The sequence below is a fragment of the Bactrocera oleae genome, chromosome 2 (genome assembly GCF_042242935.1).
Source record: "Bactrocera oleae isolate idBacOlea1 chromosome 2, idBacOlea1, whole genome shotgun sequence".
Classification (NCBI taxonomy): Eukaryota; Metazoa; Arthropoda; class Insecta; order Diptera; family Tephritidae; genus Bactrocera; species Bactrocera oleae.
The window spans coordinates 73,454,610-73,526,698 of record NC_091536.1 but is presented as its reverse complement, the minus strand read 5'-3'; the positions used below and the strand labels follow the sequence as shown (position 1 = coordinate 73,526,698).

The window sequence follows — 72,089 nt, the reverse complement described above, 5'->3', positions numbered from 1 at the left end:
TGAGCCAATTTTAGTATCGCCGAAGATAAGTTGTACAAACTTTTATGTCGTCAATAAAAAACGACGAAATTTTGACAAGGTAATTAAGTCTGTGGCAAAATTTGCACCATCACTTCCTGACAGACTAGCACATGTCTTACTACTTACTTACCAATAACAAAGCGCTAGTCGAATTTATAACTGTTTGAGGTCGTAAAGAAGCATACATGCACCAATGCATATTTATAATCTGCACTAGGTTAGGGCAATAAATGCCATCGTAATGAGTTGGTGGGGCAGGAACGCAAGTAAAGTGGCTGAAACTCACACAAGCGCGCACCACCTACAAATAGCAAGCGCTAACTGTTTTGGCAACAGATAACACGCTGGCGGTTTATGTGTTAATTAAAAATGCCACTTACACGCGCGCGCATACACACACAAGCAGGTGCGCAGGCGGGCAAGTGCAAAGTGAAACAACACGGAAAGCTTGTAAGCCAAGTGGGAAGCATGCGCGCATATGTCATACAACATGTTGTTGTCGAAGCACATACACTTAACTGCAACTACTATTTCATATGCGGCATAAAATAACCGTTATGCGTGCATAAAAGGCAGATGCTTGCATAATAGTTGACTGTCCAGCTGTTTTTATGACATTCATAAATTAATTTACACAATTTGTTTGCGTTAATCTTTCAGCAAAATGTAAACGACTCACGCGGCGCATACACACCTATACACTCGCATACATAAAGACAAATTTATGCACATTTATAGCTGAGACTACTTATGGTACAGTCACTTTAGCAGATAAAGACATTTAAGTGAATGTGTCAACAAACAGTTGAATTTATCTCCACCGGCCAGTTTATTGAGCGCTGTCATCATCATCATTACCAGCAGCACCTCCACGACGTTATGCATGAGCATCCGAATTTTGAGACACACACATCGACACTCATATAAAGGCAACTTATGGTACAAAGTGTTATAATATTCCCATAAATTCCTTTGTACGTGTATTCAACTCAAGCAAACCACGAAAATTCTTGCACACCAGCGAGCGCAATTGATGGGATTCAAAGGTAAACTCATGGCAGCTCGCTATATAGAAGAGATAGTTGAACTAATAAAAGACTTTATTTTAGTGGTAATGTGCTCCGATTTTCATTTTCAAGTCCACAGTTATATACCTTACTCCAATTATGGAGAGCTATTGTCAATGAAAGCTAGATGATTTAAAATTTAAGCTTTTGTACATAGATAGATAAATTTCATTAGAATCCAAAGGTCAAAATCAGATTTAAAAGTTTTCATTTCGAAACTATAGTTGTAAATTTTAATCTGTGGTTTTGAATTTAAACATATTGGTTAACCGAAACGTTAGTTGCCTCAAGGAAGAGCCATAACTAAGCAAACCTCTTTTACTTCAGGGAAGATTTAGTAACTATTAAAGCCGCAACACTTCTTCTTGACTGGGTGATCACAAAAAAATAACCACAACAACAACTAAAACGTCATTTTGTATCATCATCAAGCACAGCGACGGACGACCTTTAAAGGTGCGCCAACCGACTGACAGCGCGTGATCGTGCCGCTTATCGTCGCATCTCAATCACAATCGCCTGCCGCCTGTGAATAATTGCGTAGGTGTTGTAATTTTTCGCTTCGCATGGCATTTTTATGACTATTTTCGGTCGGCTGTCAGTCGCAGCAGACGGCAGCTTCTGGTAGCTTTCTACTAGCTGCTAGCTAAATGTTTGTATGCGTGTGTTCGCTTTTGAATGTACTGACAGCTTCCAAATTCTGCAGACTGCAGTTATCGCTTACGCAACCGCTGCAGCAGCATGCTTTCATTGTTTCATGCGCCGGTGGTGGCCTAAGAATTTTTTGGTGGTGCCGCTTATCGCACAACCATAAATTTTGATGTTGATTGCGTGTGACACTTTGCTGCAATATTCTATCAATCTTTATTACCGTTGACTTATTGTTGTATTTTTTTTTTTTTTTGTTTCTTTTACTGTTTTGTATTTTGAGATGAATATTCAGTTGATTGGTGTAAGGGGTATTTATAGATTCTAATATGTACCCATGTATAGGTTACTTATTACCTTAAGCCTGTTCATATGAATTATTATATCACACTCCAATATTTGGCAAATCAATGACAACGCCCCAGAAGATGAAAAAAAAAATAATTTATGAGTGTTTAAAAAGAATTAATGGATGTTACTCAAAACTCGTGTTCGGTGGTATCTAAACCATACATTATAAGTGCTTCTATTCTTGATCTGACCAAAAAATTCAGGCTCCACATCGAATTTTTTTTTCAACACGCTCAGGTCGATTGATATCGTTATAATTCGAAATTTGACAATATTTGATGATGAGGCTATTAGAGCATTCGTTAAAAAGACTCTGCACAAGTTTTGGCGACGCGAAATATTGCCTTAGATGAAGTGTTGAGATTAATGGATGGAATAAAAATTTGTTCAAGACATATCATTCGAAGCTCTAAATCTGATTATAATTATTGGGCTATTAAACGCAGGCAATTGACCTCTCTCTATACACTGCGTTTCTTGCAAAAATAAAGAACGGCTGATAAACTTTTTTTTTCTTTATAGACCTATTTTCGTCAGCTTGACGGATTGAGCTGTCATCGATCAGGTTCTGTTATGAAAGTTTAAGACAAGGCTTTACTAACACTTATTCTTATATCTCTAAAACTTTATTAAAAAGACAATCGGAAAAATTAAATAAATACCTCTAAAACCTGCTCTGTGTAATACAAATTTTATATATGCCAAAATATATACCTTTTGAGTCAGCTAGTAGCAGACTTTCATTTACATATAAGATCACATTCAATAAAAGAAATTTCATTTTTAAATTCGACATAGTATTATAATATATATATTCGGTCCAAACTTGTCTTCACTATTTAAAAAAAAATTAAATATCTGAAAGAAGTTTTAAAATTTCTCCTATGATCAATTCCCAACAAAGTTATTTATGTACAAGTATTCGCATGTGTCGTTTTATTTATTTTTATACAAAAGTGCTGCCATACTTCATGATAGCGATCACTGATCGCTAGCCAGCCAGCATTGCCTACTTTTAGGCATAACTAAAAAATCAACTAAAAAAGCTGAGAACAATATATTTAGCTTACGCTCTTAAGTTTTTGTATATACACTCTCTTAATCCCTGAGTGCTCGTATGAGTAGTTTTCCAAGAGAAAACAGAAAGCAGAAAGCAGATATGGATATGTGCGCATATTATTATTTACACCGACACGATATATACGCTTTAGCGAAGTAAACAAATATTCATTGACTAATGCCGGTTAACTTGCAAAATGGACTAAATACAATTAACAAAATTTTTACATTCTGTTATTAAATATTAAATATTATTGTTAAATATACATATAATATTAAAAAAAACTACAGTTATATACCATATTTTCAAAGCAAAATATTTATAATTTTCTTTTATTACATTCGTTAATCTTCAAAAAAGTTTCCGCTAAACACTCTTGATTGGTAACATTTTCTATGAAATTCTCTGAAGTGTTTGTGAAGCGCCAACAATCAATCTATTAGCATTTAATTTTGACATACATATGTACACAATCGAGTTTATACATCTGTGCGTTTTCTGTATATTTATTTGCTTATGTATTATCATCCGCTCATGTTTGCTCGAGCAGCGCGCATTTCTAGTCGCTGTGTCGTTAATCGAACTAAAAATAAAATGGAAACAACATTTGCTACTCATGTCAGATTGGTGTTGTGTGTGGGTGTCTGTGAAGAAGGCGCGTGTTTAGCGAATTTCGATAAATATTGCAAAAATATGCGAATAAAGCGCGCTGCTTAATATACTTGTATACATATGTATGTAAGTATATACAAACATACATATATATGTATATATATCTCAAGTGGGACACACCCACAACAGCTGTTTTGATGGAGCAATTGCATTGACAATAAATGATATCTGTTGTTATTATTTGAACTGGTAGTATCTGATTACATAGATAAATATTTGCTTTGGACTAATAATATAATATTATATAACAGGTTTAGACTAGACTAATAATATAACTAGTAGGATACATGCTTAAATTGGCACATATGTATACACATCGGTTGATAAATTTACATATTGGATTTATATTTGATTGACATAAATTGTCTGTGTATATTGAAGATAGCAGAGTTGTTCAAACATCTCATGTTGCTAAAAAAAGAAATAAACGTCAATATTAAAAATCGCTTTGTTTGCCAATATTAATTATTATATTTAAGCTTGTTGATTATTTTTCTTTGAAAATATATTGTATTAATTATTTTTAGTATACAATTCTAAGGAAGATATAAAGCGCTTGTTAGTTGTAAATTGCGATACATAAACTGCTAGTCCTGTATACAGTATTTCTAAGTAATATAAGCTAAAATGATTCGATTGGGTCAAATATACGTTTTATAATATATTATTTATATACGTTTGTTCGATAAATTGTTACGATTTTGCCTAGAACTGGGATAGTCGATTTTCATATGCTTCTCTTGTACAGATAGTAAACATTGGTACTAGGTTCGAACTTTCGATATTTTCGACAATTGATCAACCTTTTTCTGATCTGTAACATCAAAATTATCCGAAGGTAATCAAGAAAACACAAATTACGGATAATTGCCTGTTACAGCATCAGAGCCATAAACCATCGTAAAGAGGGAGTCGAAAAACTATCAGCTGATCAGATGTAAATAAAGCGACAGCTGAGCAGTGTACTTGGAGTAATGTTAAGTCCGTTTCGGTGTTCAGTTACTATTGGTATAAAAGATGCCTACTTTTAACCAGAAAATTACTGCATATTGTTATTTGTTTTTAAAGTTAGGAAAAAGTTGTCTAGAAAATATTGGTTATATGTAAAACTATCACATTTTTTCAAAATAAAATCAGTTTATTTTAATATATATTCTTAAAGCAGACAAGGCAAATTCCAGAATAATTAAGATTTATATTTATGACACTTTTTAACTGTGCTAAATTAATAAATATTCACCACAGAAAAATGTAAGGTGCGATAGGGCAACCATGTCAAGTTATGGGTACCAGAAATAGCTTATTCAACGAATCGGGAGACAAGTTTTATAAATTTATATAAAAATAATAATCATTATAAAAACAATAATCAAAATCAACTAACCTTTGTAAAAATCCGTCCGCCCGTTGCAAAATTATCACATATGTTGCAAGTGTTGCTATTGAGCATTGCGTAATAGTGTTGCTTAAGCTAATTTAAACTACTTTTTAGGAAATAATTATTTTATATTATAAAGATATTGCAACTTCAACAAATAATTTATTTAAGATGTCTATACATTTAAAAACTAAACCTAGAACTATATAAAAATATGGTAAAAAAATTAAATATAAAAGGTAAATAAAATTAGTGTTTAAAACAATGTATACTTTAATTATAGTAAAAACTATACTATTCACGTTGTTAGCCGCTTGGCTTGTGTTTCCGCCTCTATCGAAAAAAAACTGTTAAAGATGGCGTCTTTTCTCTTTGCTGGTATCCATCTTTGACGCGTGCTTGAACAATACTGAGTCAAATAATCCAAACACTGCATCAAAAGTTTTTTAGTACGAAATTTTGTCTTTTTTAGAAAAGCCAACTTTGGAAATATAATGGACTTCTTTTTGCTAGAACTAATATAAATATTATTCAAATGCCATTCGTTTCTTAATACAATTGTAACATTAAATTTATTTCGCCAGCAAGTGTTAATACAAAGTTCAAACTGGTGGCAACACTCGCAAAACCTCTGTAGCAGATTTTCCTTTAAATCTTTATATATCAGATTTTCATTTATTTTTTCAATTTAATTGAATTACTCAAAATTTTAAACAGCTGGCAGTCCTCCTAAGTCTTGTTTTCAACTATAAGGATCGCTAAGTATTCTTCGTTGTGTAGCAATCATGTATTTATTGTAAATATATGTATATAAGTAGTTTCTCTCATCAATATAATTGAAATAAATATAAAAAACAAAAAGTGGTGGCAACCCGACTCGTGAAATATTTACAAATGTAAGGATAGTAGCACCTTTTTTTATCAATATTGTATTTTTCTTATTTAATCGTTTTTTTTTTTTTTGTTTGCTGAAAATGTTTCAAACATCTGGCAACCTTTTATGTGTATCTTTTAATTTATATTGAATATATAACAGAATTGTATCGAATGATCCAAGAAACAAATGTATTTAATCTCTGACGCTGTCTAACTGTGAATGTGACAAATTTTTGTTACGCTACGTAATTTTGTCGAATCTTTCTATTTTTGACTCGTGCCTAAAATAGTTTTTCATCAAGTATAGCTAAAAACCCAAAAATTAACAATTAATTTTTATATTTATTTAGTAAGACCAATTGATTACAATCTAAAATATTTCGAATATTTTAAATTTCATAAAGTCATGGAAAATTATAAAGAATAATGTTTTGAAATACGGTATTCATATACTCAAAAACATATTCCATTATTATTTGTGATTTATGGCAAGTGACCAAATTAAACAAAAATGCGAAATGAATTATTGGATGACTTTCATGCAGACATTTTATACGAAAGTGCATAAATTTGTAATTAAATTTTGATATAGAAATGAATACCAAATGTTTGTTATATGCCAATTAATTTTTGTGATATTTTTGTTCCATTTATTTTTATAATATGTAAGGTTTATTTTCAATTGATTTTATTTCAAAATTCCTACAAAAAGTTTTTTCTCTATTAAACATACTTGAGTATTAATGATTATTACTTGGTTACAAGGATAAATATGCGTTTATTCCGCCAGTCATATTTGAAAGTACTTAATAAGTTTTGATAGGCAGAGTGGTTTTATGTTTGCTCTTAAATAATTCAAAACCCCACAGCTGAGTTGGAGCAATATTTTTATTTTTAATAGTCACTTTCATCAGTTTCAAAAGCTCAACTCTCATTTGCTATAACTTCATGAAAATTATTCGAAGGATTCACTTTCTAATATATAAGACTGGCATAAATCAAAAGTGACAAATAAGTCATTTAAGGCGACGGATCGATTTGAAATGTTATATTCATTTAACACCAAATTGAATGATATTAAAGAAAATCGTTGACTCAAGGAAAGATCAAGCGTAGCGAATGTTATAACTCGCTACAAATTAACAATTAATTACTTGACACAACATTTAAAAGTATAGTCTTTCAGATATATTTTACGAAAGTTTTCGAATTCTTTCTATCGTTTTCAAATTGCTTGTTATACGAGTATACTGTAATATGTTACGATTTCGATTTTCAAACACAACCCAATAAAACTCTTACTATATAGCGAAGATCGAAAGCGATGCGTTTCTTAATCTACATTTGGCAAAATTAACAAAAATGTTTTCATAATCTGTTCTACGTAACCGGATTTTGAAAAGGAAAATAATAATAACTATTTATATAATTGAATCAATTTATTTGCAAATTATTCGGCACGTTTTCCTTTTTTTGAATTTATCGAGTGAAATAAATATAAAAGCAGTTATATTACGATATAAACACAGACTTAACAGCTTTTTTAAGATAGTTAATCAGAAAAAGCTTTTGATATACATTTTGTCTCCAAACTCAAATCTCATGAATTTTCAAACCTATCTGTTAGTCATTTCATAAAATTTTCTTAGACAAATTTTGTTAAAAATAAACTAAAAATTTATTTTATTATAAAAAAAAAGATTTATAAATAAAATGATGGCGGTTACTCATTTGCATATGTGTACATTTAGGTATTACATATTTGCGTGTGGATGTTATGCAAATTGGTGAAAACGCCAGCCGGCCAAGAAGTGTGTCTATTGTTTAAATGTATAAATCATAGCTGCACATATATATTTAGGAAATATTATTATATTAGATATTATTTCAAATACGCTTCTAAATCACAAACATTTCTTTTGGATTCTCACACTTATGCAGTATACAAGTATATACATATACATAAATACGTGTGTATACGAGTATATCATGTGTATTTGCATACCGCTTAATTTGCGAATCATAAATAAAAATAATACATATTTATGAGGTTGGATAAACAAACGAATGTTATTTTTTCCGCGCGCATTCAATTTTCTGCAAAATCTTTGTAATGAAATATGTTTTCAAGTAGTTGGAAGCGAGTTATAAGCTCTTCTATCTGATAATAAGAAACAAATGGAAAATTGTATGGCGGAGGACCTTCCCGTTACAATTAGAGCTCATACGTGGAGAGCCTTTCTTAAGAGTGTCTATCAACTAATTTTTCAGAGTACGAAGCAAAAAAAAAAAAAATACGCTTTTTGTTATCCACCCTAATAGATATGTATAATTTTAACTTATAAACTTTCATATAAAAAATGTGTTTTCCACCACTAATTCCATAAGTTTTATCATAGAAATTTATTTATAGTTTATAAGGAAAAAAATAAATAAATAAAGTTAAAACAAACAAAAAAAAAATTTAAAATGTTCCAATATTTTTTCGTGTATTCTGTGAACAAATAATAAAAATTTTGCTTATTCTTAAATATGGCACATATATGTTATTCATATATTAGTTGTTGTTGATTAAATTGTCATCCAATTCCATGCATGTGGTTTTGAGGTTATATTATTTTACTTAAAAGTAGTTTGCATAAAAACCACAAAATTTAATATATGCGTAGCTTTAAGTAAAGGGTATTTTGAAGCTGAGCTAAAACTCTAAGTTTAGAAAAGTTTAAAACTTATTCAATAATTATTCTTCTTTTATACGTGTTTTTTGATTAATTTTATAATGTTTAATATTTAAAAATACGTTTCACAAAACATCTCTACCTAAACCGCAAATCTTGTTTTTTGTTAATTAAAAAATTGCATAAAGAAATTTAAATGTATCCAAATTCATCAATCAGCATCCTCGGTTGAATGTTAAATTTACTATATTTCCACTACCGTATTGGAAAATTAAAAAAAAAAAGATTCGGCTGTCAGAATTAAACAGACTCCGTGTGACAGTCAAAAAAGCAATTTTTGGGAATTAAAAAAAAGAAACTGAGAAAAATCGACGATCGCGAATTTTATATACATATATGGTATACATATGTACAACATGTAACATATGTAGGACTATGTATGTATTAATTTCCAAGGTAATTTAATATTCATTAATTATTATTTAAGTATATAAATGGGAGTGATTTTATTTCTATCTTAGCATAAAAAATCCAATTTTTGATGTAGTTTGTACTTGAAACGATTAATATCAACTTTTGTCTATCACTAATAAATTTGTATAACATCATTTATTAAAGTAAAGCCTGCTTAAAATCGTGCCAATCAACTTTCCTTAAGCCCCTTTTTGATTATTTGGGGTGTAATTCTAGATATTTTCTTTTGTTATATCTCGGCAATCGCTTGAGGTTTCATTGATTTAATAATATAATTAGAAATTCCTAAAAGCCGCTTTAGAAATTTTTAGGTTAATAGTAACAAAAACAAGCTAACATCTTTTGATAATATTAAGTGATCGTTAAAAATGCTTTAATTTTCTATAGAAAGGTCCTAAGATCACATAAACTAGCACTTTAAAATTTTAGAACCTATCAAGTGAGTCAAAAGAAAAAAGTCGAGGGAAATCAGATTGACGTTTTCTAAAAAGCAAAAAAAAACAAGTAAGGAAGGGCTGAGTTCGGATGTAACCGAACATTTTATACTCTCGCAAAGTCAAATGGTATACTCGTTTGGGATTTCTTTGTGGATTGACTGATATTTTCGGTAGAAGGTCAACTATAGGCATTAGGGTCCACATATTTAGTACTTAGGGGCTTAAACAGTTTTGGTTCGATTTAGACAATTTTTGGCCGCAAGGTGGGATACTTTAATTGCATTATTCACGCAAAGTTTTATCCCGATACAGTCATTGTTGCCTGATTTGCATAGTGGAAAGTGAAAGAATCAGATGGAATTTAAAATGGTGTTATATGGGAAGTAGGCGTGGTTTTAGTCCGATTTCGCCCATTTTTGCACTATAATATAGATATATGAGAAGAATGTTACATATCGAATTTGGTTGAAATTGGTTAAGCAGATCCCAAGATATGGGTTTTCACCTAAAAGTGGGCTGTGCCACGCCCACTGTTTAATTTTGAACGCAGTTCCTATAAAGCCATCTCATACCATCTCAGAGATAAAATTTAATGTCCCTGCCGTGTTTAGTGCTTGATTTATCGCGCTTTTAGTAGTTTTTAACAGTACCGTTATATGCGGAGATTTTCACACCGTCAATAGAAGTGCTAAAAACATTTGGTTCCAGTGAATTTTGTTATTATAGCATTAGCGGCTTAGGAGATATACACATTAAACCTATTAGAGGCGGGACCACGCCCACTTTAAAAAAAAAATTTAACTGCAGATGCCCCTCCCTAATGTGATCCTGTGTACCAAATAACAGTCTTATATCTTAAGTTATGGCAGTTTATTTGTTTTTGATTAATGGCGTTTTGTGGGCGTGGCAGTGGTCCGATTACGCCCATCTGCAATACCAACCGTCTCACGGTACCAAGAAACATGTCTACCAAGTTTCATAAAGATATCTCAATTTTTACTCAAGTTAGAGCTTGCACGGACGGACGGACGGACGGACGGACGGACGGACGGACGGACGGACGGACGGACAGACAGTCACCCGGATTTCAACTCGTCTCTTCATCCTGATCATTTATATATACATAACCCTATATCTAACTCGATTAGTTTTAGGTGAACAAAACTATTATACTCTGTAGCAACAGGTTGCGAGAGTATCAAAAAGGGAACTTTAATCTCTAACTTTGTTTTCAAACAGAAAAGTTCTTTGAGATTATTTCAGTGAGAAATAAGGCAAATAAAAATGTATTTTCGTATAATAAACGTATAATAAAATTTATGAAGCCTATCGCTTTTGAAGAGATTGGCTCACAAGACATATTTCACATATCAAACAACAACAATATGTGTATATGAATCTGATATGCTTATATTGACATATACACAAAATGAAGGTGAAAAAATGATTTAATAAATTATAGTTAAATATTAAATTCTAAAAATAAACAATTATTTATAAACAGTGCACATGCAGATGAATAATATTGACTTCGGCGAGAAGCAGAGATTTTGAACATACAATTTTTCATAACGCAAAATCTAATTTTATATATAGAAAAAAAGCCATTTGCCAATTTTAAAATTCAGTTTCGCACTCCCTTATATTTTTTGTATCCTTAGAACTTAATTGCTAGAATCAACCACAATTTTCCATACAGTTTTTTATAAAAATAATTTATTAAAAGTAATAAAACTAAAATTATAAAACACATTTTTTTCTAAATAATTTTTGTAGTAAAAGCGCATTATTATTAACTATTGTATGAAGCTTTTTATAGCGAAAGTCTTTAAAAAGTTGGTTCCCAGTAGACGCTTGGCTTCACCTTGGTCAGTGTGCCTTCGTTACTAATATAGATGGCACCATTGTCCCTCAACTCGACGACTTGAGCCAAATGTGCGCCACACACTTCTGGTTTCTGTGTTTTGCAGTGGTTCAGCTTCTCGCCAATCTCCTTGGAATAGTCGAAAGTATATTTGGTGGCAACGTTGTTCTTCAATGGCGTATCGGTCAAACCGGGACAGAAAGTGACCACCGCAATGCCCGTATGTTCATAATAGTGGGGATCCTAAAATAATAGTTAAATGCTAGTTATTTATAATAGTTTTTAGTTAATAGTAGTAAAAAAGCAATAAATAAGAAATATATATTTATAAACAATATAAAATAATATTGTGAAAAATCTATTATTATGCGCCACTCACACCAAGTGAACGAGAGAAACCCATAACACCGAATTTCGATGCACAGTAGATGGCGGCGGGTGGTCCGGGCTCCAAACCCAACACGGAAGCAATATTGACAATCACGCCACCGCGTCCCTTCTTATTCTTGTCCATGAGTGGAATTGCCTCTAGCGTGGTATTGATAAGACCAATCAAATTGATGTTCATGGTCCACTCTACATTGGGATCGTTGAGTATGCCGGCGCCATTGACGAGTACATCGATGTATTGCACCTTGGCGATAACATCAGCGAGTGATTGCTTAATGTTATCCTTGCTGGTAATATCGAACTTGGTATAGAACACTTTGGTCTTGGGATTGATTTCTTCTAAGGCCTTCACAGCTTCCGGTTTGTCCAAAATATCGAAAACAAATAAGGACTAAGGAAGAAAAGAGACGAATCGTAAATTTGAACTTTACTTTTGATTTATATTAATTAAAAGTTTATTTTTATTGGTGAAAAAAAACAACAATAATAAAATAAAATTAGTGTAAACAATAGATATTTTGATTTGTTTTCCACAAATACCTTAAATCCGCAGTTATTTAATATAAATTTTTTAAACTTTCAGTTTTGTTAATTGTTTTTAGATTTTTGTGTAACTACTTTTTTATTTTTTCAAATGCTTAATTTTTTTCAAAAAAAACACTATAAAAATAAAATTAGAGTGGAAAATAAAAAAAAAATTCATCAATTATTTATATTTATTTTTATTAAAAGAATTTATATTCGTTTTATTAAACTTTAAATTTTAATTTTGGTAAAGTTTTTCCCACAAATAATTTAAGCCCGCAACTTCTTTATTAATTTTTTTAACAAAAATAGTTTTTTCCTTACTTTAAGATTTCTGCATTACAGAATTCTAAATATTATACTAATTTTTAATACAAAATGATTACGTCAATTTTTTTAAGAAATATTGTATTATTTTTTAATCATGGAAAATAATTTTATTATAAACATTAAATGCAAAATTTCCACACTTCCACTTTTCCTCTATATTATAGAAAAAAGATTATATAAATTTTCATTCCGTGATTTTTTACTATTTTTTCCATCAATATTCAAGCAAAATTATTTTTAAAAAATTTTAAATTTTTTTGCGAAAATATTTAAACTGTTTACTACTGTTATACACAACATCACAATTCTACTTAATACCTTTTAAACTTTTATGTCTAAAAAAATATATAAAACTAATTTTTTTACTTTTTATTAATTTTGTTGTATAATTTTTTTTTTTATTCTCAGCATATTTCAAAAATATTAGTTATTCAATTTGGTTTTCTTCATCACTTTATTATTTTGGTAACTTCCGCTCATTTACTAACTATTCTTATCGTTTTATTAATTGTTATTTTATTTCTATGATTATTTTTATAAATTTTTAAAGTCAGTTTACAATTTTCACAACTCTTTTTTATAACTTTTCTGTCTTACCGCCAAATCTCTGGTTATCAACGTTTTGCAAGCCTCATAACCAATGAAGCCCAAGCCGCCGACAAAAACAACATTTTTACCCGCCAAACTCATGTTTAATAAAAGTTTAGTTAAAAATCGAAAAACACTGCAATTTGAAGCAAAACACTTTCCTACAACTGTTTGCCCAGCGACTGTGATGAGACTGAGCATTCTGCCGCGTTTTTATATCCAAATCCTCCCGGCGCGTGTACAGGCTCGCTCGCGCATGTCACGGAGCTTTCGATACGAAAATGGGGCAGACGCCAATTAAACACGCCAATAAGACACATTAACATAGCTTTCGTTGCTTCAAAATACCCCACACAATATTGCTGCAGAAAATGTTTGCCTTAAAATAAGTTCTGCATACTTTTCTACAACAAAGTAGTGAATGTAAATATATAAAAGTATGTATGAATCTATATAACTACAAACACGCTTAGATATATATGTATGTATATACATCTATCATATCTTTTATTTACATTTAATATAGAACATTTCTAATCACTTTCGAATTTGCGCTAATGTCAATATTTTTTGGTTTAGTCGCCGGCGTTTTGTTGACTTTTATTACTAATCACTTTTGATATTTACTAATCGCAATCTCTCAGCACACTTATGTCAACAAACACAACAAAGTTGATTTTTTTCTCTTTACCTATACAATAAAGTAAAATTATAAAGGTAGCTATGCATTTGATTTGGAACTTCACTCTTACATCTAGAAGTGGCTTTGTTATTTTTGCATAACAGTACTTTTACATTAACCTTAAATTCTGTTGTTAGAAATATATATATATATATTTCAGAGGAATATTTAACGAAGATCGATAACATATTCCTGTGAAGAATTCAACTAAAGCTAGATCTGATTTTTCAACTCAAATACTTTCTTTTAATCATGTTCGTGTAAGATAATTAATTAGTAAATGTTGTAATTACTGAATATTATCTCTCAAGATATGATCGAGAGTGATCAGAACGAATAAAATGTTTACTAACTGACTTAACTGTTGGTGTTTTAAGAAACATTCAGAATATTAACATATTACTAAGTGGTAGTGGGTAGACAGAAACTGGTCTAAAACAAGAAGAAATAAGCATTGGCTGCATCGAAGCTGTAATAACCTTCACAAGTTTATTTCTTATAGCATAAAAAGGTATACAAATATATTTATTTTTATTCTGATCGTTCAGTTTGTATCGCAGATATATGCTATAGTGGTTCGATATCGACGGTTTCGACAAACGAGCGGCTTCTATGAGAAGAAAGGACGTGTACGTCGATGTCTCAAATGGGACATGGATATGGCTTATTCGACTAAGATCATTGCGCTGATCATATATATATGTATATATTTTATAGGTCCACCCCCCGCTTGCTACATATTCTCCTTGGCACCCAAGTGGGGTTGAAAGTGGAGTTGGGCGTAATCGGATCACTGCCACTCCCACATTTATTGTTATCAGAAAGATGTGCAGTGCGGAAAACTTCCGAGTACCAATTGGCATAATATTTTTATTCTATATGCTTGTTCTTAAAAATTTCACTAATCATTTATCTTTCAATATTTATAAAATTTTATTGAAAGCATTATCTACCATATATTTCAATTATCAAGTTCTAATATAAATTATTTATTCTAATTTGTAACAATTATATTTGATTTATTTAATTTGTAACACATATAATCAATAAAAAAACTCGTCATTAACTTGCTTGATAAGAAAATATATTATTAATTGCTTTAAATGCGTTTATATATTTAAATAGTTCATTATTGCATATTTTTAAAGCTATTAATATTGTTTTTGTTGTATTTAATGCACTGCTTAATTGTCTCTAGTGAAATGAAATTGTCTTGCCGCTTGCTAAGTTTCCTCTACCAGCAGCGGATGCTCATTTTTTGTTATTAGCTAAGCATACGGATACATTGTGTGAAATTAAGTAAAACCCAACAATGTTATTGCAAATGACGTGAAATAAATAAATATATATTAAAGAGTTATCAGCAAAGACCGGCGTCGCTGGGGTTAATGTAGTCGAATCTAATTAAGTAGGTAAAATGTTGTTATTAATTATATATAGATTACATATAATACTTGGAACATCTAATTTAGAATTTAATGTCAATTTTCTATAAATATGTGTTAATGTATGTATATATGTATTAGGGTGGAGCGAAATTGTTTTTTTCATTTTTTTGCTTAGTCTGATGGTAAAATCTGTAGATTATAAAAAAAGAAAATTTTTGGACAAAAAAAAATTTTTTTAACATCTTGAGGCGGCGCACTCAGTTTCAAAGTAAATTTCGAGTAAAAATTTTTATTGGACAAGAAAAAAATCTTTTTACTTTAAACTGTTTACATTTATATAAAAATTACCGAATGTGACGGTTTTTGACTCAAAGTTTATTTTAACGCTTAAGGAAAGAATTGGGCGTTTAAGACTTTTTTTAAAACTCAAATTATGACCACAAAAATTTTTTTAAGTTAATAACTTTTAATCGTTTAGAAAGTCCAAAAATTTTCTTTTTTATAATCTACAGATTTTACCCTTTTTCTCAAACCAACTATGATACTACAACAACAATAATAACACAAGTCAAGGCACGTTTTAATGAAAAACTAATGAACATTTATTCAATTCAGACTTTTAACTTGTAAACTAAATAACATATATATACTTACTATACGTATGTACATATTTACATGTATATACAATATTAAAAATTATCGCAGATGTTGCCTAAAAAGCCTAGTTGAATGTGGGTTGCCAGTAGACGGTCGGTGTGACCTTGGACAAAGTGCCTTGGTTGCTAATATAGATGCCACCATTCTCGGCTGTATCGAGCACCTGAGCCAAATGAGCGCCACAAGCTTCGGGTTTCTGCGTCTTGGTGTTGTTGAGTTTATCACCAATCACCTTCGAATATTCGAAGGTGTATTTAGTGGCAATATTGTTCTTCAACGGCGTTTCTGTCAAACCGGGACAGAATGTGGCTACCGCAATACCGGTAAGGTTGTAATAATAAGGATCCTGTTAAGAAATACAAGTAAGTAGAGCAAAATTGTTTATATAGGAGCAAAGGTAAATATTGTAGGTGGGTGTGCAGTTTACTTACGGAAATTGATCGCGAGAAGCCCATAACACCGAATTTCGATGCGCAGTAGATGGCGGCGGGTGGTGCGGGCTCCAAACCCAACACGGAAGCAATGTTGACAATCAGGCCACCGCGTCCGTTCTTATTCTTGTCCATGAGTGGAATTGCCTCTAGCGTGGTATTGATAAGACCAATCAAATTGATGTTCATGGTTAACTCTACATTGGGATCGGTGAGTATGCCGGCACCATTGACGAGTACATCGATGTATTGCACCTTGGCGATAACATCGGCGAGTGCCGACTTAATGCTCGCCTTGTTGGTGATGTCGAATTTGGTGTAATAGACTTTGGTCTTGGGATTGATGGCCTGTAGAGCCTTAATATTCTCGGCATTTTCCAAAACGTCGAACACGAAGAAGGACTGCGAGGGTTGAAGAAATATTTTTAAGTTAATTTATTATATAATGTTCTTTATATTAAATTATAAACCCATTTTCGATAAACACTCGATAATACGCGTAAGTTTCTCTCGTGCAACTCACCGCCACATTCTTGGTCATAATCTGTTTGCAGGCCTCGTAACCGATGAAGCCCAAACCGCCAACGAAAACGACATTTTTGCCGCTCAAACCCATTTTTATCGAATTACCCTTATTCACTTTGCCTTACAGGTGCTGAATGTTTGTTTCTATGTCGAGCCAATTCGCAACTAATGCTATTTCGAAACGAAAGTTGCGCTTTTATAGTCCAGCAGCCGAAACCGAAAGCGTGTAGCACAGATACTGACATTTCAATTGTAAATTATCAACTCACCTAAATATAATAGATGGCTTGAGTATTCTCAGCTGATATGAATATAAAATACGATTCTAGTCAAATCATCCAATCGTCGCCAATACATACGTACAACATTTATATAAACATACCTAGCCATACATACACAGTATGGGTGCGTTAGAGCGAGTGTTAGAGAGATTTCAAACTATTCAAAACAACTTAGTCATGCTGCTAAATGATAATGGAAATCGAACTCTTCGCGCGTTAATCGTGGTTTGTCAGAACATATGCCTCCTACGTCAGCGATAGACACGCCTATAAAACAAAACGCGATTGCAATAAGAACAAAAAAAATTCACAACTTTTACTTGTCATTCCATCTCAATTTGAGAAAAAGTTCAATTACTATCATCTTTATTAAATTTGTTTTGATTTTTGAAATTTATTTTAATATTTTCGAGTGGCATTACGTGTTGTTATCGCTTTTTCGTTGTTTTTTCTTGTCGTGGTTTTAATATTGTATTTTACTTGTAGTATGTGCTTTGTTGTAGCTTTTTCGTGTGTGGTTCTTGTTTTTGTAAATGTTTTTTTTTTTTTGGTTCACAAAATATATCTTTTAACGGTTAAGTTTACGAAAAAATCGTTCTAAACCTTTTTTAAAGTGCATTCAATTTCCTACAAAATCTATAGAACGAAATATTTTTTCAATTAGTTGGAAGCGAGATATAAATTTTTCAATATCTACAAGGCGGTGGACCAGCCCGTTACAATTAAAAGCTTATATTTTAGTGGTGTCTTTCAACCAATTTCTCAGGATACCAAGCGGAGAAGACATACGTTTTTTTATCCATCCTTATATATATAACTCCATATATATCTCAATTAGTCTTATATGATACAAACAACCGTGAGGTGTACAAAACTATTATACTCTCTGTTGCATCATGTTGCGAGGGTATAAAAATTGATTATGTTACATATAAAATTTGGTAAAAATTGGTCGAGTAGTTCCTGTGCTATAGGTTTTCAGCTAAAGTTGTGCAGTACTACGTCCATTGCGCAATTTTGATACCGGCTCCTATGAGAGCCTCATCCATATCATTTTAAATTGAATGTGACAATATTTAAAGTACCTGTAGTATAACTCAAAATTATTCTTGTAATATATAGACATAATAACAGGTGTCAAGTTAAATAGATTCATATATTATATTACGTTAATTTAATATCGTGTAATTGGAAATTTGGCAGACCAAAACCTCATACTATTGACTCTGAAATTATAAAAATTTTCCTAACAAAATGTTCTTAGTGCAGTGAGGAAATACTTTTTAGAAAGGCAAACTCAGCGTTATCGCATTGATATTATTAGTATATTAATTGATATATTTTTTTTTATTAAAGAAATGGATTTATATGCAAAACTAAGTAATTATTCGGATCTAAACTGTCCTCACGTGGCCTTAACTCTGTTTATCTTTCTAAAGATTGTGGTAATTTTCTGCTTGTTCACACCCTAGTTAGTTGTTTCATTTACCACTACTTACCTCCATTGCAATTCGCTTAACGTCCGTGTATTTATTATTATTACTATCGTGTCGCACACATTTTAACATTTACCACATTTACTGAGAATAACTTCTGGTGATTGGGATTAGGTCAGTACCAAACCAAAGTAGCTAATATCCCACAGTTCTCGTCCTTTAACTGTTTCTAATGAATAAACCTTAACAAATGTCCTATTTGATATACAAAATCTCGACCATTTCTTTCTTCCAATTCTAGCTGTCTACTTTGCTTTAGCAGATCAATGAAGCTTATCACCAATATTGATTAGCAATAATTTTTTGGAGTATTATTACTTAGAGTTAGCGAGAACTCGTTAATTTTGAGAGTAATGAAGAGTATGATGCTATATTTGAACTTAAAAACCAATGGCTATCTCTCATTTTAATCATAAAAATGATAAAATTAATTTATAAACGATTAGTTAAACTTGCTTTCTGATGGAGATAATTTCTTTTAGATTGGTAATTTAGATTTGCTTAGATCATTCAACATCATTAGTTCTAAGAAATGTTATCAAAAGAGTCACTATTTTAATATCTCACTAGTTCAAGTGGTAATTTTGAACATACGCCAAGAAAAGCAAAGAGCTTGTATTTTTCATATCTTCATCATCACCGACTAGTTTCTTAGTTTTGTATATACGTGTTAACCGTATGTGTTTAAGCTTTTATATTTTTTTTAGCTTGGTACCCTGAAAAATTGGTTGGTAGATACCGATAAGAAAGCGTCTCCAAGTATGAGCTCTTAATTGTAACGAGAAGGCCTTCCACCTTACAGTTATCTATTTTTTTCATATTATCAAATAGAAAAATTCATATCTCGCTTGCAAATACTTGAAACATAATTTCGTTTTGTAGATTTTGTTGGAATTTAAATGCACTTCAAAAAAGGTCAAAAACATTTTTTTTTGTAAACCTCATCGTCATTTCGTTTAAAATATATCAACGGTTGAACTTTGACTATTTTAAGGAAAAATTGTTTCTTTCTTTTGATTTTAACAACTCAACGAAAAAGTATTTTAAATTACAAAGTTCGTAGTCTTGTTGGAAATTAATTGCTCTTCAAAAATAGTTTATTATATTTTTTCGATTTAGCTAAACGTTTACGAAATATAATCGTCAAAAATCAATAAAAAACATATAAATAACAAAAAATAATAATATTCATATTAATATATAGTTAAATAATTTATTTTATCCCCTTCTGTATCGCTTACATTCGAAACATATTAATAATTACTAATTTAAATTTGTATTCCTAAATATTTTCTCATCCAGAGTCTGCTCTCCTTACCCACTCAAAAACACACAAAAAATATTGGTTTAAAGTGGTGTCAGCCCTTAGGTGATCTTAACGCACCACAGAACGCACGCAATTTTGCTAATTTCCAAGTCAAACCGTTGCACGCAAAGCTCGCACAAGTGCCGTTGGTCTACTAAAAAAAATAATTGGCGCTAAATTAAATAATAAAAGCTGTCATGTACGTCTGTGCAAATAAATGCAAAGGCGAGTAGGAAACGAAGCAAAGAAGTGATATGTAAATGAGAGCTAAACAGTGCAACTGCTGAGTGCACTCGCAACAATTTAGCTGTGATCTTGATCTTGTGCTTAATAAGTAATAAGTAAGACTTCTAAATACCCTTGCGTTACTAGCGCTCACTTATACATAAAACTCTACGTGGGTTGCATTTATCTGCACAAGTTTGCAACCTTTACACACACGTGATGCACGTTGCACGCTTTAGTTAGGAGAATATATGCTATTTATATAAAATATGTAATGGAGGTGTGGTGCAGCTTATGTAAGTATTTAAGCATGTGAGCGAGAGTGCCACTGAGATATGCAGTAATTTCATAATATACAGGAATTTTCGGGAAGTAATACTCTTTGTTTTCGATCATATAGGTCTTAAGGGTGAGAATAGAATTCCTGAAGTAAACTGTCCGGGTCACACCATTGAACTTCAATATATTTTAAATATTTTTGAAATTTTATATACTAAACGAGTTGACGAGCATTTGAAGTAGAATTGTCTCGAAATTTCCTATAGGGTTCCTTTAATTAGCTAATGCAAGTGTTCTGGTATAAAAAATACATATTGGAGAACAATAAATAAATAACCAGAGAGAGAGAAAAAGGAAGAAGAAATTATTGACCACAAAGGTATTATACATAGTAACGTTTAACTTTGAGCTAAAGGATACTTTTAATTGAAGACACTGTCTGAATTATGCTGAAAGAAAAATATCATCCTGTTTTTCTTGTATAAAACCTATATAACTGTATTTCGAAGAAGAAAATACCCGGAATACGGAAGAGGAAGCCACACCGGAAGTACGGAAGAAGAAGAAAAACTTCCACCTGGAGTATGGGGGAAAGGGAAGAGAGACTCTCTCACCGGAATATGGAAAAAGAAGAAATACTTTATTAACGGGTGCGTGTTTAGATATGTAGTTCTTATGAAATAATAAAACGCATATAATACAATATAATGTTATAAGCAAAAATTTAGCTTTATTATAAAGATAAGGGTTTGAAATTATGTTTTAAAAGCGTTTTTGGGCAATGCTTCAATTCTCTCGGGCTATATGCGTAGCCAAGCGTTTTCACATAACCTACCAAAAAAAAAATAGTCCAGAGCGTATCACACAGTGACGTTTTGGGGATAAACCGGCGTTTCAACAATGGCTTGTGAGTCACTCCAAATGCGATAATTTTGTTCATTAACGTGCCCATTCAACCAAACGTGAGCTTCGTCGTTGAACAAAAATTTTCTTGTGAAAATCTGGATCGGTGGCCAACTCGTTTTTGGTCCATTCACCACACATGCAACACATTTGAAGATTAATCGGCTTAAATTCATATACGAGTTGGAGTTTGTAAGCCGGCAAACCAAGATTCTTCAATGTTTGGGAATATATTTGCATGAAAATTGAAAACCACACATCTATAAAAACTAATCTTATATGACATTGCCTTGTCTGAACATGGTATAATGCTATGCATAAGGAAGTACACTACGAATAAGTGGAGCAGACAAAATGACAAAATAGGGAGAGAAACACAAAATGAGACTTAATAAGAAAATAAAGCTTATGTCTCAAAAATACTAGTTCGAATTTAACCACTTGTAGATTAATCTCCTAAATCGACGGCATATATATATAATATATAGATTTTGGAGTCGAGTGTTGTTCAGCGTAATAATAAAAATATGGATTAATAGAGTTTCATCTCTTCCTTGTTTAATGGTAAGTTCGAATATATTAGGTCGTGACATTATAAATGAAAGAAGTGGAAGGCATAATTTAAAATGTTTGAGAAAGTTTGACACTTTAGATAAGTTGTCTCTTAATTTGCTTTTACTTTTATTACATGCACATACTGTCCCAATCTAGTGTTCTTTAATTTGTGTTAAAGCGATAGGAGGTACATATGTGTTGTTGGAGAAGTAAATATGTAGGATAGTATATAAAGTCTGCAATATAATCTTTGCTAATCCTATAAAAATAAAATTTTCTAAATCATAGGTAATTTCTGTCGTCTTACCATCGTTAATATACAAAAATTCCAGTAGATAACTATAAACGGTTTAAAGTACATTTCATTACTTTTAAAGCATTTAGAGAAGTTCATACTCACGAAGGGTCAAAAAACTGTTTGCCAGCAAAAAATTTGATAATATTTTAAATATTATATTATTTTTACTGATTAATTATTTTTTTTTTTTTATAAATTCGACTTGAAATAGATCATGATGAACCAAATTAACTATTTTTTGTATTTGTATGTGTATATGCTCATAATACACTTAGCATAGAGTGAGCAAACAGCAAATTAGAAATATTGACTTGTACTTAAACGCTTGTCTAAAATTTGTCAACTGTTACCTAATAAAAGCGAGACTTTTACATGAAGTGAATCAAAAATTCAATCCTGAGTCGATTGTGTCAAATAGTGCCGTTTCAATGTTGCAACAATCTTTCGAATAAGTGATGATTACGCTCTGGCAACATTAATCACATTAAATATCATCAGGATAGTGCCACAAATGTACACATACACATAAACAAATGTACAAGTATATCCATGTGTAAAGGTATACACTTTCATGTGTAAAATGCTGCACGTTGCATGACACTAAGTTGAGCGATTACACTATCGTTCAGCTGATGCTGCAGCAACTTTGCAATCATCAGAGAGAAAGAGCGTCTGCCAGCAAAACATTAGGAATTTCGCGAAACAATCTTTTATGGTACATCAACGCATTCACACGTCAACGGGTTAAGTATGTGTTGCAGGTTAAGTTCAGCGGCTGCATGGAATCCATAAGCAAAGGATAATCAGCAGAAATAACGAGAAGAGCGGTGGCTAAAAACATATATCTAATAGCAATTTCCTTGTGGTAGTTGTTGCTGATAAAGCTGCTGATGCCTGTGTTGATGCTGAGGTCGTTGCAAGTGGCAAATGATAAGTGGCTGCAGCACGCAGTGTCATTTCATAACTGCAGTTGATAGCGAAAAGTGTTAAATTAATGCGCTGTTGTCATGTTGCACGTGCGTGTCATAAGCACGCCAAGCTGAGGCAAGAATGCGTCTAAGGTATATATGCGTGGAAGTACCATGAATGTATGTGTGTCATAAATATGGCTGAGAAAAATATATTTTAATCACATTGAAGCTGCAAGATTTTTATGTTAGAAGTAACTCTGGTTTTTAACAAATTCTTGACCTTTCTATATATATTGTTGGTAGCCTTAAAAATATTTTCGAATAACTTTTAAATTAAAGTTAATTAAGTTAAGTTAATTAATTTATAAATAAGGGGCTGGTCCGATAAGCCACAACGCGCGATAATTCCACGATCGCAAGAAACATTTACTATCGGCTACTACATTCTGGTAGACAGCCACTCCCACACCTCAACCTCGTAGTTTTTTATGTTTGCGCATATAAGAAAAATAAATTAAAAATTAAAAGAGAAATCGAGCAGTAATATCAAAGAGCTTTTAGTTACTGTGTACGGTGATTCTTCTTCTTCGATGGCGACCGTCGAAAATTGGTTTAACGAATTACAACACCGTGTCACGTCGGTTTTTGTTGAATTAAGCCCAGAGCCACACCCAGGTGCTCCGAAAACGGTTAGCATCGAGTATGAAATGACAAAAGCCCACAATATGCTATTGACAGACCGTTGATTGAATGGCGCGCGTTAGCTGAGACGAAATATTTTGAATGAGTAAGTTGAGTTAATGGATGTCACGTTTGTTCACTCTGGACAACATCCAAAACGTGTGATGGGATCCGAAGAGGTTTCTGCATGGCTTCGTAATCGTCAACGAAATATTGTTTTCATTGATACACATCAGAGATTAAGGGACAATAAAACGAAGGACTTTACTTGACTTCGAAAAATGTGAAGACTGTTCTGTAAGACGAAAAGCCTCACCCACCATTTTCTGGCAATATACATCGACTATTCACAACTCTACTATACCCAATTATTGTCCCGATTTGATTCCCAATTCTTATAAAAATTTTGGCAAAGAAAATTTGCTCTTCCACCTTCTTCTGTCTTCTGATAACTTACCAGCTCAACCGAACGAAACATAAATAAGTTAATAATTAGCCACGGCAAAATTGTTGGTATGAGCAACGAGTTGCTGCTCTACCCACAATTATCTTCATTTGACCCCGTACGACTTATTTTTATACTCAGAACAGGATATATTAACTTTGCCACGAAGTTTGTAACACCCAGAAGGAAACGTCGGAGTCTCTATAAAATACATACATAAATGATCAGCATGATGAGCTAAGTTGATTCAGTTATGCCCATCTGTCTGTATATACCTGAAGTAGTCCCTCAGTTTTTAAGCTATCGATTAGAAATTTTGCACCTGTCCTTTTCTCACAAAGAAGCTGCTTATTTGTCGGAACGGCCGATATCGGACCACTTTAGCATATAGCTGCCATATAAACTAAACAATCGGAATCAAGTATGGTGTATGCATTAATTCGTGCGGTTTTTTTTACGAAAATTAAGACTTTATTGTGAAAAAATTGTTATACATTTAATTTTCAAAGTATTGCCCATTGGAAGCTATGATGTTTGCCCATCTTTCTGGCAGTTTGTGGATCCCATTCCAAAAGAACTTCTCCGGCTTGGAGGTCAAGAAAGAATCAATCCAATTTCTGAAACCCTGTTCTGAAGAGAAGCGTACTCCGGTGAGGGCATTCTGCATTGATCTGAACAAGTGGTAATCGGAAGGTGCTATGTCTGGGCTATAAGGCGGGTGAGGTAGAACTTCCCACCCACAGTTTTCCAAATAGTTTTTAACTGGCCTTGCAACATGTGGCCGAGCGTTGTCATGATGAAAAATTATTGATTCGTGTCTGGTCGCATATTCTGGTCGTTTTTCCGCGATGGCCTTTTTCAAACGAATCAATTGTTTTCGGTAGAGGTCCCCATTGATCGTCGGACCCGATTTCAATAGCTCATAATAGAGCACACCCTTGTGGTCCCACCAAATACATAGCATAACCTTAGCAGCATGGATATTTGGCTTTGCCGTGGATGTTGATGGTTGGCCGGGCTTCACATACGATTTCTTGCGCTTTGGGTTATCATAATGAATCCATTTTTCATCGCCAGTGACAATCCGATGCAAAAACGACTTCCTTTGGTGGCGGTGAAGCAACATTTCCGACATGCAGAATCGACGTTCGACGTCTCTTGACATTAATTCATAAGGCACCCAATTTCCAAGCTTCTGGATGAATCCTAATGATTTTAATCGTCTGGAAACGGTTGCTTGATCAACTCCTAATACTTTTGCAAGTTCTTCTTGCGTCTTTTGGCACGTTCGTTCGGCTAAAGCATGGTCACCATAAACGTCCAGTAAAATACGATGGCTTTCGGCAGCACTTTTCTTCATGTTAAAATAATGAAGAAGAACTCCCCGCAAAAACACTTTATCTGGTACAAATTTCGACATTTTCAAATGAATGAAACAAATTGTTGTTCACGCTCAAACAATTTATATCAACTGAAAACGACGCGAAATGGCAGTACCTTTGAAATGAATATAGCCACAGATGAATACGACGCGAAATAATACTAGTAGAGCCCTCTCTTAGAAAACCGCACGAATTAATGCATACACCCAATATTTGTTTGGGAAACTTTTTTATTTGACGAATTTTATTTGGCATGGATTATTATTTAAGGCAACAATGTAATCTCCAAAGAAATTGTTAAGATCAGATTTTTATATTATATAGCTGCCCTACAAATTGAACGATCGGAATTAAGTTCTGTGAAGGGTATCATAGCTTCGGTGTTGTTGTAAAAGTCAATTGTCAAGCAAAAAATTGAGTTTAATGAAAAGCTTGTCGCCTCTTTAGGAAATCTTCCGGCTTAAAAAAGTTAAACCATCGCTAGGTTAAGTGTTTCGTTTTAATAGACGATTACATTGAAAAATAATATGTAATTTTTTCCAAAATATATATAAATATAAATATATATATATATTCTAGATAACAATTAACACTTTATTATACTATGGAAAATTTTTTTATTTGACAAATTATCTTCATGAAATTAGCATTAATGTTAATTTAATTAATTAATTAATTAATGAGACAGCGTTACTTTCTCCGAACATGTTGTTCAGAGCGGGTTACTATAGCATATAGCTGCCATACAAACCATCCAATTTTTATATATGTACACCATAGCGTCGGTGCAGCCGAAGTTACAGTTTCTCTTCTTTTTTATGAAAAATTATAACTATAATAATTACTACAAATTATTTAAATAACCTGCGTTAATTGAGGCACGGAAATAGCACATGTGTATGCATATATCGTATATATATGAAATTATTTAAATATTTTTCGCAATCTCAGTGTTGAAAATAAGCAAAAATATAAAAATAAGGAAAATTGTGTCGAAAATGCAAAAGATTTTGACATTTATTCACACTTTCCAAGGCATTATTGAGAGCAGTGATTTGCACTTGCCACATGAAGGTCGGAATTTTTAGCGGCATCAATTGGAGCGCAAGCATTTGTGGCAATGAACGTGAAAAATGGCCACACAAAACGCAGCGTGTATGTCAAGTCTACTACAACAATTTGTTTCGCACATCCATATATACATATGTCTATAGTAAATTAAAGTGGTGGGCGGGCACATCCAATTACAAGCATTGTATTTGTAGTTGTATGTTTTGTGTGTGCAAGCTTGTTAGTGGCATATATAATTTGGCAAATGGGCGCGAAAATTGAAAATTGTTGTTGGTTGCAAATTATGGCAAATTGCCAAATGATTTTGCGGTTTTCAATATCAATATGTATGTATGTATGTATAATATGCCATGTATGCGATGACTTAAAGTTTTTCGTGTGTGGCAGGCATTTGTTGTTTGGTGTGTAAGCTTTTAGATGAGTTAAACACGCATATTTTACGCTCGTCTGCTGTACTTGGTGTACAAGGAACCTGATGAAAAATAATCAAATATACAAATATATACATAAATATTGGCTTTTAATTAGGCGTAAATAATTGTATGGCAAAATGAGTAGAATGTTATAAAGTTAAGTGGAAAAGTGGACATAAAACAAGCAAGCAGGCTGAAAAGTTATGACCGTTATAAAGAAGAAGACTTTATTTCTAAAATTAGATTTTTATACTCAATATAGTTAATCGCGAAACCGCTTACGGCAAGCTTCTGACTTCCTTATACATATTTTGTAGAATAATTTTTGTTTGGCTACAAAATAGTCTTCAGTTTCGGTAACTATCTCTGCGAGGTCGCTAAATTTCATTTTTGCGGGTTATCTCCCCAGATCTGAGTAAAGAACGGTCTCTTTCTGGGGGCCAGATCCATATAAAATGGTAATGAGGAAATTGCTTAAAGCACAATTTATACAAATTTGTGATTATCGTTCTCATTTTCTCGAGGAGAAATCACTTTCTTCTTTAAATGGTTACTTTTTCCTTCAATTTTTCCTTAAAAGATAGCTTGAGAAAACTATATCATATGAAACTCTATATATAGAAGCCATAATTTGCAAACTGAATCTTGCGTACTGCCACGCTTTGGATTCGACTCATCGTATGACTGCCGATTAAACTCTGTAAGTGTAATAATAGAAACAGTTTCATTCATTGTCACCGAAAATAAGAGTAAGCGCGTTAACTGGCTTTCGCAAAGCTTTCGCATTTCCAAATAGTCATGAACGATTTGTGCAATATATCTTTTTGATCCTTTAAAGTGTCAGCGATTTCTCAAATGATGATAGAAGCCGTATTTTCAAATGAGAAGAATATTTATAGTGAATTTCTTGGATCGATAAAATCAGTGAAACTTTTTTGATTTTGAGCATAAACTACTTTCTTCTAGATAATGTCAGAGTCTTCAGGTGATCTAGCAATCGTCGACACAAATATTGTAAGAGTATTATTTTTTTCATGTAAAATTAAGGCACTCAACACAAAATGAAGGAAAGTTGACTAAAAAGCTCTCAAAGGCACTTGTCTTGTGTAAAATAGCAAAAATAATAAACTCTTGTCATTTCAATTTTTTTACACATTTTTTCCATATCCACTTAAACATGTGGAAAATGTGTTTATCCAGGAAACAGAAATATCATTACATGTAAGTTTCATAAAACTAAATTATATAATGCTAAAACCACTTTTTGTCAAAAATATTTTAATTGAGTTGCCAGTCTGCACCAAATGTGAGTATATAAATGATGTTGCAAGTATCAAGAATGCAATATGTACGCTAATGCTTGTTACTTCTTAAGCGCACATACATTTATATCGTATACTTGTACAGTCCTACTAGCATTAATGCGGAAGAAGATTAAGTTAGTAATAATCGTGCAACATGCGCCACTCCAGCGCCTAAGTAATCGAAGCGCACGACTGCATAAATTTAAAATACTAAATATGAATTCGTACCCGACCCTCTAAATATACATATACATTGGGGTGGAGCGAAACAATTTTTTTTTTGCTTAGCCTGGGTGTAAAATCTGTAGATTATAAAAAAAGAAAATTTTTGGACAAAAAAAAAAATAATTTTCGATTTAAACTCTTTACGTTTATATAAAATATACCGAATTTGACGGTTTTTGACTCAAAATTTATATTTTTTTAAAACTCCAATAATGACCACAAACAAATTTTTTAAGTTGATAAATTTTAATTGGCCAGAAAGAGGACTCTTACCGTCTTCTAGAACACTTATCAAAAAATTTTTACGTAATAAAAATTTTAACTCAAAAATTTACTTTAAAACTGAGTGCTAGGTGTTAAAAAAATTTTTTTTTGTCCAAAAATTTTTTTTTTTAATCTACAGATTTTACCCCCAGGCTAAGCAAAAAAAATAATTTTTTTTTGGCTCCACCCTAATATACATATATGTAGGTGTATATGCATATTTGTTTATAGACATTCGCAGAAGGTTATCCACCTGCGCATGTCCAAGGAAACTTAATTATAAATGAGCGTGTGGTGCATCTAAGAAACCGTTGCGCAGTTGGCCTTGTCTTCACTCTCGCCTCACAGCCGCCTATGCTTATTGGATGTGAAAAATTGCGAAATAATATTTAACGAGCAACAAAAAGGGAAACCTGTAAGGCCAACAGGTGCTGCAATCGCCGCACAGCAGCTAACGGTAATGGAATGAACATTTCTAGAAGGCATATTGTTTGAATGACGGGTGCAGGTAGAGATTGCGGAGGAGTAGATAGATGTGTGCAAAATTAAAAGTGATTTACCGGTTTGTCTACAGAGTGCTTGAAAAATTACAAAAAAAAAAAACATTTTCTACAATATATACAATGAAATCAAGTAGCCGACGAGTTCAATATAATAACATTGTTTTCTAGTAAGCGAGCGGCAAAAGTCAGTCGCCAAACTAACAAAATGCCTTTCAAAATCTCACTGAAAAAAAAAAATAAAAAGCGGTGTATACTTGGAAAGAGTGTGGTCAACCAGAATTATTTCAAACTTTCAATGTAATTTATGTGTGGTGAGCTGTCTTTTGACACTCGCTCACAAAAGCAACTCTGTTGTATGACACATCCTAATACAATACTACTACTATATCTACTCTTCAATATATAATAAGAGCGCAAAATACTCATCGCTCTGAAATACGAAAGTAATAATGATAATCAACACCCACGTTATTCATTTAGCTCCAACAAATTAACTATGGCATGCGAAACTTATTGCGCTAAATACCTTAAAATACGAGTACGAGTATATGCTGAATTTTCTTTATATACGTTTTAAGCCACTTTGGTCGCCCATTTACGCCCTGAGTCAAGAAAAATCAAAGCTTGGTGCAATTAAGTGATAATTGTGCGGTTAATGTGTGATTCTTCCACCTACATGTGATGTTGAGCAAAATGTTGCCAGTAACTGCGCAAGACTCTAAGCATTACCGAATCATAATACAGACTATTTTGAGTAGCCAAATCAATTAAAAAATAGTCAAATTCGACTTTCACTGTCATTCAAAGTACTCAGCACGCATTCAGAGTATCCAATATAATGCTATAATCAGCAGTATTAGTCCTGAAATAGAAAATATTCATTGTTTCAATTCTATTAATTGAGAGAAGAAAAAAGAGAGAGAGAGTGACAAAACTTGCTCGTTACTCACCTCAAGCGCTTGAATCTTGAGTCAATGGAACGAATCATAGCGGCTTCAAATCGAAACTTTTAGGTTAACAACTGATGATGATATCGCTGAGAAGAGCGATATGCTAAAGACGGACGTTAACCTTAACACTTTAAAACTAAATTCGCCAAAGTTAATATCTTCAATTTTTAGCCATAAAAAAAGTAGCCCAAATACTTGCACGTAGTTTCATCAGAACTAGTAGGCGTGTGAAAGCCAATAAAAATTGTGCATACTCCCGCTATATTACAAGACGTTAGGAGAAAAATTTCGTACACACTTATTTTTTATTATTATTTTACTATTTATGACTGCTTAACGTTAGAAAAGTCACAACGACCAATTTTGATAAGATGCTACAACGCTAATTCCGTGTTATGGAATTGGAAGTGTGTTAGCTATTAATCAGTACAGTCAATGATTAATCGTTTTTACGTTAATTTTCTTTCAATTATAACATCTCATATACACATCTATTCATACATAGTTTCATACTTTTGTCATTAATATGAATGCTTGCGTTTTCTTAATACAAATACATAGAAAGTCGATTACCCTGTAGAAAATTAGGCAATCCCGATATGCTATGTGCATTTTATCCCATTTTGACAATTTTCTATGAAAGAAATTAATTAATAAATAAGTTTAAATTTATTATTTTAAATTTATTTATATCGTTGGTCGCATGGAAAAGTAGCTTAGGTAATGTTAAGAGCCAAAATAGAGAATGTATTGATAAAGTGCCATATGCTTAAAACCGAAAGAGTCCGTTGTAAAAGTTATGTATACAAATTAAATTTTTAGTCACAGAAAGTCTTGCTAAAATTTCTTCTAAATAAAATTGACTATAATGACAACAGATATATAATAATACCAATTATATAATACTATATCCTTCTTATATCAATATGTAGGCTTTCACAATATACAAAATACATATTGGTTTGTAAAGATACTATATGTTCCGCAAATCATTGTGTGACAAAAAAAAAATATTTTATTTGAAGCCTCACTCACCGCTTCGGCGCCTTTGCTACAGGATTACTAGCATTTGTCTGGCAGTTACGCATTTACAGTTAGCTTCTATGTTTCTACTTTCATTGTTGCATAATATTTGAATTTACCGTCAATCATTGTGATAAGCTTCAGCACATTAGTCTTCACCATTTGCCATTAGCAATCAAAGAATACATTAATCGTCTTCACCATATAGGCAGGGGGCCATGAGTAGTACGACATTTGGGTGTAATTACCGCTGGCAATACTCATAAAATTGAGCGCCGATAAAAAGTAATTATAAATTATAGTTCGTCTACTTATCTGACAGCTCTTTTCATAGATTTCCTCTGTGATATTGTTTCGAGTTTCTATAGCCACTCGGAAGACTGTTTATGATTTGATGTGAACTGCAATCAGCGCTGGCAATTATGTTATATATTTTTCATTTATTAATGATGTTATACATTTTGTCTACTTTTAAGTATGTACTGTACATATGTTTATATTAGGATACAATTTTAGACAGCGCCGTTCTGTTAATAACGGTTTTGTTGTGTGGAAACATATTTCTTATGGTAAACTTGCTTACCGAAATACTATCAATGAAGTTAAAATTAGAAATACTACGAAACAACCAATGCAACGATTATGTATATTTGTCAATGTAATTCTTAGTCAAGAATGATAGAAATAGAGATGACGAAATTTGACGTTACGTTTTTGGCATGCGCTTGCCAGAAATATACATATATTTATGACGTCATAAACGAAAGAAGGGAGAGGAAATTCCGACAGTTCGTTTCATATATGATGTAGATCCATTTGACGAAAACTATATTAATAAGAGTATTCTACCATCAATTTTATCTATTTAAGCTTGAGTCTTAAGTCTGACTCATTGAAATTACTCAAGGTTGAGTCTCTTTTTCACCACTAAGCCTTAAAGGTTATACATATTTTTCCTTATTCCTTGGTAAGTTCAATCACGTTTCGTTTATCATATTGAGATTGAGTTGTAATCTAAATTTATTATAGTACATATTACTAAAGAGAGTCGTTTGCCAACACAAGATGCTTATGGGTTGAACCGAATGTATTGAAGAGCCTACTCTGAAACCCTTTACCTTGGGAATTGAACATCAACGACTTATTTCAAATATGAATGAATTATTTTATAGATAAACCTATTAAGAACGCCATAAAAAGGTATATAATACTTTTAAAGCAACCGAGGGCTTTGGTTGGGGTTGGCTACTTTTTTTTTTAGTTTAGGTGATGCCTTTCATCTAAGTTGTCATCACAGCAACGGTATATGCCACTTGCAGGTCACTAAAGCCTACGTACTGCCTTAAGTGCCCTGAATTTACACTAAAACTTCGCTGCCTTTTTTGTTGCGTGCTGAATAGGTATCCAGCGAGTTAGTATGAGGTCCAGTCTTACACCTAGGTAGTTTACTGCTTTTATCTTACCTTTGACCTTAGAATGTTCGTAGTCTTTTGCATACTTATTTCGAGAGGTGTATGCTTATTTTTTAGTAGTAGTAGATCTGTTCTTTTCATAGCGAGCTAGTGATTGTGTGAGCCAGTGTCGGTAATAGCCGCTTCAAGACAAAGTTCAGGTAGACTTTTACACAGCTTTCCTGCTATCTTGAGCATGGTAAGTGAATGTTATACTAATTTCGGAAACTGTAACGCATCTGAAAATCATACCAATCATCCGAGACAACCGTCTTAATTGATATAAAAATTTAATTTTTAGACTTTTCATTTAGCAGATAAGCTAAATATAGATGCTTTAAATAAAATAAGAAGTTCTGTATCAGATAAAGCGATAACTACCAATTATTCTAAGAATATTTGCATTTGGTGAGTGTCATTGCTGTAGACATGTGTCTCGGCTAAATTTTCTAAACTACAAAAGAGATCACTTCTTCAACAATTTTACTTTTTATATCTCATATTTAAACCACTAAATATAATTGCCTAGAATCTTCCACTGATATCAGCCTGCAACAACAAACTTTCATTTTTCAAGAGAGCTATACAAATAAAACCGGCAATAAAAATAAATATTAATAGAACCCGTTACTATAAATTGACGCGCAATAGACGCTTCCTGCGATTGGCCCGAGCATCCTGTTTAACTGTTTGTTATTTTCTCATAAATTATGCAATCACCTGATATTGATGTTACACCTTCGTAGCGAATGCAACAGCCATCGGTAATACTGTAAGCAAAGAAGCTTTCGTTTCGACCACGCCAACACTAGACACACAGCTAGGCGTTGCACTAACAAAGCACAACGAAGCAGGAGCACGAGTGGCCGGTCAATGAGTTAACAAAGCAAATCATTCAAGCTCGTTTGTAAAGCGGCTTAAACAGTTATGACAAGGCTGTAGGAGAGGCAGCGCCTTGTGCGCCTTGCTCACAATCATTGGCACAATCCGTCCGCCGGATTTACCAATAAATTCTGACACCGCAACTGTGGCAGCTAAGCGGTGCGGCTGCTGCGTGGCACAGAAAGTTGCCCTTTTGCGCATGCGCTTCGGGAGAGACGTAAGCTACTCAAGTGTGGCCACACAGCCAACATTCATACACACATATTATATATATATACCTATATATATGTGTACCATAAATATCCATGTAGTAGCATTATGTGCAAAGAAAAATGACGCTCATTAATCAGGAACGCCGGACAACAAGGAAAAGGCGTTGCACAAGTGCCGTTGCAGCAAACCTTCCATTCGCACTTGCTACAAGATGCTGTTAGACGCAGCTGCTGCAAACACAGTCTGCTCCACTAATAGTCACTATGTAGTGTACATACTCTGTATATGTATATGGGGTAACACACGCCACCGCTGCGATCGGCACTGCTAGCGCCAACGGCAAGGCATTGTGAAGGAAGTCGTAACTGCTGGCTGCTAGCAAATTGCATTTTAAAAAGGGCATTAGAAAACGATGCGGAATTTGTCATTTTTTAATCTACCAAGCCGACCAAGCAACCAGCAGGCTGACTGACCGATTAAGCTCGCGATCAGCAACGAGTGTCGGCGGGGTCGTGTGTAAACTTGTGCAATGTGAGTGAGCAAACGATAAAAATATTATATTGCCGCCTAGGCATTCACCGCTTTATGTCTAGCTGCTGTTAGAACTTGTGACCACTGGCACTCCAATTAGGCGCAACTAATTCAAATCAATTTGTATGCTAACGTGCTGATCGTGGCTCATCGATGGGCGATTCGAAATTAAAAACGATTATAAAGTTATGTTAGTATATAGAGTTACGAGAGAAATTATGTTTTAAAGTACTGAACAAATTAAGATTAGAATATTTTTAATAAAACACATTAAATTCTAATAAAGCTCAAAGAAATCGTAAGAGAGAGAAAAAAATGGATGAATGCGGAAAATCGTGAAACGAACTAAAGACGCTAGCAAAAAACAGTAGCATGTGGAAATGGTTTATTGAAGCACTAAAGAAATTCCTTAAAATTATTGGTATTGATGAAAATTTTACTGCCAGAATTTTGGGTGAGGGATTAAATACGAATAAAAACACTATTTGGAGATATCCTGTATTAGTGTTCTTTTATTAAAATTAATTGTACCTTAGTATTAATTCTTATCAAAATTAATTACTTTGTATTTAAGACTGATGCCATACGTTTATATAACTTAGGGGGGAGCCAATGTCATGAAATAAAGTGTAGCACGGCTCACTCGCCCTGCGAAGCGGTCATGTGCGGAATTGAATATAAATACTATTATTAAAAATATAAACACAATAAATAACATAACTTAGTATAAAAAAAAGCAAATTAAAAAAAAATTAATTAGGTGATATTTACTATTTTCTTTAACTTAAGACGATATAACTGTCAAGATATAATCAATACCAAGCCACATACAATACATATAATAGTTTTTTCACTAAAATTATTGTAGGAGATAAATTTTTTGTATCACAACTTGGAAATGAACCCAGTCATGTCGTCACCATTTTTGCTGCTGAAGATTAAAATAAAATACGTAGCCTGAGCATGTAAGCCCTTTTAAGTAATATATAAAAAAGGTGTGTTGCAACGCCGCAATAACCGTTATCTGCCACAACTAAATACCGTTATAACCATTAAATATAAGCTGCCACCCGAAACAATAGCATTTGCATAATTCGCACAGACAGTTAACAAAGAGCCACCTACTATCCACCATAGTTTCATCCTTAATCAACACCCACAATGAGGCAATAAGAACAATAAAAATAATATTGCACCAGTAGAGACCTGCAACTGCAGTCGACAGCGGAAAGGTACTGGTATTATAATTTCAATGAGCACTGCGGTTGATTGGCGTGCTCGTAATGTGATGACTGACGTACTGGTCAAGGGAGTGACATTGTCTGGCTGACAGTTCTTTCCTACCTAGTTGAGTAAATAAATTGATGCTCGAAATGCTGGCGTATGATTGCGTCTTGCCGGCAACTCGCGTTAGAGTTAGACTTGCCAATTTCAAATGCCAATTTTCCATTTTATGGCTGTGACACTTCCGCGATGTATGGAAATGCCGAATGCTGTCGCCTCATTCAACTATCTGATTATAGTTCACACACAAAGAGAGTGTGGTTGTGGTCATAAGTGATTGGCGAGGCCACCTACGAGTGGTGTTAGTATAAACGGTTTTTGCATTTAAATATTAAATTTTATGTTAAATGAGATTTTTATTATTATATTACTAACTTTGGATTCTTTTTTGTGTTAATATGTGATTTAATTTAATTGATGACTAGAAAATTATTAAAACATATAAACTGACGGATAGTCAAATTGCCATAAAAGCATAAATATGAGAAAGACAATTGGGCTGCAAGTCTCCTAGAGTGTCTGCATTAATTCAACAGTTATCAGTTTTTTTACTCTTTTAACTGTGTGTTCAAGAAATAAGCCAAAAGTTGATAATTAAACAATTTTAGGTCGAGCGATCTATAACATACAGGTATTGAGAAAGCGAATTTTGTAGACGCGGCCTCCTTTGCGCGTTTTTTTTTTTTGAATTATTTCGGTTGTTTTATATGTGGATTTACATATGTACATGTACATAGTATGTGTGTGTATATGTTTTTCCCGCTTATTGACCACAGTGCTTGTGTCTTGTTAGTGAAATCATTTCGCTGACTTTGACATTGAATGTAACTTTGACTTTGACTTTGACGTTTTGTCAGTTCATGTGATGTCAAACAAATTGGTAAATATTTTTCGTTATTGCACCCTGTAGCTTTCAATACATGCAACACATATCAACATTTCTATATACTTAAAAGAGAGTGTAAAGCGAAACTGTTGAGTAACGAAAACGACAGGTAGTTCAAAAGCCACTCAATCACTTGCATAATTGAAATAAATTTGCAAGCATATAAATACTTGTTTATCATATATAAATAACTAGACCAAAAAAAGCAAATTTCAACGAGTTATATTATCATATTTATTCGACAGTTTAAAAATTATATAAAATTAAATATACAAAGACAAATACAATAGCTTTATCATAGAATTATCTTTTAGGCTTCATTATATTGAGTGCGAATAAGTAAATGCCAATAAAATTCTTATGATTATGGTGATTTTGCTTTTGGTCTCGCTGCTTCTGGTTTTTTTTCATATTGGTTTTTTTCATATGTCTCAAAATATTTTAGATTTCGATCAAAAGTTTTGTGACTTTCCTTTATTCGTTTGGTAATATTTCGATTCGATATTCCTTTTGAGTGAAAGAAATCTATCTATCTATATGTAGGCGCTAATAATCTCCATACAATATACCTTCTAATTTTTCCTTCAAATTTTGCTCTTCTTTTAATAAATAAATGCTCTTTTTTACAAAACACAAACAATTGTGAAGTGTTTATAAACCAACGATTAACAGAAACTCCACTGTGATTGCATCGCATTTTCTAGAGTCTTCGAATGTACAGTACTACTAACGCAAGCCAACCGACTATGAGCAGATATTTTTCGAACTAATTTGAATTGTGGCCAACCAGGACATGCTTACTAGTAAATAGATCAGTTTATCAAAGATAAAAAATTTTTACCAGCAGTGTAATAGTATAGTTTTTCCATTTATGACAAGTCTGAGAGCATACACTGAATATATTTATAACTCATAAGTTATGGATAAAAAAAAAACAAACACCAGTTGCTTGTATCGAAAAATGATACAAGTAGGGCTTATGATCAGTAGGGCTTACCCCGCATACTAGTTGATTGAAGTTCCTTCCACCTCAAGCTCCCAAAAAACAGCAAAACTTGTTTACATAAAATATGGCACATAGGCATGGTTAACAGAACTGGCTACGGTACACATTTATGACTTGAAGAAGAAGATCGATTGAACAAGAGAAATTTTATTCTTTTAAGTACGAAGTGTGAAAAGAGATTTCTTACTGCTTAAATCAACGACCTTAATGTATGCTACAATTCTTGAAATTTTATTTGTCTCCAAAACGCTACTGAAAAAATGGTCAGATCTCTATTGATAATTAAGCAACAACTCTAAAATTTTGTTGAATAAGGTAAGCTAAGCTCTACACATTTCAAATGTCTATTTGAAAAGGCAAAAAATTCCATTTTCAATTCTTATTTCTCTCACGATAATACAAATTTTGTAATTTTGTATAATTTTATTAAATTATTTTTTAATTTTTTGGATAAAATAATTCAATAATTTTCAAAAAATTTATCAAAATAATGCACACTCGCGCAACTATTCTTTTTGCCGATCCGCGAGCCGAAAACCACTTGGCAGTGTGCAAATTTTTTGAACGCTCAGACCAGAGGAGTTTGGTGACGCAGATTAAGGACCTGGTAACAATCGCACAAGATGTGGCGGAGAATGAACTGAACCAAAGACGCGAGAAGCTACGTCGGATGTTAGAAGAAGAGAACAAAATTTACGAAAAGGAGTTTGCAGACAAAGTAAAAACGCGCGTCGATGAAGACATTCGCATACCCAAAGAAAGTTTGTTGCAAATCAAAGAACAGCGTAAACGTCAAGAGAAAGAGTTTTTGAAACAAAAAAATATACAGCGACAATTGGAGAGCTGCTTTGAAGTGCGTGATGCGCTGCGTCTCAAGGAAGCTATGCTGACTAAAGAGATACAATTGGAGCAAATGGTGGAGAAAGAACGCGCCCAACTGCGGGAGCGCCATCTAGACGATTATTGGCGTAGGGTTTATGAGATGAACGCACAGCGCTCTGATCAACGACAGGCAAAAGAGGATCAAATGAAACAGGATATAAAGTGCAAAGTACGCTGCAATTTGGAGCAACAAATTGAAATGCAAAGAAGAGAGGCGGAACAGTTACGTGCAATTCAGTGCGAACAGGCCAAAGTTGTGGCTAAAAAGGCGGAAGAAGTGCGCCTCGAAGAAAATGATCGCAAACACGCGAGCATTACGGAGAAGATGATGGCCTATCGCGCAGACCTACTTGCCAGCATTGCAGAAAATAAGGCGAGACGCGATGCTGAAGAGTGTGAACGCATGGAAGAGCATCGCCAGCTAATGCGTGAAATTACGCAGGAACAACAGGACTACAGCGCCGCTATGTTACAACGTAAGCGCGCTGTCTATAAGGCAACAATGGAGTATCTCGATTACGTGCGTCATATGCGCCAACTGGAAGAGGACACAAAGAATATGCGCAACGCACGCATTGACGATTTGCGACATGTAGATATCTGCACAAAGAGTAATATACAGAGAGAGCTACAACGCAAAGCGGAGATAGCAGCACTCTGTTATGCCGAGTTACGTCGACAAATGTGCGAGGAATACGAACGACGACTGCGTGAAAAAGAAGAACAGCGTGCACCTAAAATTATTGAGAATCACTTTGCACACCCCGAAAAAACACGCGCCCAGATCATGGCCGAAAAGCTTAAGCTGCGCAAAGGATTAGATGAACAACTACTTGTAAATGCGCGCGTACGCGCAGAAGAGGAGGCCAAGTACAATGCGGAACTGAAGCAGGCTGTTGTTGACCTTGATTTTTGTAAAAAACTAGCGGACAAATATTTGGCTGAGGGTCTTGACTATTTGCCACCGCATGCCAACTGGTTAATATATGCCTGTTCACAGAAGCAATTTGCAGACAAGCAACCACTGCTAGGTGGTGCTGGCGATAGTAAAGACGACTCAAAAGACACTTGTCAAAAGCCGTGTGGCTGTCAAGCGCGCGCTGATATAGATTGCCCGCACTATAATTGGTTGGCAAGTAAGCGTGGACCAGACGCCGAACGGGAAACGTTCTAACTAGCAACTTGTTGAGTTTAGAGTGTTTGCATAAAGTTTTTATTTATATTTCAGAAAAGTACAAAAGTAAAAAACAACATAAAATTAAGTGTAAAAATGTTAACAAAAATTTCAAATACTAAAATCAAATATTATAAATTTAACAGCAAAAAAAAAATAATAAAATTTCAAGCATATATTTTTAACAAAAAACTGTTTTAGTTGTGAACAAAAGATAAATACGAATAGATTGAGCGTTAATAAAATAAGAGTATTTATCAAAAGCTTCTTGCTGAATATTCCCCTCATAAATATCCCCCGACGACTAATCGGTTTTAGGCTCCCTTTTCTTGAAATCAAACATATTTTGTTTTTCGTTTTGCTTATAAAATTATAAAATATATTTTATGCATTTCATATGTTTTTATACAATTTCTGCAAATTTTTTTAGTTTTTCATAATTTTCTAAAAAAAGAATATTACAAAAAAACAAAATGTTATGCGCTCAACAGGATTCGAGCTCGAATCGTCGCTTTTCATCAGCGTTCACGCCACGCTTATGCGCCGACCAATTGTGGTGTGTACATTCCAAGCCCGTGCGCGCCTTACAACCGCATCGCTTTAAGCAAATATCCACCGGGTCTTTGCGATCACCACTGCCTGGCGCGGTCCGCTTTACAACGAATTGCTTCTGTGGGCAAGCATAAATCAGCCAATTGGCATGTGGCGGCAAATAGTCTATACCGGCGCTCAAATATTTTTTGGCCAATTCAGTACAGAATTCAGGATCATTAATAGCCAACTTAAGATCCGCATTGTACTTGGCCTCCTCCTCGGCATGTATGCGCGCATTTTCAATTAGCTGTTCATCTAAGCCAGCGCGCATCTTACGCCTCTCCGCCATTATATCGGCGCGTGTTTTTTCGGGGTGCGCAAAACGATTTTCGATTATTTTCGGTTCGCGCTGTTCTTGTATGTCACGAAGTCGTCGTTCATATTCTTCGCACATTTGTCGGCGTAATTCAGCATAACAGAGCGCTGCTATCTCCGCTTTGCGTTGTAGCTCTCTCTGTATATTACTCTTGGTGCAGATATCTACATGTCTCAAATCGTCAATACGTGCGTCGCGCATATCCTGTGTGTCCTCCTCCAATTTGCACATGCGTCGCGCATAATCGAGATACTCCATTGTAGCATTGTATACAGCGCGCTTACGTTGTAGCAATGCGGCGCTATGCTCCTGCTGCTCAAGCGCTACATCGCGCATCAATTGACGATGCTCTTCTATGCGTTCACACTCTGCAGCATCGCGTTTCGCCTTATTTTCGGCAATTATGCTCAATAGCTCTTCGCGATAATCAAGCATCTTTTTCGGCAGGCCCAAACGCTTGCGATCGAAATCTTCCAACCGTATTTTCTCCATTACTTTATTGAGCTCTATTGCCTCCTTGCGTTTCGACTCGCGTTGGCGTTCCTCGTCTTTTTTGTGCATTTCCATTTGCTGCTCCAAAACGCAACGCATGCTGCGCTTGTTATCGCACTTTTTCTTAGTTTCGTCTGCCTGCCGTTCATCATAGCGCTGCGTGCGTGCATCGCGTACCTTACACCAGTAATCGTCTAACTGTCGTTCACGTAGTTGTGCGCGTTCTTTTTCCACTATTTGCTCCAATTGTACCTCTTTTGTTTGCAGGGTTTCTTTGCGGCGCAACGCCTCACGAATTTCATAGCAACACTCAAATTGTTGCTGTATAGTCTTGCGCTCCAGGAACTCTTTCTCCAGCCGATTGCGTTCTTCCTTTATATTGAACAAAGCGTCCTTACGATGCTGTATATCTTCATCAATGCGCGACTTTACTTTGTTGGCGAACTCTTCCTCGTAGATTTTATCCTCTTGCTCGAGCATAGTGCGCAGCCGTTCGCGCCTTTGATTCAACTCTTTTTCTGCTACATCCTGCGCCGTCTTCACAAGCTCTTTAATTTGCGTGTACAGACTTTTTCGATCTGTACGCTTCATAAAAAAATACGCAGCTAAATCTTGTTCTGTTAACATATCTTGGTTTTGAGTGGTTGTGTGCTTCCGCTAATACTTCAATAGATTTTAGTTATATAATTATGTTGTGTTAAAAATCTTAGAAAAATTATGTAAAATTTGCCTATTCGTTGCAGTGTGTGAATTGAATATGAAAAAATATTTGCTTTTTTTTTCAGAAGTGACAAATATTGAGTATATGTATTTAAATGAAAAATAGTTTGATAGATGTCAAGTGTATAATGAACTTTGGAACCTAAGTATAAATAAACAGACATGTAACTAGTACGTCGCCAAAAGGAAAAGTACGTAAACATGTCGCCAGTGAAGTTTTCTAGCTGGTAATTGAAGAATTAATTTAGTGCTAACCAATTCCAGCTTTTCTGTATATGTATATCTCGTAAAAAAAATCGTAAAGTAGTAATCCCAATTCACACTTATCTGTTATTTACGGAAATTCTTGGAAATTAGTCGATGAAAGTACTAATTTATTCGAAATATTTTTAACTCAATTACAAATTTTCGCTTCGCTTTTCGATGAGTGAAATTTCAAATCCTGGCTTCCAAAAATATTGTTTTAGTGATTTATTAAAATTATTTCTCTACTCTTTCTTGAATTATAATATTTGTGACTAGAGGACAAAACTTGCGGTACGACAGCTGAGGAACTCCTCCTTTCTCAAAAACTATATTTTTTAGACATGGAGGAATATGTAGGCTAGGGTAGCACAAGCTATATATTAATTACAACCATTTTTTTAAGGTATAAGTTTTAATTCAGATATATTTACTAGTATTTGTGCTAGCCAAATAAGCTGATGCTGGAGTGATTTGGTCGAGCTATAATCCGCCTTTATCGTGCTTTGAAACTATACTACTCGTATAACTGAAAGCCTAAACGTTGAATGTGGAGAAAGTGGCTGGGGTTGAGAAAATAAAATATCTAGGGCTGGTACTAAATTCAAAACATAGGCTAGTCACACTTGCAATTGTTGAGAAACAGCTGACCAAAATGCAGAGGCTGGCATGCGTATGCATGCTATCACTGGTGTTTTATGCACGTGTCCAACCACTGCACTAGAGATGATTCTGGACTTCAATACGCTATATATTGTTGTTAAAATGACAGCAAAGATGTCTATCTTAGGTTTGATGTCATTAAGACTTGGTAAAAACAGAGTAATAAGCGCCCAAAATCGAGTGTCATTGGAGAGACGCTACTGATGGTCCTTTTTTGTCGAAATTACTAAGAGAAATTACGAAGAGAATACTTTTAAAAAAGGTCAAAAATTTCACTGGGCAGCAAACGCTAATGAAAATACTTCAATCTAGAGGATTAACTTCGTAAGAGCACCATGCAATGTTATACAGATGGCTTAAAAATGACAGAGGAAATTGACACACATTACGAGAGCAGTTACGGAAAGATAATATTGCTGGAAGAGTTCGCTACTACTGTATAAGTTGAGTTACTATTCTACGAACCTGTATCATTTTTGTGACCAAAAAGCAGCGACACTCGAGCACGTACTCCTCGATTGTCCCATAATCGCTAGAAGAAAGAGACAGGCTTTCATTCAAAGAAATCCATTGAGAGTACACATTACAACTTTTATCCGAGGAGCTGTACTAAGCATTTTTGATTCAACTGGGTTAAATGAAGTGTTGACTTGATATCAAAGTGAGGTCACAGTAGACCACATATCGCAAAGCATTACTCAACTTTTAATTTATCTGTCAACGTACACAAAGTAGTGCATATCAAATTTGCTGAATAAACCCTCGTTATGTAAGCCTACTACATATGCCATCATGAAGTGTGGAAATAGAATTTGCAGAGTTCGATTGTTTTTGTATTATTAGTTTCTGAGAAAGATCCCTTAAACCTTTTACATAACGACTCTTTTTTTTTACCATATACCTTCTGCTCAAATATAAACGAGACTGGCTCAATAAAACAAAAACGGTTAATTATTTTTCAATATTTATTTTATCCCCTTCAAAATAGTCACCATTAGAGGCGATACACATATGCCACCTTTTTTTCCAATCTTCATAACACTTCTGGTAGGCCGCTTTAGGTATGGCTTTCAGTTCCTTCTTCGAATTCTCTTTTATGACTTCAATCGACTGAAAATGCTTTCCACGAAGCGGCAATTTGAGTTTAGGGAAAAGAAAAAAGTTTATATTTGAGCAGAAGGTATGTATGATATTTTCAGCTGTACTATTAATTTGCGGGAAAACCTCAATATATAAGTTTGGTTCTTTAATTTCACCAATTAGTAGTAGCGTTTGATTCACCAAACATTGGAGAGTAGCAAAGCTCAAACACAGTGAACATAGTGCTGGCGAATCGAGGACGCTTAAGGGTTATTACCAACACTAATAAACGTCCACGCACATGCGCAGTAAAGTCTACGTCTATAATCCCATAAATTTTTTTCTAAATCAAAAAAACATCGACATGGTGTCTTAATACGGTGCCAGTATATATTAGAATGAAATGTACTGTTGCAAGTGAAGGAGGTGACTATGTCAGCAATAAGTTGTCAAATGTCAATGGTTACACGTGGAAAAAATTACAGTTTAATAGAAATTTGGTGTAAAAAGTGCGAGAGAAAAAATGCAAATGGATTCGGCCAAAGTAACAACAAAATACAACAACTGTTACAACGCCCTCCTAAGGGAATCTACATAAGTTCACTACACAAAAACCAATAAAAATAAAGCATTAACGCCCTCAAGACAACCTTGGGCACATTTACTGGTCACCTTTATTTGTCCTTTAGCCATGACCGAATGCAGTGCCATGGAATATTGTTGCGAAGATCTAAACACGATTGTAAATGCAAATGCAAATCGCGCTGTGAAATTGCGCTTATTCTATTACACACACGTGCACATACACATATACATTTATACTCATACTCACATACGTTATTTACCAGCGGAGTATACTCGCAATAGGTTTGCCATGCGTAGGTTGCCAGTTCAGCAGCAATGAATGAAGCAGCAACACATATACATATACATACAAACGTGCCGCATATATGCAATGTGTGCAACAAGTTCATGTGCGCTCAACCTCTTCGTCCACCTCAGCCACCCACTCTCGTAAGTGTAACGGCATTTATAGCCATAACAAATGCCGCTCCAGTCAATGGCTAATTTAAATAAATTAATGTAATGCAACGGTTGTTATGCGGAGCGCGAGAAATGTCACTGCAAATTGCTGCGAAATACGAGAAGCATCCATATGTATGTGTGTAATGGAGGTATTTGTATAAGCATAGGTATGAATGTACAGCAGCTTTGAATATGCAAATTCATGAAGCAGTAGAGTGGACTACAAATATATATATATATATATATATATATATTCCTTATATATATATATATTCCTTATGTTCAGCAATTTCGTATGAGTACGGCAGAAACTAACGGTATTGTTGTTATAGTAGCCTATATACTACAAATAAAATAGCAATAAATATTTTTATTTAAAATATTACTTACTTTAAGAGCCATTTTTAACTATTTTTTATTTTATTGGCATTAAAACTTTTTATTTAGGACAACGCCAAGTAAGCCATTGCAAGGTACATTTTTTATAAAATAGTAGACCATTACAATTACATAAAAAATATTATAAAAAAATGTTTTATATTAATAAATTAAAAATACTTTAAACATTGTTTTTTTATATTGTACATATTACGCTAAATAAAGTTTTTGCAAATTAAATAGTATAACGTAAAAGCAATAAATCAATACTTTATGAAACTGTATTTGAAAGTAGCAGAGAATTTAAATGAAAAAAGAGTTTGTGTAAAAATACTATCTACCAACTAATAATAAATAAAATTTTTTAAATTTATTTTTTTTTCGTTTCAAAACTGTTTTGTGACTTAAAAAAAATATTTTTAAAAAATTAACGATATATATAAAAAATAAAATTAAAAAAAATATATATATTATATAAAAAAAAATTATATAACGAAAAAAATATATATAAAAAACATTTAAGTTTTCTATTTCGTATTTTTATAAGTTGGTAAATACTTATTGACGTTTTACTTGACAAAATCAAAACATATTTGCCACAAAAAGTTCTATAACTTGCAAAATGTATATAAAATCTGGCAAATTATTTTTTTCAAATGTTGCAGTAAAATTTTGAATTTAAGAAATCTACAAAGACATAAATAACTTTCTAATATTTTTTAAATAGATTTAAATTCAATATTTACCATTTTGTACAGAGATTTGTTTCCAATTGAGAAAATGTGCTTAAATATTTTAATTTAATAATTTTTTTTTTAATGTTTCAGATGTTTGGAAAATTTGTATTAAAAAATGTGCTTGAGGTATTTTTACATATTTAAAATTATGGTTTTTTCGTTAGCAATTTACTATGTACATTAAAATTTAAACGTTTTTTGCTCATGAAATATCTTCCAAATTCAAGCGGTATTGCAAATTTTAACAATGTGAATACTAAGTCTGAATTAAAAGCTCTTACACTGATCTTGAAAAGTTATACTCAATGTTTACTTTCACAGTAATATTTTACGGAGAAAAATAAATAATAAAAATTAAAAAAATTAAAATTTAAATAAGTTAACTTCAATTATTATATCTAACAACTTTTGTAATTTTGTTTTTAAAAATATGTACTTATATTTATATTTAATTTTTTTTTGTTTTATCTTCTCATTATACAAAAAAACTAAAATGCAAAAGCTTCGTTAATTTCGATATTCTAATATTTTTAAATTTGAAATTTGTGGTTTTTCATTATTCGAAAATTAAGCAAATTTTATAAATCCTCTTATTATTTATTATATTTTCTCTACATACAGTAAACATTTTTATTTTAAAGAGTATACCATATTATGAGCACAAAGCAGACATGCTATAAAACGTTGTCTACATTTCAGAGCGTAGATTAAAAATTTTAACATAATGTTAACGACCATTCATAACTTCGATTCAAAGTTATAAAAATATTAGCATTATATAAAAATATTTCAATAAAAAATTATTTAATTAAAATTTAAAGCTAATACAGTTTTTGAAATGACAATGCTATTTGATTTGGAATAGCTTTTCTTTATAAATTGCTTTTTACTTTATGAAAACATTCCAGTCGATTTCCAATTTCCCAAAATCAATTAATTACCAACACCGCAAACAAATACTCCAGTTACCCTGCAAATTCTGCGAAGAGATTAGGCTTTTATACAAAGTCGTTCAAATAAATTTACCAGTGAGTGCTTTTGTTGAACCCATTGACTCCTTTCTAACCTCCATTCAATAAATTCTGCCTTCATGCGAATGCGCTCAGTGATTTTAGACAGGGTAACGGTGACATTGAAGTTAATGAATATCCATGCACTTGAGGGCGTTAGTGGTGGCATTAAATTGCGAATGGACAACTAAGTACAGTTAAGCGTAGTTGCCCATGGAAATTGGGTCATTTTGGGCGCACACGCTGCTTGTCTAAGCATAAATATTTATATCGCCACATTTACACACACACAAACCTAATACACTCAAAAGGCTGACATGTGTTAACATTTCGTTGCAAGTACAAGTTAAAAGTATCATAAGACACATGTAAATGCACGTGTATCGACACAATATCTTTCTTTAAGTGCAACAACACTTAATGTCTATGGCTATTGTGTTTTTGTTGTTGCGCGCTTGTACTCTTTTGTTATGTGCTGTTATTTAGGATCAATTTTCTTTCCCCAGAGGATTTATGTGAGGTGTAAATTTTATTGCTTATTGCAGCCTTTTAAGAGTGGCACCAAAAAAAGGCCGTCTTAGTTGCAAAGTGTGTGGTGTTGTTTTGCAATATATTTTTTTTTTTTGGGTGTATTGTTGTTTTGGCTTTTATGATTTCTTTACTTTTATTTTGTACTGAAGCCTTTAGATAATATATATTTTCTCAGGCAATCGGCTCAAGCATTTATATTTCTATTACTCAAAAAACGGATGCGCAGTGATATTAAAAATTAGTAGTAGAATATAATTTAAAGTGGTTTAACGATGAACCTTTAATATATATATAATAAAAACAAAAGGTTCAGAAGTTGTTAGTTTATTAACATGTTTCTTGTAGCAGTGCCAAGAGAAAAGAAGGAAATTATTGTAGAAGTTACATACAGTATGATATGTAATCTTATGTTCATGGGGTCAAACTCTAAAAAAAATTATGCAGCTAATTTCAACACTCTTTAAAATGTAATTTTTTAACATATATATTCATATATAAATCGTTTATGTATTGCTTTAACCTTTTTTATAAAAATAAGAGAGAAAGAAAGAAAAAGATAGCAAGAGGAAAAAGGAGAGGGTGTATTTTACTATAAACATTTCCAGAGATATACAGTAAGAAAGTTTTGTATTAGAGATATCACTGTCATATCATCAAAAACACCCATTTCTATCCAAAAGTTTAGAACTTATTTCATATAATATATATTCTAAGCCCTAATATTTTTAGCTTTTGGGTGCGACCGAAGCGACGATTTGCATTATTTTGTCGATTATTCGACATTTGTCTTCCATAACGTAGTGCTTCTTTGGCATCTAAATTACCACAACGGAATCGACGAAGCCAAATTTGCGCTAATTGGCTGTTACAATATCAGAACCATAGACACTATTTACATTTTCAAATACGTAGCTTATGTTTTAGCCTTTACAGCTAAAAACTTTAAAATATGGCGTATTTTCTCTTTGCTGGTGTCAATCTCGGACGAGAGCTGAGTTATGCAATTATAAAACTATCACTAAAGTTTTTTAATAGGAAATCTTATCTTTTTAACGACGTACAGACTAATCCGATTGCAATTATACAACGTCATATACAGATTACAAAAAGTATCTATTGAAAAAAATAATAGATTTCTTTTAACTAGAACTAATATTTTATCACAAAAGCTTCGACAGATAAGTGCTAAGAAAATTTAGGCATTTAAATATTCGAAATAATGAAAGTTAAAATCTACTTAATCACAAATTTTTATACAATAACTGCGCCTTAGAATATGCTATAAAATATACAACAACGCATACATTGCAGACATACTGTTAACTTAACGTTCTGTCCTAGGCAGTGCGGAAAGCACTGTTAATGAAATTTCATTATCAATCTAATCATAATAAGATAAGAGTGATAAAATTCCGACAAATCAAGTAATTTCAGCCCTACCCATTTTATATAAAATATCACTGTCGAATTAAGTGAATGATGATATTCTTGACTGTCTATCGATTTTCAAATATTAAAAACCGAAATACTTATATTTATTGGAGCAACTAATAATATGCTTCGTAAAGTAAGAAAATTGATTCCGTATTAATTTCATTATACAAGTACTTGTATGAGGTAAGCATACGAATGGTTTTGAGTTGAAATCACGTACTGTTGCTTGTGACTTTATAGACTAATAGAATGATGAGATATTCCGTCGTTTTAATTTTATGTTTACTGCAGTAAAATCATTCCAAAACATAAGCGTGGTAAACTCATGACATGTTTGATGCAATACCACTTGGAGAAATACGACATCTTTAACAATTGAATATGGTATGATGAACTCTTTGTGATATGATCGCATTTGCAGTCGATGTGTTTTCAGTAAATGTGATATTAACTCATGTGATGCGAACATGGTCCATGTGAGGTAAATTCATTATGTGTAGTTGTGCTTGAAACAATATTAACTCACATGTTGTGATTTTGGTTGTGATGTGATGGTATAAACTGACCTAATGTGACTATAGTTGATATGACTTCATGTGATGTAATAGTGTGATATCAATTTATGTGAAGTGAGTTTTGGTTGGTATGATCTCATGTAATATGCTTATAATTGTACGATTGTTTTATTAAATATATTTGATATGATATGATTGTCGTTTATGTGATAATAACTTATGAATTGATATGATGTGACTCTGGTTTTTATGACCTCTTTTAATGCGATATAAACTGTGAGACTGTAATTGATATGGCATTGTATATTATAATTCAAGCGATATTATCTTATATAATGCGATTTGATATGTGCTCTTGTTATATGATAAAATCGTATGTATTGTTAGACAATTGTTATGACATCACTTAAAACGATGTGATTGGTCTTAAAGTGATATTAACTAAAGTAATATCTTGATATAATGTCATGTGATAATTATTTGGTTAATATGATCTCCTGTGATGTGTTTGTAAACGACATTTTGATATATTATGTGATCTCGGTTGATATGATGTAATTTTATTTGAATACCTTCCTTGATTATATGATAATATGTGAACGTCGATAAGATGTGAGGCTGCATGTGTGCTATGTTACTTGCACTCACATGATGTTATAAGAGGTGATGTGATATGAATTAAATGGAGTGATACATAGTTTGCAGCCACCAAATTTCTTATTAAAAACCAATAGTAATGAACATGTTTAGGCTAAATTCCCGAGACTTTGAGTAATAAGAAGTGAGCATACGCACCAAATGCTAAAGCAGCCACGGTCAATGTACGATCTTAACATAAATAGATGCTCACTACCACGCGGTACTCACGCAAAGTTGTGCTGAAGATATCTGCAGCAGGTCAAGCGCAATTGCTTAAATGGAACTGGGCTTATAAAAACAACTGAAGGCGAAGAGCGACGCACATTGGTGAAGAGTATAAATAAATTGCTATTTAAAGAAGTCTGCTCTGTAAAGATACAGCAGGGAGTCACTTTTTAACAGCACGTAGCATATCAAATGACGTTGAAGGTGGTACTCTATGTAAGAATATATGTTTAGTAGTATATTTGTTGTACAGCAAGCTTATATATGAGGGCTACTGCTACTGCTTTCTTCTCTATGTTAAAGATAACATTTCTTAAGTGCAGACAGTTTCAATGTAATGTATAATTTTTTTTTTTTTAATTTACAAATATCTATATATCAAATATTTTAGTAGGAGAATACTTTTATGTTTTTGTACACGAATCAAAAAAATGTTGCCAAAAAAGGTTTTCATTCATTTACATACATATGTTATAAAAAAATTATATATGCAGGGGAAAATTTACAGTTAAAAATGCTTCACTTTATTTAAATGAAATTCAGGACAGGTCTTGTGCAAGGTCGACAAAAAATTACATAAGCAACTTCATGAAGAATCAATTTAAATTTCTATTATTTCATTGAAAAAAATCGAAATCCTCCGAATCATGTTAATTTAGAACTCATTCAACAGTTCATTGACGATAATACTCATATACATAACTACTTTTAATAATATTGCTTTTCCATTTTGCCTCATCATCATGATGATGATGACATCTTAGCTGCTCATTGTCTGCTAACTACAATGCAATGCAGACAAGGCATCATCTTGCTCCACACCACGCAAGAAGACTACAAAAACAACATGACAACAAAGTAAGCAACCATTAAAGGTTGAGAGATTTTTATGCTCTTTAAAGCGCAACATCTTGTCAGCAACTGGTGTGCTTGTGTTGGCATTTGTACATGCTTTGCGCAGAGGAAGTTTTGAAAGAAGTTGTTGATGGCTTTTCTCAGATTTCTTCTGCATACACACACAGACACACACATGCATGCATATATGCATACTGGTCCGGTGAAAGAAGTTTTCTAATTTTTATAACAACACTTTTCCCTGCTTAAAACCTTTAGTTCTACGTCGACCTTACAACGTGTTAGTTCGTTGCCATCAATACGGTGAACTGAAGTGTGCGAGCAAAGTAAATAAGTGCGTGTGTTATTTTGAGAGAGTGATCTTTTTGCAGTTAAATAGCTGACTGTGTGACATTCAACAAAACTGTGCAATGCATTTTGTGAAATAGTTATGTCTTTATAGCAAGCTTACAAAACTTTTGAAAGCAATTAAAAGTACTTTAGATGGCTTTAAAAGGAAGAGAGAATATTCTGACGGTTTTTAAATGTAATAAGTTAGAAAAATAGCTTCAAACTGAGAGAATAAAAAAAAACTTTAACACAAGTGATATTATAACATAGTCTTAAAAATTCTATTAGAGTGGACGGTAAGCAATATTTATTATTTTTTCTTAATAACAAAATTATAACTCTTATTTAAGATTATATAATTTGTTTACTTAAGAATGCTATTTAAGAGCACTTTAAAATATTTTTTTTTGTGGAAAAGCTGGTTGCTAGTAACCCAATAACTGCATTTCGCAACTCTACTGAGAAGAATAAATATCTCTTTTGCTCTTCTAATAACTTTTTTATTACCTAACATAATATATGCTGATATTTAATATTTTGAAAGTATGTACATACATATATTAGAAATAATCTTCAAGATTTGTGAAGTAAATTTTAATTATTATATGTTCTTTTTAATTTATCTGTATTCTATATATAGAAGTGTCGACTATCTAAATATTTTCGAAAATCTGTGGATGAAGTCAAATTCGGACTAGAATAGGACTACACTGAATAAACCTGCTTTAAAATTAATCAGTTTTCTTAACAGTTGAGTACCTTGCTTTCACCATAACCTTAAAATTGCATGTAATGGAGTATTGGATATTGACATTTTATGGTGTTATATTACTCTCTCTTTGAGATTACAAATATGATCTTAATATTTGTAGTCTCAAAAACTTTCTTTGGTTATGCTTATTTCAGCAAGTTTGCTCCTGAGTTCTCATTTTAGGCATACTTCTCTGAAAATATGCGTTGTTTCAAGCTCGTCGTTGAAACCTTTTCATAAATATTTCAAACCCCCTCTCTTTCAGGAGTTCAGCAGTTCAGAAAATATGAAAAGAATTCAAATTTGTTGAATGTGATGACTGAGCTCTAATTTTTGTAACGCGTTTGATCATAGTGGCGTCACAATCAAGCTAGAATGTGATGTTGCCTTTTCAAGGCAAAAAATACATGACTTGTCTGTCTTTTATGAGAAGTTTTAGTATGTAGATACCTGAAAATGGAGCAAATAGTATTTAATATAGACTTTTAGGACTTCCTGAATGAGTTCATAAAGATATATGCAACAGGGATCTTAGAAAATATTATTACTTCTCTACGTTCTCTTTGAGAAAACAATTTATTTTTGTAATGACTTTTGAGGCTTTTAGTCAAATATATCAACCAAAATGTTTCGAAGAATCAGGCATTTCGTTGTTTCTTCTCCGAAACAGATACGTAATCTACTAACTAATATCGAAGAGAGTTCACTGATGAGTGTCCTTGAGAATCTTCTAAATGTAGAAACATAAAACGACTATGAGGTAGTTCTATAAATCGTTTTAAAAACTTAATATCTTCGTTGCATATGTCCATTCATTCATTGTTTAAATACTCGCTTTCTTATACCAGACGAAATCAAAAGCTATTTAAAATATGTAGATCATTATACATTTTTCTTCAGTTTAGTCGACCTTTATTAATTTTTCTTTTACTAATTGGTAATCAAGTGCTCAAAAAGACTCAATGGATACTAATGCACGATTAAAAATTGGATTGAAACTATGGTAGCCAAAGTTAGCATGGACACATACCCTGTTTACACAATATTTTCATTGTTGTAACATTCTTTTCTTGGTACTCTTAAATTTGAGGCTTATGTTTTGAAAATTTTGTTTCGATTTATTTTAAATACTAATATTTTTAAAGAAATTATCTAAATAATATTTTTATATAGCACAGAGCTTAATTGAAGTCAATCTTACATATGAATTATATAACAAAATTGTATATTTCAAGTAATATTCTTTAATACAGCTTATTTCAAGAAATTTTTATGGTTAAAGAGTATTAACAGAAATATAGGACCATTGAAAATTATATAGGTAAATACTAAGAACGTTGTCTAAATGACTGAAATCTGACCCGAAGAGCCTCATTGCCATTGAGAACGCCCAGTTTTGTGAAGTTTTTTCTCCAATTTTCACAGCTGAACTATTTGCAGTTTTCACAACTGTCAGTTCTTTATGTCGTGTTAACTTTAACTGCAACGAATTAAGGGCAAAGTAAGCAACACGGGCGATTGTAAAACATTTAAGACACGACCAAAAGGTAAAGCAATAAAAGTCAAGGACTGCTGCAGGAATTTGTAATATACTTACCACACATCCCACAAACAACACAGACTAACTCAAACACCCTACAAACAAAGCGCTAAATATGCATTGTTGTTGGAAAGAAACTGCAGTCAGTCTGAGGGAGCATAGAAGGCGCTGATCTGCACAGCAAAACACCAGCCGTCAGCGGCTCACTCATTTTGTTTTCTAGTTTCATTTGAAATGAAGTGCTGGGCTGGCATTAAAGCTTAGCTAAATATTTCTGTTTTGCTTCTGCTGCCCCTTACAATGCACAAGCACAACTAACTTATGCCACAAACGGCAGCAATTCAAATGATTTCGCATCGCAGAGCTGGTTGAATCTTTATGAGGCTTGAAGCGGGCTGACACTGATGGCGCAGCAGGTTTCAATTAACAGTGAGAAGGCAACAAAACAATAAATTCATATGGGGGCAGGATAGAGGCAGGAAACGCTCAGCGGCAGATGCAACAGCAACGCCAGTAGTGAGCTGATAAAAGCTGCTGCGCCTGCTCAACTGCTGCACCATTTTGCGCTCGACATATACGAGCGGCAACTTAGCTGTGGTGTGTAGTGGTAGCTCGAAGGGAATTAGTACGTAGGGAATTAAATTAACGTAATTTGTTTCAGGGCATTAGAGCTAACTAACTAACTTACCACAGGAGCGGAGCAGTTAAAGTAAAAAATAAATATATGTAAAAAAACGTGCAAATATGTATGTAATAAAAATATGTACAAAGGAAGTATGGCTTTCGCGGCACAAAGCTGCATATTGAAAGAAAAAATATTAAATGAAAAATAAAAAATTTATAGAACATAAATTCTGTAGCTTCTGCGCTTGCTTGCTGTCTTGTAGTGTGTGCTTAGCCAAGCGCTAATCACTTTTTGTTGAGCCTGCTGTTAACATAATGCAAACTCATGCCAGCTAAATAGCGCCTTTGTGTTGCAGCGCGAGCTGTTGCATAAACAGACAGACGGTATGAATGCAGCATTGATGTTGCCGCAGCGACTGAGAGGTGGTAAATGTTGTTGTTGTTGCTGGAAAAAATGTAATAGGATGTTAAGATAAAATTGTGAGAAGTTTTATTTTAAGCAAGATTTGATATATATACCAAATACCAAACAAAAAAAATAAAAAATTTTTTTTTTTAAATTTTTAATATACTTGTATGCAATTTTTGTAAATAGTGTGCCTTATATTTAATATTAATTATTTTTATTTTAAACTGAACTTTCTGTAACGCTTAAAAAAAGTATAATGAAAAAAAGTTAATTATGATATAAAATATATAAATAAATTTACATATGTATATATATCTTTACAACAAATAAATTCAAATTTCTAAGCCCTAATATATTTCTTTATATTATTGATAGTCCACTTGTAAGGCACACTATTTACTAATGGCGATTTTCGAAAAATAGTAGCCATAAATAAATTACCAAGCGGTGCTTATAGATCATAAAAGCTACTTATTATGACAAATGACTCAAAAATACTTAAATTACTAAATGCTCACGCGTAGCTTTGATTTTTCCCAAATATTCGACTTGTTTCACTGTCCAATCCAATTTACAGCACAACAATTAATCACGAATTGAACGATATTTTAATTGGAAAACCGTCTTTTACTACGCGTGCGTTTGCTGCGGAACAATAAAAGTCAACACTTCAAAGGCAATAATGACGTCAAAAGTAATGCGGCTTATTATTGACATAAATTGTCAGCTTTTTCTAACATAATGAAAGCGAAAAAACGATCGAAAAAAGCAAAAACCGAAAAAGAAAGGAAAAAGTTTGTTGCCTAAGTCTTTTGTGTCAAGCACGTTCCTCGCTTTTCTTCAGTCATAAGAATTATGTACATGTCTATTTCATATAGCGTATATGTAGTAGGTAGGCATTTTTGATATTACAATTACAACATAAATACGATCAGCTGTCATCGGCTATAAGATTATAATGGATTAATTTATTATTGGTATATACAAGGTAGGTCTTTAGCTAATTTTATAATAACTACTATTTTAATATTTCATGCAAAATATTACGGATTACACTAATATAATTTTGTCCACAAGTTATACCAAAAAGCACCAGTTACTTTAAAAATATTTATACAAAGTCTCGGATATAAAATACAAAAAAAAAGGTGTTAACTTCGGCTGCATCTAATTACAGAAGCATTGCATCATGCATTTTTTATAGCTTAGTTTTAAATGGTAAAATAAATCTTTAACTTGATTTTGATAGTTCAGTTTGTATGGCAACTATATGCGGATCACTATCCATATCGGCGATTCCGACAAATGAGTATATTTTCAATTGATCAAATTAGTATTCTCTCCGAATATTTTATACAATTTACAAGCATTAATTTTATGTCCAAATTTTCACAGTTTCTGGCACTTGAATATATAAACTGCTTAAAAAATAAAAATTTCTAAAATCTCGATTAACTATTATTTTACTACTTATTTTAAGAAACGGTAAATTAAAATGACAAAAATGTATGTTCAATGAGCATGAAATAATTTTTTTGCAATTATTTATGAGCCAAGTGAGCTTTCAGCAGGCAAACAATTTACTTAGAAGCATACAAAGGTATTTGAACTCTGCGTGACAAAGTAAATAAATGAAAGAAGACTCTATTGTAGTATAGTTGACAATTTTTGTGCTCCAAAATATTTGACAGTCTTTTGAATTTGAACTTGAATAACAATTTTGGCATTACAAAAAAAGCAAAAAGCAAACAACAAATAACAAATAACTCGCCTAAATACGTTTTCAAAAGAATAAGTGATATATATGTATAAATTGAAATTACAAAAAGAATGTGCACTTGTTGCTTGTTTTCACTCGAAGAATATTTTTGTTGTGCTTTTCTTCCATCAGTTTGCCATTGCCATTTGTCATGCTTTTGCTATATTTTTGCTTTACTTTTCGCCCTTTTCTTCTTATTTTCAATTTGTGAAAGCAAAAAAGCGAAATTGAATCAATAATAATCAAGTGCGGCGAATTGGCAATAAATAAATTTAGGTAAGCTTATTGGTCACATCATTATTAAATGTTTCCACTTGTTACTAAGTAGAGTGGAAGGAATCATTATATGTTGCACACAAACACTTTTACAACAAAATAGTGCGCTGCAGTACCTTTATCAGCTTTCCAAAATATGGTAGTAATTCAATTTGATTATCTGTTTTTTTTTTTATCTTTGACATTAGATTAAGACGAAAGTAGGTTTTTATTTTATTGGGTTTCATACAGACTTTGAAATCATCAAACATATGTATGTAAATACTTTCATTATAAAAATAAATGTGTATGTGTGTGCGTTTCTTTGCCCAAACAATATTTTGTTACTGGGACAATTTTTCACAAATATTGGTATTTATGATTCGAATTTAGCCATATTATTTAAATAAATTTGGGAGAGACTGGGAAGGTAAAAATTATTTCATAATTAAAAATTGGAGTACTTAGGAGTATAAACATGTGTATAATATGATATAACATATTTACAACAAATTTATATAGTTCTCAAACAGTTTTTGAGAAATTCTGACTGAATTCTGACCTTTTATTTCTGCGTTCATGAGAGCACTGATTTTTTGCAATCAGTGTGTAAAATGATATAAGGGTCGATTGAATTGGGGCCATGTAGTTGATTGTAATCAATTTGAGATGCTTTTGGTGCAGAATGTATCAGTGAAGGTAGAGGGGTATAAATATATATGGTAGCCACATGCTTATTACCGCTGATCTAGCTGGTGATTCACAATATTTTCAGCTGAAATCACTCAAATCAATTTATATATAAAGAATAAATTTATATATAAAGAGACCGTTAGAAATTTGGAGGAAGCCAAATATATCTTTTGGTGGACTATAAGCAAATACAAAATGTGCTTTTCGAAGCTTTCTCCCTTTGAAGCTTTCGGGATGGCAAATACCTCTCCAGAAAAAAAGTTAACTTTGTATAGTCAGCCTGATTAAACATTTTGCTATTATCTTTTCTTAATTGATTTTTTTACAAATTCTTTACAGTATGTGAGTGTATTAGTTCATAGTAAAATTGATTGAAAACCATCCCGTTCAAAATATTTTTTGTGGAAAGCAAGCAGACCAAATTTGCTAGACTTAAGTTAAATTCTGTTAGATATTGGTTTCTCACATTTAAACGGGTTTCCACGCATTTCACTACAATAATTTATGTCTATTTTAATGTTTTCATATAGAAGTAATATGAAGAGTAAGTGCGGTTAAAATTTTCACAAATTAATATAAACAAATTAATTTTGGTTAATCTCAAATTTTAGCTTTCTTGATCATACTGATTAATGATCAGCATAAACCGTATGTAAAAAAGAATTACTTCCTTTAGAAAGTTGCACCAAAACATAAAAATACCAAAAAACAGATGAAAATCAAATGATGGCATGCTATGATCTTCTTTTATATTTGCCGTATTTTAATTGAAAAGCAGTAATGATCGCAAGAAAATCGTAACTTTCATTTCCCGTTAGATATAGATTATGTTATATCGCCACTATTTTTTAATGAAAAGTGAGTAAGCGTTAAATAGAGGAAAATACGCGTTGAACACAATAAAAAACACATTAAAAAAACCAAAAATAAGCAAAATCAAATCAAATAGACAAGAGCATAAATTCATTGAGAAACTAGTATTAGTAATAAATAATTTATAATAACATTAACATAATAGTAAAAAGCTTTAAAATCCACCGGTAAACGCATTAGCACAGTTAGCTATTAATCGCGTTTCATTCAATAGAGATTATGATGCGACCAGAGACAGTAAAAGTTATTGAAATTAAGCAGCCATAATTTGTAGATAGCAAAAACATAAGCTGATAAGAAATAAATTACAGCAAAGAAATTTTTTTATTTAAACATGTTAGTGCAATCGTCGCAACAAAATATGGTAGCAATCAGCTGAAATGGGCTTTCAAGATGCTATTTTTGTTATCGATGCAAGATGTGAGACAAAGTGATCTACGAAAATAGTGATAAACACAAATAAATGAGAAACGTGGCTCAATGCTGCCTTAAGAATCAATGTTGAATATATAAAATGTATTTTTGGCTTTTCAAAATCAATTTCAATAGCACGAACAACAAATATCTCTTCATACTATAATCAACGACGCACCCGTTCCTATGATCTCTAAACTTGCTACGGAAGCAACGTTCATCAAATTTATGTCAAACCAAAAAAATAAAATTTCCACAGGGTGCTTTCATACATACACTTCGTTAAAAACTCATATTCTCATTTAGTTTGTATATCAACTGCGAAACGATCATGTCTGACACCTGCGTAAATGAAAAAGTGAAAGAGCTGACCCTCACACCTCGGGCGCAGTCAAATAAGGGGAAATGTAAAAGAAAATAAGTTAAAAAAAAGCTTTTATAATGGAGACTACACATGTAAAGTGACACAACAATGCGGCAACTTAGAAATTCTAAGGCACCTAAGGCAAAAATAAAGAAATAAAAGATGTGCTGCCGCCAAAATGCACAGTGGCACGCAACGAACTGTAAATTTTTTACTTCTACTTTCAAAAAAAAAGTGAAAATCTGTTGATGGCAAAGTTACATGCTTTATGTTTGCTTGAAATTATGTCTAAATGTGCATAAGGTGGTAAAACTGTTAGTGTGAAACTTTTGAAGTCTCTATAAAGCATAAAACTACAACTAAACTGGTATGTAGGTGTGTGTGTAGTTTCTAAAAGAAGTAAAAAAAACTAACAATCCTTATATAATATTTAAAAAAAAAAAAAAAATGTTAGCTTTGGTGCAATCGAACAAAACTCTTCACAAATACCAAAAAATCTGTACAAGAACTTGCATTGGTCAGTTTGTATGGCAGCTATATGCTATATTGGCTCGAACTGAACCATTTTTTGGAGATTGCATCATTGTCTTAGGCAATAACTTATGCAAAATTTCATGAAAATATCTCCTCAAATGAAACAATTTTCCAAACAATAACTTTATTCCCATCGTTCTTTTTATATGGTAGCTATATACTATAGTCGTCGACCGTCCCGACAAATCACCAGCTTCTTGGTGAGAAAAGGACGTTGACAAAACTTTAGATCGATATCTCAAAAACTGAGCGACTACTGCGTATATATGCAGGCGGAGGGTCTGACGGAGAGTCCGTCTGGGTAAACAAAAACATCGACTGAGCTCGTCATGCTGATCATTTATGTATATATGTTCAGATATGTATTACAAGCAAATTGGCAAGAATAATATACCCTATTCAGGGTATAAAAAATAAACATGCTTTGGAGCAAAATAAAAATCGTTTTTAAAAAAAAAATAATTAATATTTTTGGTACTAAATGTTTTTAGCACTAAGACGAAAAATATGTGTTGTTTGCAGGAAAAAAAACTAGAACAACTACAATATATTGTCATACTTATAGAAGCTTCACAATTTAACAGCATCACCAAAGCTTAGGCTCACTGCCGTAGTAGTTTCAGACAAAAACCAAATTTTGCACCATAATTATTTGCACGCACGAGTTTGTTTTACTTTGTCTTCAGTCGTTTGCAAAATTATATTTGAAAGTAATGAACTTTGAATGGTCAGATAATCTGCCTGATACATTAGTAGGTCAGATAAACTTTACTCGCTCACACTAATTATACGTATAAGAGTTTATAATATAGTTCGAATCATCCACTATTTTTGTAATTATTTGATCTATAGGGTGATCACAGAGCAGTAGGAACTTTTTACGGCTACAACAAGTAAAATTCCTAAGTATAGGTCAGGTTAAAAAGTCGACCCCGTAACAAAAGCCAAAAAGTATCTCATTTGAACAGCTGTAAACGGCAGTCCATTATGATGCCTGAGCTTCGAAATATTAATCGAAAAGCTAATAGCTAATATTAATTTCGACAATCACAATTTGGTTTGCCGAAATGTTTCTACATGAGTCTACAAGTGGTTCACCAAGTAGTCAGTAGACTTTGATATAGAATGTATATCTATAATAAACTTAAATCTACCAGTATGCAATAAAAAACAAATTTAAAGGGAAAAATATCGTCGCAACACTTTAAAATAAATAATTTCATGAAATTTTGAGAGGAGTTTTCACCATATGTTTAAAACTTTTTCATTTTGAAAAAAATAGAGAAGTTTTTTGAATCTTTTGACACAACTACACTTGTTGTTACTTGCACACATACCTATACCTTTGTTAAAAAGAGATGACTACCAAGTGTTTGAACACAAAAACGGTTTAACCGCTAGTTATATGCTGCCGTTTGTATGGCAGCAAAAAGTGAGTTCATTTGTGTCTGGGAAACTTTTTTTTTTAAATTTAAATACCCAAATATAGTATATATATATACAATACAAACACATGTGGAAAAGTTTACGAAAAATATTTGGTAGAAAATCTTTTTATTGCTCACCAACGGAACAAAGCTATAAGAACTGTTATTTGAACACACAAAGCCTGACAAACAACAAAAAAATCTTGCTACTGAGCATAAACTGTAGTTTAGGTGCATCTGGGGAGGCCGCATCAATAAAATTATAGCGGTTAACGAAGTCACACATTTAAGGTTAGTCTGTATATTTGTTCAAGGCAGCATCCAGTAAACTACAAGCATACTAAAATATACCAAAAACAACAACAACAAAAACTGAATTCGCAGAATTTCTAAAACACTTTCAACGCATTATAGGAGTTTCTTTAGTTGTCATTCACATTTTCGGGTTTTGTTGTTATTATGCTTTGTTGGATAATGTTCACTATTGTTGTGTGCTTCATTTGGAAATTCTTTATTATTTAAGGAAATGGAAATGAGTGGTAAATTCTAGACTAATAACTGTAAGCTTTTTTGTGAATCAAAGAAGTGGAATGCACTCTAACGAAATGGAAGCTAAATATTAGATAATTCTGCTTAAGTTGGATGCAAAAGACTTAGGCGACGAACCTGCCAGAAACGCTCAAATATACGAGCATAATATACATTACATATTAAGAAAAATTTGGTATAATAATTTAAAAGCTTTTAGAAAACGGTTTTGAATTGATTATTTTAACACTAAGCCACATATTTGGTAAAGTTAGTAGTAAGTCTTCTTTCGGACGTTAAACTCTTAACTTGCAGCTTTCGGTATGATTATCAAACAAACGCCACAATTTAAATCTGTTAACTTTTATCTCACAAGCGATTGGAACTCTTATGGAAGTTGGAGAGATTATATTACCATAACTATATAAAATATTATATAATATTTATAAATATATAATATAATATAAATATTTAATAAAGCATTTACATTTTTTTTTTCAGTCCCCTTAAAAGTAATCGCAACGCAATCATCAACAATGCGACACCGACAATGCTCATTACACACATACAATGTCACAACTTGCCTTCTTCTGCTATCGCTGCTAATAGCTGCGCCCATAACTTCAAGCGCCGCCAGACACTCGCGGTCGGACTTAGTTGGCAATGAAAAATCAGGTGGCAAAGCTACAGGAGCAACAGCCAAAGCTGCCAGCTACCAAGCGCTTAGCAGCGAAGAAAAGCAAGACGTTGGCAACCCAGTAGCGATTGTCACAAGTATAGCCAATAAAACTACAAAAGCAGACTCATTGGTGGCGTTGGAAAATAATAAAGAAGCCAGTTCTGCACAAAGTGAAGACAATTCAAAAGCGATTGAGCAGTTGCAGCAAGAAAACAAGGAATTACAATTAGATATTGGTGATGAAGATATAGAATTCACTGACAAAGGCGGCGAAGACAATGATATTGCCAACGATCAAGACAGCAATTTTCGAGAATGTGACAAAGAGCTAATTGGTTTCGAGATTATTACCGGGTAAGTGAAAAAAGGAATAGAAATTTTAAGTTTATTTTCTTTTCGGAGTTGCCTATGAAAACAGTGCAGAAATTCGAAGTATGCTCCTAAATGTAGGCAACATTGTCGACAGAAAATTTTCAATAATTTATGATACAACTTTAAAGATTAGAAAGAGATAAACAAATATTATCCAAAAGAAAAAGTCACCCGTAGGCAGATCTCAATTATCTAAAAGCTTCGATTTTTATATCGTAAAATTTTTTTGTATAAGTGTTCTAGAAGCTGTGTAGAGTCTTCTTTCTGGTCAATTACAAGTTATTAACTTAAAAAAATTGTTTGTGGTCATTATTGGAGTTTTAAAAAAAAGTCTTAGACGACAACATGCTTTCCTTAAGCGTTAAAATAAAGTTTGGTTCAAAAACCGTCAAATTCGGTAATTTTTATATAAATGTAAAAAGTTTAAACCAAAAAAAAATTTAACTAGAAACTTACTTTAAAAGTGAGATGTTAAAAAAAACATTTTTTCCAAAAGTTTTCTTTTTTTATAATCTACACATAGAGAATCCTCAGGCTAAACAACAACAAAAAAAATTTTTTCGCTCCTACTAAACATATTTGTATACTTTCATTATCCCTAACGATACAGTTATGTCTTCTCGGCTCCCGGAAAGTTGTTAACGTCTATGCCAGGTACACTGATGTTAACGGACTGCTTGGACGCCTGTCGCAAGGATACAGCTTGTCATGCGGCAAATTATGAGACTGGCTTATGTGTACTCTTCTCGGCGAATGCGGATAAGTTGCCAGGTGAGTTTTGAAGGACATAGGTATATTAATAATCTCTACCGAAAATATTTTTCACTGAACAAATATTAATATATTCTAATTTAATAATAATATAAGATTATCAAATTAACATCAAAATGTTTGTACCATAATAAACAAATCAAAGCTCAAAAACAAAAGCTAGACAATTTTTTATAAACAAAGCGACATGTTGTTGAAGTAAAAGAACAATAATAAACCCACACATGTAAAGTAGGTGCAATTAGCTATTTGTCGGGTCCTATTTTATATAAAGAAAGTCATATATACTTTTAAGTTTTTTTATTGCTTTTGCATTTGACTTTAAAAAATTATTTTAAAATTTGATAAAATTAATAACTTCAATATAAATATATATGTATATATATTTTTTTTATGCAATTACCAAACAGGAGCTCTTGCCAAGTCGCAATTCCCCGTTTTTACTCTTTATGCCCAAAAATCCTGCCTCAACCAACGCCCTTGCTCTCGCGCCTGGTATATCGATCGCGTTCAGGGCAACAAATTAATTGGCTATACGAAGCGCAAGTTCCCAGCAGAAACTCGTCATGATTGCATACAGTTATGTTTGAGTCAAGCGGAGTTCACATGCAGGTGAGTCAAATAACAGAGTGATTATATAACATATAGATAAATAAAGAAAGAGAGCTGAAAACGATAAAATATGACAATTTCACTTTTTGTTCTTGTACAATATGTAAACGAACGGAAAACAAACACAAAAATATATACTTTAATGTTGCTCAGACTCAGTGTCTTAAAATAATATATATAAAGATATAAGATAATATATATTAAAATATTAAAACAAATTTCCAACTTTTCCCAAGCCTTATAAGCGAATTAACTTTACTAATAAGCGTGAATTTTGTCAAATCAAAAAAAAGAAAAAATTGGGTTTCGGAAATACAAACTATAATTCAGTTACTTATCAAGCTAAATATGTGAATATTATCACTTATACAAGTATAGTTACATATTTAAAGGAGTAAGTAAATTTAAGAGTGAACCTGAGTTCTATTAAGCTTAATGTCCATACCTTATAAACTATTGAAGCTATCCAGCTTGTATGATTTTCTATGACTCAAGCATAAACAAAGTTATCGAAATAGAATTTAGCTCTTACTTGTACAGCACCACTGATATAAGGCAATAATATTAATGTGAGTAAGGCGCTTATTTTCAGCAATTAAAACTGTATCATTACCACTCATTTAGTGGTGTTAGAAGGCAACTCTTATCCATTTTGAATATTATCTAATAAGATGAGTAACTCTAGAATACCAATATTAAGACAAAATTTTAGCTCTTTTTCCACTCCGGTATAGAAAGCGCACATTTTAGCAGCTATATTTGAAATGAATTCTTGTTACTCTAACAATCTTAGTAATTAGGCAACTATATCAGGAGTCGCCAACTTTGTTTGCGATTTAGACTCTTAAACAACAATTTCTAAAGAGGCATTCACAAGCATTCTCTCTGAGATTTTAACGCCCTGCCTCTGAGTGGATTGAAGTATATCACGAGAATTATAAACGAATGTCTTCGTCTATACTACTAACCGATCCGATGAAAGACTTCAAAGGTTATATTGATATTAAAGTGTAAAAAACCATCATAATTCCCAACGTATTCAATAAGTTTTTCGTTGTCAGTACGTAAAATTGCAAAAGAAGGATTGTCAACTTTCTTAGAAGATTATGTAGTACTCCCACCAATACAACTTGGATTCCGACATGAGCATAACACCATGCAACCGTTGCTTAGACTAAAAATAAACGTCAAAACAAGTTTTCCAAACTCCAAGTCCACGGATATGATTTCATTAGATACCATAGTTACATTCGACTTTGTTTGGCACAACGGGCTCTTGTACAAAATGACACTTTTTAAGCATTACCTAGTTCATTTTAAAATTATACCTAGTTATGTAACTAATCGATAATTTATAGTCCAACTGATTGTGGCACAGACTCGCAAAATTCACATAAATGCGAGTTATCCGCAAGGGTGCGCTAACTCCATGTGTATAACATTTTTACTTCCGATTTCCTCCATTTTTGCAATACCATGCTTGAGTCTCCATTGCACCTGATATCACATATGCACTTCAACAGCACTTATCAATTTGCTTAACAAATTTCTTGTTAATAAAACTGAAGCATTTTTCACCCAGCAAGGAGTTTTTCTCGGAACTCTATTGGCGTTAACTCGGAAAAGTGTGTGAGATACTTACGACTGATTGAAGTCCCTAGACTGACCTTTAAAGACCACTTGCTGCACAATATTAAAATATCGATTATGCTAGTACATACATTATACCCACTTATAAACATGAGATCAGTATTAAGCATAACTAACAAAATGTATTTATTCAGGTATATTTTCCATGCAGCAGTTTCTTTTTTACCACCAGTGTGGGTCGATATCGCCAACTTACATATCCACAAAATTCAAGCAAACAAATAGTCATAGATGGTAACGATAAAGGTATTCTAATTTTTTGTCTTTATATAAAATAGTCATTAATTGAAACACAAGAATATTAACTAGACTTCATATAGACTTGTAGCATCTTACTAATAAAACATAAAATGAATTAATCACCACCACTCCTCTACTTAGTAATCGCCGCTCATTAGCCATAATTATTTATTCAATAAATTGGATTTATTGGGGCGCAATTATATTTTTTTTTTTTGCAACTGACAAGCACACGTCCCAGTCAAATAGCGAATAAATTTGCTTTTAATGCGCAATCTTCACCATAATGGGTGCTTAGTAATGCGCACAAAAGCTCATCACTTATCACTCATCGCTCCTCACACAGCGTTCATTCAGTCGCCGTCATTCATAACTCTGCACCATTCACCGAATGATCGTGTTGATGCCTTTAATAGCTTAATCAGTTGCGAATAATGGCTGACGCGCTCAATAGTGAGCGGTCGGCCAAACAAGCGGGACAGCAGATTTATGTGTGATCAATTCTGCTGAAAATCAAGCACAGAGTAAGCGGTGAATGCGCGACGCTAAACTTAAACTTAGTCAGAACGCTTTAGTTAACAACATTTCATAGCGCTTTTTATAGCTTAGCATTTGGTAGCAAATAAGCATATAAGAATAACAACAACACAAGTTTCTATCTTTTTTACTCTCCACTAATCCCCTACTTTGTTTGCCGCCTTTCTTCTTTCGCTATAGATCGGCCAATTTCGATCGCATTACAAAAAGTTGTGAACTCTCCGAAATGGATCGCATGACGCTGAGCGGCTCGAGCGCATTCCAGCAGCAAGATACTGTCGATTATCTGGAGAATAACTGCGCCGATGAGCCAAATAAATTGTGTGAATTCAAGCGCTTACCCGGACGCATATTGAAAACGGTGGATTCGGTATATCAGGATATTGGCAGTTTTGATGAGTGTCGTGATTTATGTTTGAATGCGCCATACAGGTAAGTGCAGCAGGTGCCACTGGCAACAACAAAATTGCAAAAATATGACTACATACATAAACCAGTAAACGGCATAATAAAATGGTGAAAAAAAAAAAAATAAACCCGTCGAGTGCATAGCTGATGTCCGAGCACTCCTCTGCATGTTGTTGCCTTAACTGTCTACTCTCTGTGGACTTAGCCTTAGCTGCTCGGCACACTTAGGCAGATGAAGTTGCACTTATAAGTACTCGCACCATAATTGTAGGTTGCAATAACGTTCGATAATAGCCAATACTCATATATTAACATGTCAATATATCATGTGTGGTGGCATGCAACATGACATTCGGGATGCCGCCAACGCTTGTTATTATTTATAGCATTTTGTAGTACTTCTATAAAGTTGCTTATTTCCTTTCAACTTATATAATAGCTATAGCGTTGTGGGTTTGTGCAAGTAATGCCAGTTAAAGTAATGTTTTGTTAATTTTCTCAGCAGTTTTTAGAACGAGTAGTTTATGAGGGTCACCACCCAAGTTGAGTGGCTTGATTTTGTGACTACCAGATGCCAGAAACACTCTCAACTGGTATTACCATCTGATCAAGTTTGACACAAAATAATAAATTTTCACGCATTTCAGTACAAATCTTTATTATCGCCTTTAAAATAGGCTTCCGAGCCAGTACAAGCATGCCTCATCCAATTATTAAACCGATTCTTTAAACACTTATTATAGGCATGGACTGGGATGGCCTTCAGTGCCATCCAAGAATTTTTGTTTGTTTCGTTTTGATTTAGTTTTGTAGCGCCATTCGCACGACTGTTGGGCAGTTTTGACGTCATTTTCATAAACCCACGTCTCGTCAACAGTAATGTTGCATTTGATCCGTTTCATAAACAAAAGATTAACCGCATTGAGATCTTCTTCTGTCTCATTGATTCCCACGCGACAATTTTTAAGTATTTTTTTAACTCATTCGAAGTATTGTCATTAACAAAGATGAATAAACGACGCACATGGGCAAGTTTTCGATGATTTCATGATCTTCACTGAATACTTTGTGCTCGTTATAAAGTACACTACCCAAACCATTTCTTGAATATTTTCTACAATTCTCAAAAAAAAACAAATAAAACAGACATGTACAGATACAATGCTCTCGTAAACTTATTGTAAACTAAAAAGTAGATACGTTCGAAGGCCAGCCAATTCCTTTTCGAATTAGCTCTTCCAGTCTGCTGCATTCATCCAACGATAAAATAACGACAAAACATAACAGCTTATCAGCTTAGTGGAATTGAAACAGAGTTTTCAAGCCAAAGTTGTTGCCAATAAGGTAACAGCAGATCTTATACTCCGGAGTGTAGCCCTTTTCGGATTGACTATCCACTCTGATAGCAGTCCGGCAATACTAGCCTTGAGCTTACTAACTGTGCATATAAGGTCACTTAAGGAATGCATAACATCGATTTCAAGGGCACTTCGTGATAAGACTAGTATGAGTGCCAGACCAAGTCGAATCGCAGGTAACTGCAAAGCTGACGAGCTGAGAAGCAAAGGCATCTTAGCCATACTATCAATAGAATGACAGTTGCTCGCAGCTCCGCTCGCTTTGTGCATCCACCTACTGGATAGCTGGATTTCAAGGGAGCTTGCTCAGCACTGAGTTACCATTAATTCTTGCGCTGTCGCAAGATTACTATGGCTTCAAAATGGATCGCAAGAGGTCTAGTAAGCTATTCATCACTTAGTTCTTCGCTTTCCCACCTTTGCGATATTAAGATTTAAAAACCTGGAAGCTCATCCTTTCAGTCATCCCCGTGAACAGGGCGCTGGCTATAGTTATACTGAAACTATTACTATTTATTTTAAAACCTGATTAAATAGCTCCAAATGGACATTTTGGTAATTCTATTATAAAATTATATGAAAGAATAGATGAAAACGGCAAAATCTCGACCCACGAAAAGAGTGGAATATGCCAATCCCTGCGAGCTCCACAGTAGCTCTTCCTTACATCTGTTAACCACGGTATTTTTCCCGCAGATGCCACTCGTACGACTATGGTGACACTGGTGATATGGTTTGTCGTCTCTCACATCACAGTCGCATCACACTTAACGACGTGCAAGATCCTTATCTGGCTGTACCTGAAGCGACGACCTACGAACTTTCATCTTGCTACAATGTGACCATCGAATGCGGTGCGATGGACATGATTGCGCGCATACGCACTTCCAAACTCTTCGATGGTAAAGTATACGCAAAGGGCTCGCCTAAATCTTGTGCTATGGATGTGAAGAACTCATTAGAATTTGAGCTGCGCATGGGCTATCAAAATCTCGAATGCAACGTGCGTCAAAGCAACACCGGTCGCTATATGAATGATGTGGTGATACAACATCACGACACCATTGTGACCTCCTCCGATTTAGGTTTAGCTGTGACGTGTCACTATGATTTGACGAACAAATCGGTGTCGAACAATGTGCTGCTAGATATTAAGGACGACTTCGAGCCTGCTTTGAGCGAAGAGGTGATCGTCGATTCGCCAAATGTGTTAATGAAGATCACGTCACGTGATGGTAGTGATGTGCTGCGCACAGCAGAAGTTGGTGATCCGTTAGCACTGAAATTCGAGATACTGGATGCGCAAAGTCCTTACGAAATATTTGTGCGTGAGCTCGTGGCCATGGATGGTAGTGATAATGCCGAGATTACGCTGATCGATTCGAATGGTTGTCCCACCGATCAATTTATAATGGGTCCGATTTACAAGAGTTCGACTTCGGGTAAAGTTTTACTCGCACAATTTGATGCCTTCAAGTTCCCAACGTCCGAGTTGGTACAATTTCGCGCCTTGGTCACACCCTGTATGCCAACTTGCGAGCCTGTGCAATGCAACCAAGAGGATATCGGCGGTGAATTGAAGTCAATGAGTTCGTATGGGCGCAGACGACGTGCTCTAAATGTAACAGGTGAGGGCCGGAGAGTTAAGTGTTGCATATGGGTTGAAAAAACGAGCTCACATTCCCTAATTAAAAGATTAAGAGAGCTACTCAAATTTCTTTCTACTCATTGATGACTTATTTTTCGTTTTATTTTTCCCTTTCTATCCATTGAAACAGCATTTGAGAGTTCTGTGTACACCAGCCACGAGCTGCAACAACAACTACAAGAAGAACAACATCAACAACTCATAAGCCGACAACGACTTTTACGCCTGCGCAGTAAACGTGCCGCAGTTGCCTCCACCTCGACCAGCCAACCTAGTCAAGAGGACATGTTGTTGGTGCAATCAATACAGATTACCGACAAATTCGGCTTCGAGAAGCAGCGCCAACAGAAGCACACCAAAACCTCCACGAATGATGACAACGAGAAGACGCTCATCGGCGGCAATGCTGAATTAGGATATTGTGTTAATGCGATCGGTAAGTGAAATATATTTTACGAGTGTGAAAATCAGCTCAATTTTCTGTAATGTATATATGGTAATAGAGGCGATTACGAGGAAACCATCATGAGGCTTAGCGTAACTTACTGAGCTTTAAGCTGTGGTAGTATTTGAAGAGCTTCTACTAAGTTTAAAACTAGAAACACATTTATAAATCAACAAAAGCTCATAAGTTATCGTTCATATGCTATGTGTTGTTCGTTTATTTTTAATAAATTAGTATTTCACGTTTTGGATGCCTCTAACCAGAAATAAAATTAATTTGATTTTTGCCAGAAATTGTTATAATCTTACATTTTTTTAATTGTTATAATCTTACGGCGTTCTAATAATATTTCTTCAAATTCACTAACTTTCTTCCTTAGGTCTCATATTAGCTCTCACTGTTTTTCTGCTGACACAATTGGCTATAATCGCTGTTTGGAGCCACTTGCGTCAGCGACGACGAAAGCCCGCTATTAGAGAAAAACCCAGCAGTTCGAAAGTTTATGCCACTCGTGGTGGCAACTCTACAAAAAGCTCAACAGCAATACGCAAAAGTTCTTCAAGCACGCGAACAGAGTCGCTGTGCAAAGTTTACGATCGAGCTTTCGACGGACGACATGGACGGCAATTTTAATTTGATATACGTTATTTCTTCAAAAAACTCGGTATAATGGATTAAATGTTGAATAATAACTTTTGAGTAATGTTATGATTTAAAGACGAAAAATCACATAAGCGAATTAAAAGAGAGATAGGCAGCAATAGCTAAAAAGGTTTAACATTTTATTTAATATTTAATCGAATCGTTTGAAATATAACGAATACACTCACATGCATTTTAATTTTACTTTTTATTATAAATGCCATGAATTCTTAATTGATTTGATTGTTAGTCATATTAATAGGCGTTTCGGACAGCCACTTAAATCAGTCAGTCAGCAATTTTCACAAAACATTGTTAGTATAAATGAGACGTTAATTGATTAAATTAGTGGCTTGTCTGAATTGCCTATAAGTATGATTGTCCTAAATACAGACAATTAAGAAATATTTTATTGCATTTATTTTTATTGAAATAATTTATGTCCGTTTAGTAGAAAACTTGAACTTACTGAAATTTACATAAAGTGAAACATATATTAAGCCTAAATATATACTACATTTTAATTTAGTCGATTAAGTGAAAACTGTAAATGAATTCGATAAATAAAAATCGATTAATGTACTTATAAAAGACAGCATTTTAATTTATCTATAAGGAGTGGTTTAAAGAAAGTATTCACCATTAAAGGTCCAGTAAGTATCAAGCGCAAATTTATTCATGTTTAGTTACCAGTAATTATGCGTGCGATGAATGTAGGGTTCTCAGCTACGTTGTCAAGCCAAAGTTTAATTTCTTTTTGATGTAAACCTTGCATTGAGACCCTTTTTACCCAAAACAATAACCAAAATGTGTTGAGTCGATCCACAAGAGATTTTAAGGTCCTTTCAATCTCCCTGATGCCAACACGGTGATTGCCATGCATTGTTTCATCAACTCTTATT

General features: G+C 33.2%; 5 protein-coding genes across 6 annotated transcripts; 2 read left to right on the top strand and 3 right to left on the bottom strand.

The window, feature by feature from the left end:
- Window positions 1-11,356: 11,356 nt before the first annotated feature.
- LOC106621040 (alcohol dehydrogenase 1) lies at window positions 11,357-13,565 on the bottom strand. The gene is made up of 3 exons (XM_014239732.3): window positions 13,369-13,565; window positions 11,906-12,307; window positions 11,357-11,769 (listed from the first exon to the last, which is right to left on the bottom strand). Exons 1-3 carry the CDS (start codon window positions 13,558-13,560, stop codon window positions 11,491-11,493), a joined length of 873 nt encoding a protein of 290 aa, XP_014095207.2. The 5' UTR covers window positions 13,561-13,565; the 3' UTR covers window positions 11,357-11,490.
- A 1,700-nt stretch (window positions 13,566-15,265) lies between these two features.
- LOC106621041 (alcohol dehydrogenase) lies at window positions 15,266-17,223 on the bottom strand. Of its 2 annotated transcripts, XR_011396086.1 has the most exons (4): window positions 17,041-17,223; window positions 16,518-16,919; window positions 16,084-16,432; window positions 15,266-15,441 (listed from the first exon to the last, which is right to left on the bottom strand). XR_011396086.1 is itself a non-coding variant. In NM_001315629.1 (3 exon segments), coding segments are annotated over 3 exon segments (777 nt in total).
- A 20,953-nt stretch (window positions 17,224-38,176) lies between these two features.
- Window positions 38,177-40,030, top strand: LOC106621042 (cilia- and flagella-associated protein 53). The gene has a single exon (XM_014239734.3). The coding sequence runs from the start codon at window positions 38,301-38,303 to the stop codon at window positions 39,864-39,866; it is 1,566 nt and encodes a 521-aa protein (XP_014095209.3). The 5' UTR covers window positions 38,177-38,300; the 3' UTR covers window positions 39,867-40,030.
- A 186-nt stretch (window positions 40,031-40,216) lies between these two features.
- Window positions 40,217-42,055, bottom strand: LOC106621044 (cilia- and flagella-associated protein 53). Its single transcript, XM_014239735.3, has one exon. It carries the CDS (start codon window positions 41,893-41,895, stop codon window positions 40,351-40,353), a length of 1,545 nt encoding a protein of 514 aa, XP_014095210.3. The 5' UTR covers window positions 41,896-42,055; the 3' UTR covers window positions 40,217-40,350.
- A 9,545-nt stretch (window positions 42,056-51,600) lies between these two features.
- Window positions 51,601-71,429, top strand: LOC106621046 (uncharacterized). The gene is made up of 8 exons (XM_036367982.2): window positions 51,601-51,950; window positions 62,327-62,858; window positions 63,487-63,647; window positions 64,058-64,259; window positions 66,867-67,118; window positions 69,149-70,080; window positions 70,231-70,536; window positions 70,925-71,429. Exons 2-8 carry the CDS (start codon window positions 62,362-62,364, stop codon window positions 71,176-71,178), a joined length of 2,604 nt encoding a protein of 867 aa, XP_036223875.2. The 5' UTR covers window positions 51,601-51,950; window positions 62,327-62,361; the 3' UTR covers window positions 71,179-71,429.
- Window positions 71,430-72,089: the final 660 nt, after the last annotated feature.

Excerpts from the sequence above, each read along its gene's own strand:
- LOC106621042 (XM_014239734.3), top strand. The coding sequence starts at position 38,301 with ATGCACACTCGCGCAACTATTCTTTTTGCCGATCCGCGAGCCGAAAAC.
- LOC106621040 (XM_014239732.3), bottom strand. The coding sequence starts at position 13,560 with ATGCTCAGTCTCATCACAGTCGCTGGGCAAACAGTTGTAGGAAAGTGT. Across the intron at positions 12,308-13,368 it reads TGATAACCAGAGATTTGGCG|TCCTTATTTGTTTTCGATAT; the intron begins GTAAGACAGAAA and ends TTTCTTCCTTAG. Across the intron at positions 11,770-11,905 it reads GTTTCTCTCGTTCACTTGGT|GATCCCCACTATTATGAACA; the intron begins GTGAGTGGCGCA and ends CTATTATTTTAG.
- LOC106621044 (XM_014239735.3), bottom strand. The coding sequence starts at position 41,895 with ATGTTAACAGAACAAGATTTAGCTGCGTATTTTTTTATGAAGCGTACA.
- LOC106621046 (XM_036367982.2), top strand. The coding sequence starts at position 62,362 with ATGCGACACCGACAATGCTCATTACACACATACAATGTCACAACTTGC. Across the intron at positions 62,859-63,486 it reads GGTTTCGAGATTATTACCGG|TTATGTCTTCTCGGCTCCCG; the intron begins GTAAGTGAAAAA and ends CTAACGATACAG. Across the intron at positions 70,537-70,924 it reads ATATTGTGTTAATGCGATCG|GTCTCATATTAGCTCTCACT; the intron begins GTAAGTGAAATA and ends TTTCTTCCTTAG.